The 50,606-nt window shown below is 47.7% G+C and overlaps 2 pseudogenes; one reads left to right on the top strand and one right to left on the bottom strand.

Annotated features, from left to right (window-relative positions):
- The first annotated feature begins 1,969 nt into the window (after positions 1 to 1,969).
- Positions 1,970 to 2,037, top strand: LOC128779773 (U4 spliceosomal RNA; annotated as a pseudogene).
- Positions 2,038 to 18,794: 16,757 nt separating this feature from the next.
- On the bottom strand, positions 18,795 to 19,220 carry LOC128779670 (HIG1 domain family member 1A, mitochondrial pseudogene; annotated as a pseudogene).
- Between the last annotated feature and the right edge of the window lie 31,386 nt (positions 19,221 to 50,606).

A 50,606-nucleotide genomic window follows, 5' to 3' on the forward strand; every position in this document is an offset into this window, starting at 1 on the left:
CCCTCCCCTTAATTCATGTCCATGTGTTGTACATATAAGTTCTTTGAGTTCTCTGTTTCCTATACCATTTTTCATCTCTTGCCATCTATTTTGTGCCTACTAATTATGCTGATTCTTCTCTGTACCTTTGTCCCCCTATTCCTCCCCTCCTCCTCCCCGCTGAAATCCCTCCATGTGAAGTCCATTTCTCTGATTCTGTTCGTGTTCTAGTTGTTTGCTTAGTTTTGGTTTTCTTTTCGGTTCAGTTGTTGATGTGAGTTTGTTGTCATTTCACTGTTCATAGTTTTGGATGTTCTTCAATTTCTTAGATAAGTCCTTTTAACATTTCATAGGATAAGGGCTTGGTGGTGATGAACTCCTTTAACTCGACCTTATCTGGGGAGCACTTTATCTGCCCTTCCATTCTAAATGATAGCTTTGCTGGATAGACTCATCTTGGATGGAGGTCCTTGCCTTTCATGACTTTGAATACTTCTTTCCAGCCCCTTTTTGCCTGTAAGGTTTCTTTTGAGAAATCAGCTGATAGCATTATGGGCACCCGTTTGTAGGTAAATCTCTCCTTTCAGTTGCTGGTTCTAAGATTATCTCTTTATCATTAATGTTGGGTAATTCAATGATGATGTACCCAGGTGTGTGGTTTTACTATCATTCCATGCAAATTATTTTCTAAATCCAATTGTGATTTATTTTGGGGTGGTCATTTAGAAGTGTATTTCGTAATTTGTAAATGTAAGTACTTTCTAGTTATCTCTTGTTACTGATTTCTTGATTAATGGCAGTGAGAGCAAGAAATATGTGTGTGTGTGTATATATACACACACACACACAAACACATTTCAGTCCTTTAAAATTTGTTGGAACTTGCTTTATATTACAATATGGTCAGTTTTTATAAACGTCTCCGTGGTCCTTGGAAAGCATCTGTAATTTGCAGTTTTGGGGTGTAGCGAAGTACTTGTACACATTGAATGCAATTTGCTTCTCATGTTTTTTAAAAAATATTTTTTACTATTTTTTTGTGGGCTTCATTGGTTCTGAAACAGAGAGAGTTTTGGTAAATCTCCTATAATGATTATTAGTCTATTTTTCTTTGTAGCTCTGTTCTATATAATTTTGAATTTATGTTATTTAGTGAATAAAAATTTGAAAGTAACTGATAAATTGAACTTACTGATATGAAGTACTCCTTTTTATATGTAGTGGGGTTTTTGGGTTTTTTTTGCCTCCAAGTCTACTATATGTGATATCATTTTGATTTGGGTAATGTTCGTGTACTATATTTTCCCCATTCTTTCACTTTAGATCTCTTGGTATGTTTCAGAGAGCTCTCACTGTTTTATGTTAGTTATGAGTGGATGGTAAAATCAATTAAAGAATTGATCTTGGTGGAGGATGTCATGTAGGGGGCCCAATAGTTTTCCCGTTCAGTGGTTCCAGCACCTTGTATTATATCACAAATATTTTCCCACATATGTAAGGAGATATTTTTATCATAGAAAATAACCACGGCACCTCACATCATCGCTGTCTCATTTATGCTCTTCTGCATGTGGGGTTTCTGACTCTCTCCTGTAAGTGAGGTTCTCCCTCCTATGCATATCTTATACTTGGCCATTTTCATTTGCTAAACTGTGTCATACCTGTTGGATTATTAGACCAGCCCAAAGATAGTTGAGGTCACAGGAAAGGTTGTTTCCCCACCAGGTAAGCAAGCACTCAGGTGTTTAATATGAGGTGAATTTGGGGAGTACATGTACGTCACCATTTACTTAAGGAAGATGTAACAATTTAAGTAAAGTAACTTATTCTCAGAACAGAATGGTTATATCAGTGAAATATGGAACAATGTTCTAATGTAGCTTGTGGATATACAACTTGTATTTGAAGTTTCAAAGGTAGCAATGAAGAGGGCTAACACTTTGCACTTGGCACGTTGATTTTAAACTGGCTGTTAAGGAAGGGAAGGCTGAGCTTTGCGCAGTGGCAGTATCGTAGCCAATGAGGTTTATCTGAGGCGCGATTATTGCTAAAAGAAAGGGAAGACTGAGAAATTACTTAGGATTGTCATCTCATTTCTTCCTAAGAGGTTTAGTTGCCACAGTTTGGTTTAGGAAGAGAGCTTCAGCACCATCACCTCAGCTTCAGACAGTGACACTCCTAGCAAGAGCCTGTTGACCCTCTTACTGTCTCCTCGTGTCTTAAAGTTTTGGGAGTTGCCCAACACTAATCAATCTGCCAGGTATGCTGGCTTTTTTCCTAAATTACCTGCATGTCCCCCATTTCACTGTTGAAATCTAAGACTCTGTTCTTCCATTCTCCAAAATACCCTATATACCCAATATTACCTCATTATGTTTGGTATTCATTTGAATGTGAATTCCCCTTGTCCATGTATTAGACATTGAATACCTCCCATTAATCAGATTAATTTGATTTGATTGTCATCTTAGCTGTGAGAATGTAGAAGGTATGATAAAAATAATTTTTTAATCCCCACAGGTTTGGTTATCCAGCTATGTGGCGTTCGTGGCCGGGACAGTAACTTCTGGAAAGTGCAGTCTCTGAGAGATCATGGGCATCTCCTGGCGAAAGTAAGCATTATTATTATTTTTTGCTCTGTCAGCCTTTATGGTCTATTTCTGCAGGGCTTGGTATAATTTAGTAGTGCTGGGAGTTATTTTCTTCTCTTGTATACTTACATTGGCATGAAAACCTGTTTCTGAGGCCAGCTGCTTGGAGTTAGAGATTCAGGAATGTTTTTTATGGGCTCCTGGCTCTGTTTACCTTGTGAGGACTCGGTTCTGCTCCTGCATGTGGCAACTGGGCTCCATTGTCCAGCTGTAACCCTGGAGTGTGGCTGTGGGGTCCTGGTTACAGATCTGGGTTCTGTTTCCTGGGTCTGTGGCCTGAGGTTGAATCTGTGTGTCTGGGATCTGGAGTCTCTTATGGTGTGGCTTCATGTCCTGAGTTGGTGTTTGTTGTTGATGTTGGTGCAGCTCTGGCTGTAGGGTCTGATGTATGGAACCTGGTGTCCAGGGTTCTCTGTCAGTCTCTGGTGTCCAGTGTTTGGCATTCAGGGTCCATGATCTGACCTGGGTTGTGGGGACGGTTTTGGGATTGGGGCCGGGGTGTGGGGTTCAGCTTTTGGTTCTGGGTCTGCTCCGCGGTCCAGGTTCTGTACCCAAGGGCCTGTGTTCTGTCCTGAGTCTGTCTGTGGCATCTGGCATCTGTGAAGTGATGGTCATTGGCTCCAATTCAATGCCAGCAGGAGTTCCGGAGTTGGGGTGTGGGGAAGAAGGAAACATTATATAGTGCAAATAGCTCCATTTTGATAATAATGGCTGTGAGTGCAGCAAGGCTGTTAGGAAGCTCAGTATTGTTCCAGGCAAATCATGAAGCAGCACCTCTGTGGGTCAGCCCAATGGTGCTGCTGCTTAGTTGTGAAAGCATCATGGTTGTGAGGGGGCCCTGAAGTGAGGCAGCCCCGGGGCAAGTTCCCCCTCACCGTGTGCTGCTCAGCGTTTCTCTGCTCTTTCTGGTCTGGTCCTGTCATTTCCTCTCTGCTCGGCTGCATTTGCAAACAAAGAAACGCACATTGGAAAAAGGGTCCCTCCTAGTGAGCGGGCTGGGTGAGCAGAGAAAAGGCCTCTGGTGTTGTCACCAGAGCTGTGTAGGTTATTTTTATTCTTAAATTATGCCAAGTTTTCCTCTTTTACCTTCTCTCTCTCTCTCTCTCTCTCTTTACCCAAACTGAGACTGCCTTTTTTTGTGGCAGCTTACTTAAATTATACAGAAAAATAAAAATTAATTCAAAATACTACCCAAACAGGTAACAACTGCTATTGTTTTAACTATATACCCTTCCAGATATCTCTCCTTGTCTATTTCCATTCTTCTACTTTCTCTGGATTTAATTTATTTTTCTGGGTTTGTAATATGGATACAGAACATGTGAATTTCCAACTGTTTCCCACTAATGTGCAGATTTGTCACTGTGTTTTCACGTAGATTTTTAATGTATTATTTTAAATACTCGGAATGATTTTTTAACTTCAATTGTGATTCATTTTGAGGGACATTTAGAAGTGTATTTCATATCTTGTAAGTGTAAGAATTTTCTGGTGACATTTACAACTGACTTCTAAATTATCTACAGTGATAGCAAGAAACTTCATGTAATTTCAATGGTTGAAAAATTTTTTAAAACCATTACAATATGGTCAATGTAAAAAACATTGTAAGCATGCATCTCTTCTGCCATCTCGTGGTCATCTTGGGAATAACACCTCAGGGCCGGCCAGCAGGAAAAGCTGTGTATAGTCGGTTATCTGTGAATGTTGAACGTAATTTGCTGCTCATGGTGTTTCTCATATTCTTATTGAATTTTTTGAGGTGGTCTCTTGTTTCTGAAAGAGGAATGCTGTATTCCTTATGAGATAGGATTGTTAAATCTATTAGGATTATAAATTTTTGTTTGTGTCTGTGTTCTATGTAATTTAAGTTTATGACATTAAGTACATGGTGAATGTGGATCTTCTGGGTAAATTAAACTTTTTGATAGGAAGTACTCATCCTCTGTAGTCATGCTTTTTACCTTCAAGTCTACTGCATGTTATTATGTAATTTTCATGTGGTTTATGTTTCCATAATACAGGGTGGGCAAAAGTAGGTTTAGAGAGACAAAGCTTATTGTTGTCTTATTATTTAATAATTATGATGTTATTTTCCATGTGAACAACTGTAAAGCTGCTTTTGCAGCATCCTGTGTATCTGTTCCCATTCTTTCACTTTCAATCATCTTTCACCCTATGGTTTAGGTAATTGACATGTTCTTCCAGTTTGTGTCTTTTCTTTTTATTGTCTGAACAAGTTGTTTTTCAGAGTGGTCCTTAATTTTATAAAGTACATACTATTAATGTATGTCTTCATTAAACAGCCTGTTCACAAGTATACTTGATTCCTGGCTGTTTTGGTTGAAATGGACCACTAAAAATGAAACCTACAGATGAGGGGCGGGGCCTGTCTAAGGTCAGAGGCAGGACTGGGCTGGAGGTGAGAGGGGGCCACAGATGTGGGTGGGGCTTGGTGGGAGGCAAATTTAGGCTGGGGGGCGTGAGGGACCGGCAATTCTCGGGGAGAGATGAGCAACCACACGGGCTGGAAGTTAGGTGCTGCCGGCTACCGGTGGCTGCTGGTCGCCGTGGTCCCGAGGTGTTGTTCACAGCCTAAGCTGATGCAAGCAACGCAATCCAGGGACAGGAGCTGAGCTGCGTCAGGGCTATGAGGTGAGGAGGGTTGGGAGGTAGATACAACCACCCTATGGGGAGCAGAAAAGGGGGCCAGACTGTTTCTGGGGTACATGTCTCAGGTCCCAATTTAGCTGACCACTTCTTGTGGGACCACTTTTCTATATTTATCTAGAGTATATTTGAGTTATAGATAACTTTGGTCTATGGATATACAATGACACACATTTTTAACCCAAAACCAAGATGATATTTTCCATTTGCTAAAGTTTCTGTTATTGGGTAGCAATTTCCAATTTCATTCATACAGATCCTGTATGTCGTTGTTAAGTTTATCCCCAGGTTGTTGTTTTTTTACCTGTTTTTTAGAGTCGTTTTTAAAAATTATATATTTAATTTACTATTTCTACATATTTATTTCTGCATGTTATTTTCCCATCAGTGCACTAAATTCTATTTGTGATTATTTTTCATCAATTCTCATGAGTTACGAAGGTAAACATGCTCTCATGCAATAATGATCGTTAAATGGTTGTAGCTGTAGGTGACCTAGAAATAGTTAAAGCCTGAAAGAACACAGGAAGTGAGGTAATGTGAGGAGACAGAAACATTTTCTTTGTTAGTCATACATACTCAATAAAATAGTAACATCCTTCTTAGCATTTTAAATGAGTTTGGGGCCTGGAAGCATGGTGTTCTAGAAATCAGAAGTATTTTGTTACAGGGAATGTGCCCCGGGGAGGTAATCTGAGGAACACAGAGTGTGGCAAACGTCCACATTTTGAAAGAGGAAAACTTGAGATGGTGAAATGTGGAATCTAACAGAGTAAGAATCTTTGTTCTAAGTGATATTATGAAGAAGTTATTACAGTGACATAGGAGCAGTGGAGAGAAGCAGGGATCCTCAAATGAGTACTGTGTTTAATCACAGTGTGATCTGGTCTCCTAAGTGGATGGGTCTTCCTTTGCCTCCCGATCTATTGTCTAGGACACTTCTTCCCGACATTTGTCAGATGGCTGTCCTTTTTTATTCTTTAACTTTTAGCTTCTATGCTTCCTGTTCCAAGAAAGGCAGCATTTCAGACATGGGATGCAAAGGGACATGCTGTTTGTATTCTAATGGAGTCTTCAGGATACAGAACAGGGTTTGTCATTCTCAGCACTATGGACCTTTTGGGCCACATAAATCATTCTCCTGGGGGATTGTCCTCTGCATTGTAGGTGCTTATTAGCATCCATGACCTCTATTCACTGCCCACACCCTGGCTTCCCTTCCCCTCAGGACAATCTAGGATGACTCAGCACATTGCCTCAAGCCCCCTTGGGGGCAAAAGTCACCTTTGGTTGAGAAACAATTTGAGGCTTCTATCATTTTTGAGAGCAGAAAGATCTTGGTTTGGTATGTAGGATTTTTATTATTTTTCTACGTAAATTATTTTCCAGTCTGTGATTTATTTTGGGAAGGTATTTAGAAGTGTGTTTTAAAACATCTAAATAGAGGGACTTTCTAGTTACCTTGTGACTGGTTTCCAGATCAATGGCAAAGAGAGCAATAAATAGTTTGTGAGACATTTGTTGAAACCTGGATTATAGCTCACTGTAGTTGTTTTTTAAAAAAGTTCCAAGTGTGGTTGAAAAGCATTTTTAATTGACTTTGTTGGTGCTTACTTTAACAGCGAGGAAAAAAATTTTCAAAATACTACCCCAAGAGTTAAAAAGAAGTGCTTTCATTTTATGTATATACACTTGCAGATATGTCAATGTGCACATTTCTGTCTACTTTTCTAGATTTAATTTACTATTTTAGATTCTAAGTATGGGCACAAATCTTGTATATCTTCAGCTTTTATATTTGATAATGTGTATTTAAGGGTGAAGATGTTTTGCATAAGTTTTGGTATGCAGTATCTTTCTCGCCATTAAGTTTATTTTGTAATTGAAATTGTGCTTTATTTCTGAGGTTGTTGAGGAGTGTATTCCGTAACTACCCAATGTAAGGACTTTCCAGTCACCCATTTGTAGTGAATTCTAGCTTCAGTGCAATAGGAGCACTCAGAGAAACACGTTGTATATAATGTCAGTGCTGCAATTCTGGTTGAAACTGGCTCTGTATCAGCTTGGCCAAAAGATAAAAAGTTTTGGGAAGATAGAATTATGAAGATGCCTGAAAGATTGCAGAATAGTGGGACAAAGCAGTGAATACGTTGTTCAATGACATTACTGGTGAAAACGAAAAACGTCTCTTTCATTGTGTCTTTACCTAACAATCGAATGAACCTTTTGGCCAAGCAAATACTAGTGTTCCAAGTGTGCGTCTCTGCTGCCATCTCGTGGGCATTTCAGGAATAACCTGTTAGTGGCAGGTGAACAGAAGTGGTTGAGTGTAGTTAGAACAGCAATGAATGTTGACTGCAATGTTATTGAGACATGTATTTAGTTACTTTTAAATATCAAGACTTACTATGTACCTTTTCTTCCTGATTTCTATATTAACAGCAATGACAGTAAGAAGTATACTGTATATAATTTCAGTCCTTTGAAATTTGTTAAAACTCGCCTTTGCACAGTATGGTCCCTTTGAAAATTGTCCCAAGTGTGTCTCTCTGCTGCCATCTCATGTGTCAGGTGAGATGACAAATCTCATCATCCCACCGGTGTGGCCGTGGCTCGCCTCTCAGTTGTGGCTTTGGGGTCACGTGCCTTGCACTCGCGGGACCCTCTGCCCACTGCTGGCTGCAGGCAGAGGAGGATGGTCCGCATTGCACTGGACAGGGACAGTCAGTCCTCTGACCCCCTGTGCACAGTGCAAGGCCCTGCTGGCAGGCGGTCACTCTCTCAGGCCATGTCTGCTGCTGTTGCCACAAGATTTAACAAGTTTAGCAAAGTAACCTATTCTCAACTGAGTGATCACAGTCATGAAATTTAGAATAGTTTATTAGTTTACCTTGTGTTGAGTAGTTTGTAGGATTGCCTACCAAAAAGTCACATTCCACAAATGCTGCACTTTTCATAAATTACCTATCACCCACTTTACCTGTATAAGACCCTGTTTCCCATCCTCCCAAATGTCCTTCATACCTGATGTCACCTCATTGTCTGGTCTTCGTTTGTGCTCATGCATATATGAAATGTTGAGTATCCTGTATTGTTTAGATTATGTTATTTTGATTATTATCCCACATGTGTTAGAGCGGACAAGGTTTGAGGAAACTAGTAGCTTTTTAATCCCCCACAGTTTTGAAAAACTGGCGTTGAAGAATGAACGGCGAGACAATGCTAACTCCTGAACCTGTTGGAAGTGACAGATCATGGACGTCTGCCCTGCAAGGTCAGCATCCTTTTTGTTCGCTCTGTCTCTTGGCCTATCAGTGCTTGGTTTGGTAAAAGGTTGAAGTTTGCATTTGGAGAGACGTGGGTTTTATCCTATTGAATGGCAGCGTTGTTTACAATGGGAGCATCCGGTTCAGCTTCTGCCTGTGGCCTCTGGCAACTGGGGCCCAGTATCTGGCCCTAACTCAAAATTCTGGCCATAAGGTCCTGTTTATAGATCTGCATCCTGTGTCCAGGGCCTGTGCTTCAGAGTCAAAATGCATTCAGTTGTGTGTCTGCAGTCTCGCACCTCTTAGGTTGTGGCTCTGTGTCCTGGGCTCGCATGTGAGGTCCACATGCAGATGAAGGTTTTCGTTTTGGTGTGTGGAGTCTGGCATTAAGGGTCCCATGTCAGTTCTTGGCATCTGGTGTTTGGCCTTCAGACTTCACAGTCTGGCTCGGTTGAGGGCACACGGCTTAGGGTTTGGGGCTTTGGGCCTGGAGACCTGATTTTGGTTTGGGTCCGCTCCAGGGTCCAGGTTTCAGAGTGAAAGGTCTGTGTCCAGGATCCTGAGTTTGGCTCTGGTGACTGGTGTCGGTCAACGGAAGATCATTGTGTTCAATTCAATGCCAAAATGAGTCCCCAAGTGAATGGAGTTGAGGCAGGTTAGTAACAAAGGTAGGGAAATTCCTTGCTAGTGGAATGGGAAAAGTGGGTTTGATAGTACAGTAACAACAATGATTTACAGCCCGGTAATAAATATGAGGATCTTATCTTCCCTAACCAAGGATATTTGAGAGCAAATGGTTTACACATTGCAGACCATGCAGGGGAAGACTCACCGCAGTCCCAGCCCTTCTCTGGCGACTTTTCTGAAGGACAAATTCACCAGAGAAGGACCCTGATCGCTCTGTGTACTCGTTTTGTTGCATGAGCACATGAAAGGACAGCCCTGGAAATCAGAGTATTGTGTGCAGATTGCTCTCCTAAGACCCCCTCTAAAGTTCTCAACGTTAGAAAACAGGTAAAACCCTAAAAAAAGGACCCAGCATGCACTGTTTGTTGAGCACATGTGCGCCTTCCCTTCTCTTCTTTGCTGCATATCTTCACTCTGTTTCTCCTTCTCTCCAAAGGTCCCCAGGAGACTCGCAGCCAGGGGAGCCGTGGGCAGCAGCAGCTCGTCCCGGGCTCACCCCTGATCCTGTCTCCAAGGGCCTTCTTTGTGTTTTTTTCCGTTTATCAAGAAGCAGTTCCGCCTATGCTCACTCTTGTTGCTGTGATTGTGCCTCTTCTCTCTGAAGCCCTTTCTCTGTTTCACTGTCCTTAGATTTAATGTACAAACGCTTCAAATTCCCTGGCTTTGTGTTGTGCAATTGTGCTGCAGGAAGTGAAGAATCTACACACATGAGACCTTTCCAGGGCAAACCCCCTTTGGGTCCAATCCCTTTTCCATGACAGAATAAGCAAAGTTTGTTTATTCATTTATCTGCGGATGGACATTTGAATACTTTCCATGTTTCAGTTGTTAACAGTGCTGTTATGAATAATCCTGTATAAGTTTGTTATAACATCTGTTTCCAATTTCTCAGCTATATATTTTGAAGTAGAGTCATTGAACACAGGATCATTTTTTTGAGGAAATGTCAAATTATTTGATACAAGGTCTATAATATTTTACATTCACGAAAGAAATGGTCAACTGTTCTAATTTTTGTTTTTGATCATCAACATTTCTCAGTTTGTTTTTCTCAGTACAGCCTTTGCAGTGTCTGGGAAGGGGTAGCGTGCCGTGATATAGCCATTGAACATCTTCTCTGGTATTTTTTATATTGTACCATTTCTATGAATGTCTTCTCATCAGAAGGGACTATTCACGTTTTTAAAAAATCTAGATGTGTGCCTGGGTGTTATGGCTCATTGGATGGAGCACCGTCCTGTAAACCAAAGGGGTCTCCAGTTGGGTTCCCAGTCAGGACACATGCTTGGCAAGAAAAGATCTGTGGTGCGTGTGGAGAAGATGCTGTGACTGATGGAATGTGTCAGAAGTGGATTGTGAAGTTTCACGGTGATTTGTCCCAGGGGTAGGCAGACCAGGTGCAGTGGAGAGCCCCGAACAGCAGGCGTTCACTGAGAGACAGGCAGGGAGGCAGGAGACAGGCAACATGTTCAAAGTATCCTAATCAGGCTTTGAAAATCGTTTGCACCAGCATGGTTATGTCAATTGCATGGACGTTTGGGCTCCACAGGAGTGAAGCCGGATGGTGGGAGAGGCTTCTTGACCAGATTTCCACAAGTGGTTCTCCACTGAAACGTGAAGAAAATGTTCCATTTCCATGAAGTGTGTGTGTGTGTGTGTGTGTGGAGCATGAATCTTTGCTATTTGAGAATCATGTGGAACGGTAGAGACGGTGGGCAAAGGAAGGAACCACCACTCACCCCTCCAAAGGCTGGTCTTTGTGCAAAGGAGATGATGATGGCCTTGTGGTGGATTCTGGAGGGAGTTCTGCAGTAGGAGCTCATTTCAGAAAGCCATCAGGTTCCTGGCTACACTTATCGTTCCCCATCATACTAACTGAAAGCTCCTCCTGAAGGAAAGAGTCTGGAATTTGTCAGCAGAATATGCGGAAGGTTAGGATTAGGTGAGAGAGCACATTTCTCTTTGGTGACCAGGGAAAACGGTTCCAGCCTGGCTGTGCAGTCCCGATTCCTCCATAGTACTCAGAGACTGTGCTCTTTCTCATGGCCATTTAGTTTGTGTCTCTGAATTTCTCTTTATGGAGAGAAATTTCCATTCCCTGGAAGACTGCATCAGACAGCTGGAAGAGTTCTCTGCTCCAAAAGAGAACCATGTTGTGGGACGACGGAATGGTGAAATCACAAGAATGTGGCAGAGGGTAGTGAAAGAAAACGGTGAAGACATCGTGCAGTTATGTTGTGGGGGGACAATGAAAAGCATGCCCGTCATTGCATCTTGGGGCAAAAAGGCAAGGACCCTTTCAGCCAGGCCATTAGTAGGCTATACGTTCCGTCTGTTGTTATCTGCTGCCATCTCGTGGTTGTTTTCAGGAATGACATCCTAGTGCAGGGCTGCAGGAAAAGTGGTCAAACCCAGTGGAGAATCAGTGACTTTTCATGACAGTGGTATTTACACGTGCATTTGAAAATGTCCCGATGTCAGCTCTGTCCAATTACCTTGTGACCCGTCTCCAGATTTCCATCCAGGGACCAATAATCGGGTTTTATGTGACATTTTCAGATCTCGCTGTGTAGCGCAATAGATTCAGATTTCTACAAGTGCAAGTGTGCCTGAAATTCATCTGTCGTTTGCTTTGTTTGTTGAAGCTTCTTTAAACAATGCCCAGGTACAGTTTACTTGAAATTCTCCACCAAGCGGTAAAAAAAAATAAAGTAAAATGCCCGTGCTTGTATTTTATGTCTATGCCCTTCCGGACGTGTCTACAGGCTCATTTCCTTCCGTTTGCCTGGAGTTTGTTTAGTACTTCAGGTTCCTCATAAGGTGCACAATGTGTACATTTCTAGCTTCTGTTTCTCACCTGAGCATTTAAGAGTAAAGACTTCTTTGTCAAGTTTTGGTACGGAGCATGTTCACTATCCTTCAGGTCAAGTTATTTTGTCATTCCAATGGTGGTTCACTTCAGAGGTTCAGTAGGAGTCCATTTCATAAGTTTGGAAGGACAGAACCTTCTAGTCATCCATTCTCAGTGAATGGCAGCTTAAGTGCTATGCGGTCCAAGAACATAGGCTTTCGATGCTCTGAGGCTGGTTGAATATTGCATGAAATCGGCGTGGCCACAAAGTTTTTTTGCCCCCACCCCTGCCTGTCAAGTGACTCTCGTCCCATGTAGTTGTGTTTAATGTTCTTTGAATCCATTATTTTAGAATCTTTTGTGAGACTTGTCGTATATGCTTGTGTGTAAAAAAACTCATCCAAACTGGTGAATATGTGTGTGTCCATTTTCACACTGAAGATGGATGACTGTGAGCTATGGTTTTGGCACATTAGGCTCTGTCACGTCCAGAAAGGTAGAAGCACAACTGTAAGGGAAAAAAGCCCTGTGGTGTGTGTGGAGTAGGCGCTGTGAAGGATGGCACGTGTCAGAAGCGGATTGCCAAGTGTCATGGCGGAGGTTCCTCGTGTGCAGTTGCCCCACGGGTGTAGCGCCCCAGGTGCAGTGGAGAGCCATAAAGGACAGACGTTCACTGAGGACAGATCATGTTGTGACAGCAGGGAGACAGGCAACGTACAGAAAGCATCCTAATCGGACTTTAAAAATCGTTTGCACCAGCTGTGTTACATTATCCCTTTGACTTTTTTGTTCCACAGAAGTTAAGCAGGGTGGTGGGGGATGCTTCTTGACCACATATCCACATGCATTTCTCCGGTGAAACATAAGGGATCTGCTCAGTTTTCAGGTGAAATCGTGAGTAGGAGATGGGTCATTGCTGTGTTAGAATAACGTGAAACGGGAGAGATTCTGGGGAAAGAAAGGAACCACCACTCGCCCCTCCAAAGGGCGGTCTCCAGCCAAAGGAGGTCAGGTCGTTTATGTGGTGGGATATCAAGGGAGTCCCGCAGAAGGAGTTCCATGTGGAAAACTAGCAGGTGAGTGGCAACAGGTACCATTCCCCATCAGACCAGCTGAAAGGTCCACCAAAGGGAAAGAGTCCAGAGTTTGTCAGCAGAAGACACGTAAGCTCCAGGATAAGGTGAGAGCGTATGTTTCTGTTTGGTGACCTGGAAAAAACGGTTCCATCCTGGCCGCACAGTGGTGATTCCTCCTCAGTGCTCATTATACTTTGCACCTTTGTACAGCCGTTTAGTTTGTCTCTCTGAATTTTTCTTTTTGGAGAGAAATTTCTATTCACTCCAAGAATGCTGAAGGCACAGGGAAGAGTTCTGTGATCAGCAAGAGAACAATCTCGTGTGGTGATGGAACGGTGAAGTTGCCTGTAAGGTGGCAGAGGGCAGCGGAACAGAACAGTGACGACTTTGTGCAGTCACGTTGTTTGGGGAAAATGAAAAGTGTGCCTGTGATTGTATGTCAGGGTAAAAAGCCAAGGAACCTTCTATCCCAGCCCTTCCTGGCATATGCGTCCCCTGTGTTAGTGTCTGCTGCCATCTGGTGGCCATTTTCAGGAATGACACCTTAGTGTAGGTCAGCAGGAAAAGTGCTTGATTCCAGTGCCATTCAATGACTTGTCAGGGCAGTGGTATTTAACGGTGCAGTTGACAGCATGTACATCTCAGCAATGTCCAGTTACTTTGTGAGCGGTTTTTAAGTGAAGGGAAAGGGAGAGATGAATGTGGTTGATGTGATATTTGTTGGAACTGGCTTTGTCGCGTAGCAGAGTCAGGTTTTGTCAAGTTATAGGTGAGCTTGAAAATCATCTGTCATTGGTGTGTTTGCTGCGGCTTTCTTAAAGAACACGGAGGTAAAATGTGTACATAATGCTGCACCAAGAGATACCAAAGAAAGCAAAGTAAAATATCAGCGGTGTTATAGTATGTATTGCCCTTCCGGACATGTCTACAGGCTCGTGTCTTGGATCTGTGTAGACTTCATTTACCATTTTAGATTCCTCGTATGGGTGGAAAACTCGTCCATTTCCAGTTTCTGCTTGTAACGTGTTCAGCGAAGGGTGAAGGTTTCTTTTCAAGTTTTGGTCTGTAGGATGTTTAGCGTCGTTCACGTGAAATTGTTTTTTAATCGTAGCAGTGGTTCATTTTGCAGCGTCTGTAGGAGTCTGTGCCAGAAGTCCCGAACAAAGAACGTTGTCCCCATGCAGTCTGTGTGGATGCTAGCATAAGGGCTATGAGAGCAGAAACACACCGTGTAGGGTTTCGAGGCAGTGCTACTTGTTGAAACTTGCCTTCAGTCAGGCTGGCCAAAAAGTCTTTCAGGCCAAAACCCCGGTTAGGTCCCTAACCCCACTTCCACCGCCGCCCCCCGCCACCCCATTCCCTGTCCTCAGTTGCTCATACTTGCCTTTAACGTCCTTTGAAACCATTTTGTTAGACTGTGTTGGGGCAGCCATCCTATCAGTGTGCAGAAAAAACCTCATCCCAACTGGGCAACGTGCTTGTTTCTTTTCCCGCTGAAGACTCATGAAGAGGAGCCACGTTTCCGCCCCCTTTGGCTTAGTCATTTCCAGAAAGGTACAAGTGCAACAGTAAGGTAAGAAAAGGTCTGTGGTGTGTGTGGGGAAGATGCCGTGAGTGACGGAACGTGTCCGAAGTGGACTGTGAGTTTCACGCCAGAGATTTTCCTCACCCAGTCGCCCCACGGGTGGGCAGATCAGTTGCAGTGGAGAGTCATTCAGGGCAGACGTTCACTGAGTCCAGACCGCGTTATGGGATGCGGGAGACATACTGAAATTATCCTAATCTAGCGTCGAAAATCATTTGCACCATCACGTTTTCGTTAATCACTTTGACACTTGGGTTCCACAGAAGTTAAGCAGGGTGGTGGGGACCCCTGTCGATCATATTTCCAGAAGCGTTTCTCTACTGAAGTATAAGGGAAACCTTCTGAAGACAATTTGGGGGGTGGTGGTGAATGGTTGATATTTGAGAATAATGTGTGATAGGAGAGATTGTGAGCAAACAAAGTACCAGCAGCAGCCGCCTCTGTAAAGGGTGGTCGTCACCCATCAGAAGTGATGGTATTCTGTGGTGGAATGAGGAGGGAGTCCGGCAGTGGGAGCTCTTGGGGAAACCAGCAGGTTACTGACAACAGGTATGGCTCCCAGTCGGACCCAGCGAAAGCACCGTCCAAGCGAAAGAGTCTGGAATTTGTCAGCAGAAGACACATATCTTGAGGATAAGGTGAGAGCACACGTTTGTCTTTCTGATCAGGGAAAAACGGTTCCAGCCTGGGAATGCAGTGGTAGTTCATCCGCAGTGCTCTCCAGACCTTGAGCCTTTGCACGGCGATCGAGTCTGGTCTCTCGGGATTTGTTAGTGGAGAGAAATGTCCATTCCCTGGAAGACTGCCGAAGGCATTGGGAAGAATTCTGTTCTCCGAAAGAGAACAGTGTTGTGGGAGGATGGAATGGTGAAATTGCCTGAAAGGTGGCAGAGGGCAGTGGAGAAAACAGTGAGGTCGTTTTCCAGTCACGTCGTCTGGGGGAAATGAAATGTATGCCTGTTATTGCATCTCAGGCCAAAACACCAGGGAACCTTTCAGCCCAGTCATGAGTGGAATATGCGTTCCATCTGATCGTCTCTGCTGCCCTCTCGTGGCCATTTTCAGGAATCACACCTTAGTGTAGGTCAGCAGGAAAAGAGGTCGATTCCAGTGGACTATCAGTGGCTTTGGAGGGCATTAGTATTTCTAAGCACATTTAAAAACGTCTCAATGGCAGCACCGTCCAGTTACCTTGTGACTGGTGTTCAGCTTAAGGGCAGAGGGAACTATGACAGTGCATGATGTGACCCTTTTTTTTTGAAGTGGCTTTGCAGCATAGTATGATGCTTTGACAAGTTTCAGGCATGGTCGAAAATCATTTGTCATCACCGTGTTTGGTGCAGATTTCTAAAAGAATGCGGAGGTAAAATTCATGCATAATGCTGCACCAAGAGGTATCCAAAAAAGTAAAGTACAATATCAGTGCCATCACTGTATGCACATGCCCTTCCATACATGTCCACGGGCTCGTTTCTTGGATTTTTCTGTACTTAGTTTATCACTTTAGATATTTCACACTGGTGCAAAAGTTGTGCATTTCCAGCTTCTGCTTCCAACGTGTTCATCAAGGGTGAAGATTTCTTTTCGCAAGTTTTGATACGGGGCATCTTTACCATCAGCTATGTCGAGGTATTTTGTAATTCCAAATGCCATTAATTTAGGAGTTTCTATAGGAGTCTATTTCTGAAGTCACGAACAACTGAACTTGGCCGTCATCCATTCTGTGTGAATGGTCGCTTAAGAGCTATGAGAGCAAAGAATATATCGTGTAGGATTTGAAGGCTGTGATGCCGGTTGAACCCTGCCTTCAATAGGTCTGGTGAATATGTCAGTTCAGTCCCCAACGGTCCACTATGACACACACCTACCCCATGTCCTTGGTTTGGTCATGCATCCTTTCCTTAATGTCATTCAAAACCACTTTGTTAGATTGCACCGTGACGGCTGTCATACCAGCTCGCGTTACAAAAAAATCTCAACACAAGTGGTGAATGTGTGTGTGGCCATATTCACAGCGAAGATGGAATAACATAAGCTATGTATTGGGCCCTTTTTGGTTTGTCATTTCAAAAAAGGGAAGCACATTTGTAAGGTTCAGAAAGATGTAAGGTGTATACGGAGACGTCGGTGTGACTGACACAACACGGCTGAAGGGGTTCGCAAGGCGTCACACGAGGGATTTCCGGTGTGCACTTGTCCTATGGGTGTGGCAGAGCAGTCACAGGGGAGAGCCACCCAGGGCAGACATTCCCTGAGGGCAGACCACGTTTTGGTACACGGGAGACAGGCCACACAGTCAAAGCACCCTAATCAAGCGTCGAAAGACATTTGCAGTAACAGAGTCGGGTCCATCACTTATATGTTTGGGTTCCACAGAAGAAAGGGGGGAGGAGGGTGGACCCACCTAGACCACCTATCCACATGCAATTCTGTACTGAAACAAGGAAAGCTTTACGTTTCCAAAATGAGTTGTGAGGGGATGAATCATTGGTATTTTAGAATAATGTGGAATGGGAGAGATGGAGGGCACACAAAGGAACCAGCACCACCCCTCTGCAAAGGGCAGTCTTCATCCAAAAGACGTGAGGTTGCGCTTGTGGTGGATCGTGCTGGGGCCCAGACTTGGCGGGTCTCAGTGTCCCCGAAGGATGGATGGCGCATGTAAAGAATGAGGGGTCAGACACCAATTTTGATGCCGGAGAACGGCCAGCCTCGTGTGGGTGTGACCGAACTCTAAGAGTTTAATTATGCTTTATTTTTATAGGGATTTGTTATGTGACATCAAAGGAATAGGCTCATGGCATGATTTCTCAAGCAGAAAAAGTCTATACAGAAATTCCAAGAAAATGTGTAGGAAGTTCTACAGATTTGTTCATAGTAAACAAAGTTTATTTTGACCAGGAGGGCTATCAATCTGACAACCACAAGTAACTACATCTGCAAAGTTTCAAATGTCTTATCGATCATTCGATGTCTAACAAAGTTTTCATAATTTGTCATAGGTCAGAAAGATACGCTAGACTAGCTAGCGGTTATATGTGAACTATTAAAGGGCCTATGTGGTTAGGCTTTCTAACTCAGCCATCTATCTTCCCGTTTAGGTTCTTTCTTTCTTTCTTTCTTTTTTTTTTTTGTGTGTGTGTGTTCATGTACCTTAATAACACATTTACCATGTTATCACCATGGAATGTAAAGTCAAGTTAGTCAGGAGATCTTCCCAAGTGCAATAAGGCCTTCTGCAGTACACACAAGTTTGTGTATGTCTGACCAGAGCTTGCTCTTACATCATTAAGCACTTCCATCACAGGTAAATTGTTTAGTTTAACATCTATGATGCTTCCAGAGAAAAATAAACATACTGTACCCAGTTAAAAATTGTTTTTCATCACCTCTGCATTAGCACTTAAAATACACATTTCTATTTCAAGGTGGCATTTAAAAATTATTGTAACAGCAACAAAAATATAACCCTGCAATTACAAAATAGTCAAATTAGGATCCAATTAGATTAGATAAACAATTATCTAATGTTTACAAGTATGACTCTAAAATAAATACTACCTTCTAGCAGCTGTCATTAGCATTTTAGGTGTGGTTTAAACACACACACACACACAGATGTTCAGTTGTGGGGAGGTTTGTAACGCTGTGTGCTGTGCACCATTCTGAACGGGGTAAGAGCCAACCAGCCCTAAAACCAAAAGTAGTTAACCAGTCCACGAGGCAGGCAGAAAAAAAAAAACCTGGGGCAAAGAGGGTTCCTACATAACATCAAAAGCACGTGACATTCTGCAGCAACTGGGAGTATTCAGGATTGGCAGGGTGACCCATTAGAACAAGTTTCACCAAAAGAGAGCAATGAGGTGGACACTTTGCTACTCTCAAGTGCATTTAAAAGGGGCATGTTTCTTATGTGCTAATCCGACTCCTCTGAATGACCCAGTCAGTGAACTAGTCACTAGTAATTTAGTCACCCAGCAAACCAAGCCTGCAAGCAAGGAAGCCAATGTTCAAATTACCATGTTCCTATTGTCTGACCCACTCAAACGATTTATTTCCAACATAAATACAGAACCTCAATATGAGATCTCTAACTACGGCCACCACCAGCACCACCACGGCCAAGACAGCAGCTCTTCTCCTAGGGTTTAGGTTTCGTCCAGAATTCCTTATACAGGGAATAGGCCATACCGAGAGTCATCGCTCCCACAACGAAGCCTTGGGCCGCCTCGCGCATGTGGATCAGGTGGACCGACATTTTAGTGCTCCCCTGGCTCTTCAGTTTGTACAACCCGTACGTGACGATTGCTGCGAAACCCTCCATTCCAATAGGGACAAACGGTGCCTCTTTAGCTTTTCGGACAAATTTAGATCCCTGATCCTCATCATATGAAGAAAGAGAAACGTCTGTGTTGGATGACATACTGTTTGAAGAGTCTTCCAACACCATCACCTCTCAAATACAAACCTGCTTCTGGTTCTTTCTTTATGCACTTTGCAGGGAATGATCTTTGTATTTGTTCCCTCATGCTTAAATTATCATAGTTCACCTATTTTCCTTGCTCTTTTATCCATCTAGTTCCATCCAATATTTTTCCTGTCCAAGGTTGTACTAAGGGGGATGTCTAGTAACATTTTTATCCATTTTTTTCTGGCAATCTGGCCTGCCCATTGTCTGATATCAATCTTCCAATAGGTAGGAGAAGTAGGCTGCGGAGGGGTTATAAGGGACTTTTGTTCTATGGCCAAGAAATCATTTTGTACAGTTGCGTTGGAATTCTGCAGATCAGTGGACCAGAAATACAAGTGCTCAAAAATCGCACCACCTAGTAATAGCAAAGACAGACATGCAAGAAGAGATACACAGGGAGTCCAGCCCCAGCTGCCTCTGCCGTGCAGACGCATCTCATCCGTCCTGACTGTGACAAGGGTCCGCTGTTGGTTGGCTCCCGACGGGATTGCAGATGGAGTTCTGCAGTAGGAGTTCTCTGTGGAAATCCAGCAGGTTAGTGGCAACAGGTACTGCCTGCTGTCAGACCACCTGAACACACCCTGCGAGGGAAAGTATCCAGAATTCAGTTGCAGAAGATTCTGAAGCTTCAGGATGAGGTGAGAGCCCACGTTTGTCTTTGGCGACCAGGGAAAAGGTTTCCATCCCGGCCGTGCCGTTGTAATTCGTCCGCAGTATTCCCCAGACCTCGCATCTTCACGTGGCCATTTCGTTCGGTATACCAAATTTCTGTCATTGGAGAGAAATTTCTGGTTCCATGAAGACTGCAGAAGGCCCGTGGAACAGCTTTGGGCTCCTAAAGGTAACAGTGCTGCAGGAGGACGGAACGCAAAGTTCCCTGAAAGATGACAGAGGGCAGTGGAATGGAATGGTGACAATGTTGTGTCGTCCACTTTCTTTTGGAAAATGTAAAGTGTGTCCATCATGGCATCTATGCCTTGAGTCTGTCGGTCTGTGCTGCCATCTCGTGTCCGTTTTGGGGAATGACACCTCAGTGCAGGTTGCCAGGAAAAGCGTTTGATTCCAGTGGACTATGAATGACTTTGGATGGCAGTGGCATTTACAAGAGCATTTAGAAGAGTCTACATATTAGCACTGTGTAGGTACCATGTGATTGGTGTTCAGAATAAAGGCCAAAGCAGTAAGAAACCCTTTTGATGTGACATTTCTTGGAAGTGTGCTTGTAGCATGACAGAGTCCGCTTTGTCCATGTTGCCTGTTGCATGTTCCTCATTCAATGAGAAAAGTAAAGTGTATTCCCTATTGTCTACCACGGGGCTAAAAAAGGAAATCAAATAAGTACAATAAAAAAGATAAGGAAGAACAGATAGTATTTTACTTGCATGCTTTCGTGGGCACGTCATCAGGCCGGTTTCTTATGTTTTGGAAAATAAAGAAATCTTCTGAAATGTGTTGAGTGTGAGTATGGCCATCGTGATAGGGAAGATGAATGAAGATCAGCCAAGTTTTCGGTGCACTAGGGCCTGTCATTTCAAGAAGGGTGAAAATGCCCAATAAACGGAGGAAAAGATGTGTGGTATATAGGAGGAGGTGCTGTTAGGGATCTAATGTGTCTCAATTGCCTTGCAGGTTCCCGTCGGAGATGTCTCTCAGCATGGTTCCCCACGCCTGGGATGGACTCGTTGCTGTGGACGGCCATCCAGGGGAGACACTGCCCGAGGATCGACCACGTGAGGCCACAGCGGCCACGGGCGACGCACTCAAAGTACCCAAATGAATCATGGAACGTCATTTGCACCAGGATGGTTACGTCCACGTCTGTGACCTCTGAGATCTACAGCGGTCGCCTGGGAAGAACACCTCAAGCAGCATTCTCGACAGCACTTCCACGTGGGATTGTCTTCAGAAAGGTAAGGAAAGCGTTGCATCAACACAATTAGTGAGATGAACACTACACACTTTAGACTAACACGGAAGAGATCGTGGAGCAAAAGAAGGGAAACACGACAGGACAGTCAAAAGAGCAGTTTCCCTTAGAAGAAATTCTGCTACTGTAAGAAGTAGGTTAGGGTTAGGGTTGGGGTCGCGTTCTAGAGCATAGGGTGTGGGTGTAGGCGGTAGGGGTTAGGGGTAGGGACTGGAGCAAGGTGCCAGGGGCTGGGTTTAGGGCTTAGGATGAAGGGTTTAGGGCTTAGGGCTACACTTAGGGCCAGGGGCTAGGGGTTAGGGGTTATGGGCCAGGGCAAGGGGTTATGGGCCAGGGCCAGGGGTTAGGGCACAGGGTTTGGTGGCTAGGGCTTAGGGAAGAGGGCTTAGGGCACAGGGTTATGTGGTAGGGGCTAGGAGATAGTGGCAAGTGCCAGGGCCAGAGCCATGGCTTAGGGTTAGTGTTGGGGTTTTGTGTTGGTGTTTAGTGTTTAGTGTTTAGTGTTAGGGCTATGGCTATGGATATGTGTATGGCTTAGAGGCTTTGTCTGTGGCTTAGGGCTATGGCTTAGGGCTAAGGCTATGCCTATGGCTTAGGGCTATGGGTTTGGCTTATTGGTATGGCTTAGGGGTTAGCAACTATGGATTAGGGGCTAGGGGTATGGCTTAGGTGCTATGGCTTACGGGCTATGGCTTAGGGGCTATGGCTACAGCTTAGGGTCTACAGCTATGGCTATGGCTGTGGGCTATGGCTTAGGGGTACAGCCAGGGGCTATGGCTAGTGGCTAGGGGCTAGGGGCCAGGGGTTAGGGCACAGGGTTTGGGGGCTAGGGCTAGGGCTTAGGTCACAGGGCTAGGTGCTAGTGGCTAGGAGATAGGGGCTGGTGCCAGGGCCAGGGCCATGGCTTAGGGTTATTGTTAGGGTTTAGTGTTTGGGTTTAGTGTTTGTGTTAGAGTTTAGTGTTAGTGTGTAGTGTGTATTGTTTAGTGTTAGTGATTTGGCTCTGGCTTTGGCTATGGCTTATGGCTATGGCTATGACTTAGGGCTATGGCTTAGAGCTATGGGTATGACTTATTGCTATGGCTTAGGGGCTATGGCTTAGGGGCTATGGCTTAGGGGCTATGGGTTACAGGCTATGGCTTAGGGGCTACAGCTACAGCTTATGGGCTACAGCTATGGCTATGGCTAGGGGCAATAGCTTAGAGGCTATGGATACAGTTTAGGGGCTATGGCCAGGGGCTACGGCCAGGAGATAGGGCACAGGGGTTGGGGGCTAGGGCTTAGGGAACAGGACTTGGGGCACAGGGCTAGGTGCTAGGTGCTAGGGGCTAGGAGATAGGGGTTAGTGGCTGGGCCAGGGCCAGGGCTTAGGGTTAGTGTTAGGATTTAGTGTTAGGGCTTAGTGTTAGTGTTAGGGTTTCCTGTTAGTGTTAGGGTTTAGTGTTATTTTTTAGTGTTAGTGTTTATTTTGTAGTGTTTAGTGTTAGGGCTATGGCCATGGCTATGGCTATGGCTATGGCTATGGCTTAGGGCTATGGGTATGGCTTATTGCTGTAGCTTAGGGGCTATGGCTTATGGGCTAGGGGCTATTGAAGCGGATCCCGGCCCACTGGATCCGGTGTTGTGGCTGCAATATACAAATATACACAGAGTACAGAAATCCTGTGGAGGAAAAGGGATGGCATGGCCACTCTCTAAGCGAGAGAGGGCGAGAGGGCTAGAGAGAGCCCCAGACAGAGGGCTGATCCCTGCCTGGACAGGCTTTTATTGTATTTCTTGCCACATTAAATGGAGGATGTTCCTCATTTTCTATGTACAGGTTCACCAAAGGTGATTATCTTCTAAGGATCAAAAAGGACAGAATACTGCTCATTACTTAAAAGAGAAAGATGTTAACAGCTCGAGGAGGAAACTGGTCACACTCCATACTTGGGTAGTTTAGCACAGACTTTAGGAAGTTAAAGATACTCAGCAAACATTTGCTGCCTCAGGGTGAGGGAGTTTTAGCAAGAGCAAGTCTTGTAGCAGTGTATGTACGATGCAGGCCTGATTTCCCACTGGAGAACCTATCCATGGACGTGGGTCCTGTTCGCCAACCTCGCTCCCCAATGCCTTTTGCGAATGGGGGCTGAGCCACGTTTCCCATGTGTGGAACAGTTCCCCACAGGCTATAGCTTAGGGGCTATGGCTACAGCTTAGGGGGTATGGCTAGTGGCTATGGCTAGGGACTAGGGGTTAGGGGCTAGGGGCCAGGGCATGGGGTTAGGGCACAGGGGTTGTGGGCTAGGGCTTAGGGAAGAGGATTTTGGGCACAGGGATAGGTGCTAGGGACTAGGAGATAGAGGCTAGTGTCAGGGCCAGGGCCATGGCTTATGGTCAGTGTTAGGGTTTAGTGTTTAGTGTTAGGGTTTAGTGTTAGTGTTTAGTGTGTACTGTTAGGGTATGGCTATGGCTATGGCTTAGGGTTCTTGCTTAGGGTATGGCTATGGCCTAGGGCTATGGCCTAGGGCTATGGCTAGGGGTAGGTCTATGGCTTAGGGCTATGGGTATGGCTTAGGGGTATGGCTGAGGGCTAGGGCTATGAGTATGGTTTAGGGTTATGGGTATGGCTTATTACTATGGCTTAGGGGCTATGGCTATGGCTATGGCTACAGCTTAGTGGCTATGGCTTAGGGGCTGCGGCAACAGTTTAGGGGCTAGGGCTAGGGCTTAAGGAACAGAGCATAGGGCAGAGGTCCAGGTGCTAGATGCTAGGAGATAGGGGCTAGTGTCAGGGCCAGGGCCATGGCTGAGGGTTAGCGATAGGGTTTAGTGTTATGTTTTAGTGTTTACTGTTAGGGCTTTGGCTATGTCTATGGCTATGTCTATGGCTATGGCTATGGCTTAGGCCTATGGCTTAGGGCTATGGCTAGGGCTAGAGCTACGGGTATGGCTGAGATTTATGGGTGAGGGTATGGCTGAGGGCTATGTCTAGGGCTATGTGTAGGGTAAGGGCTATGCCTAGGGTTACGTCTATTGTGTAGGGCTATGGCAATGGCATTGGGTTATGGCTATGGCTATGGTTATGGTGTAGGGCTATGGCTGTGCCATAGGGTCATGGCTATGGTGTAGGGCTATTGCATAGGGCAATGGCTAGGGGTTCAGCTGTGGCAATGTCTTAGGGCTACGGCTATGACTGTGGCTATGGGTTAGGGCTATGGCTTAGGGCTATTGTTATGGCTGAGGGCTATGGCATAGGGCTATGGGTACAGCTCAAGGCTATAGGTACAGCTTAGGGCTATGTTTAGGGTTAGGGCTATGTCTAGTGTTATGGCTATGGCATAGGTTACAGCCTTTGAAATGTCGTATGGCTACGGCTATGACTGTGGCTATAGTGTAGGGTTATGGCTACGGCAATGTCGTAGGGCTATGGCTATGGCTATGGCTTATGGCTATTGCTATGGCTGAGGGTTTTGGCATAGGGTTATGGGTATGGCTTAGGGCTATGTCTCAGGGCTATGTGTAGGGTTAGAGCTATGTCTAGGGTTAGGGCTATGGCGTAGGGTATGGCTATAGTATAGGGCTATGGCTATGGCTTAGGGTTGTGGGCAGTAGTAGGGCTATGGGTATGGCTGAGAACTATAGCTGAGTGATATGGCTATGACTATGGCTATGGCTATGTCTAGGGCTATGTCTATGGCTGGGGCTAGGGTTTAGGACGAGGGTTAGGGTTTATTGTTAGGGTTTAAGTGTTAGTGTTTAGTGTTTTGTGTTAGTGTTTAGTGTTAGGGCTATGGCTATGGCTTAGGGCTATGGGTATGGCTTATTGCTATGGCTTAGGAGCTATGGCTTAGGGGCTAGGGGCTTTGGCTTAGGGTCTATGGCCTATGGGCTGTGCCTTAGGGGCTCTGGCTCTGGCTCTGACTCTGGCTATGGTTTATGGGCTATGGCTACAGCTTGGGGGCTATGGGCTAGGTGCTAGGGGCTAGGAGATAGGGGCTATTTCCAGGGCCATGGCCATGGCTTAGGGTTAGTGTTAGGGTTTAGTGTTAGGGTTTATTGTTTAGTGTTATGGCTATGGCTATGTCTAGGGCTGTATGTTTAGGGGTATATGTCTAGGGGTATGTTTAGGGTTAGGGCTATGTCTAGTGTTAGGGCTATGGCGTAGGGTATGGCTATGTGATAGGGCTCTTGTTCTGGCTATGGAGCAGGGATATGGCTGTGACATAGGGTTATGGCGATGGCATAGGGTTATGGTGTAGGGTTATGGCATAGGTTAGGCTATGGCTATGGGTATGTCTAAGGTGTAGGGCCATGGGTATTGCTTTGGCATGGGCCTACAGCTATGGCAATGTTGTATGGGTACGGCTATGTCTATGGCTTAGCGCTATTGCTCTGGACGAGGCCTATGGCGTAGGAATATGGGTACAGCTTAGAGCTATGGCTGTGGCTATGGCTAGGGTATAGGGCTACTGCTATGTCATAGGACTATGGCTATGGTGTAGGTGTATGGCATAGGGCTATGGCTATGCCTAGGGCATAGAGCTATGTGTAGGGCGTATGGCTATGGCTATGGCTAGGGTGTCAGCTGATGGTTATGCCATAGTGCTATGGCTTTGGCTATGGGTATGGCATAGGGCTATGGGTATGGTTATGGTGTAGGGATATGTTGTAGGGCAATGGGCAGGGCTATGGCTATGACTGTGGGTAGGGCTATGATGTATGGCTATGAATATGGAAATGGTGTAGGACTATGAATATGGCAGTGGCGTAGGGCTATGGGTATGGTTTAGAGCTATGGGTATGACTATGGCTTAGGGCTATGGCTATGTCTAGGGCTATATGTTTAGGGCTATATGTCTAGGAGTATGTCTAGGGTTAGGGCTATGTCTAGTGTGAGGGCTATGGCATAGGGTATAGCTATGGCATAGGGCTCTTGTTCTGGCTATGGTGTAGGGATATGGCTTTGACGTGGGGTTATGTCTATGGCATAGGGTTATGGCTTAGGAATTTGGCTTTGGGCTATGGGTATGGGTTAGAGCTGTGGGTATGGCTATCAGTTAAACTTATGAGTTGGGCTATGGATATGGGTATGGCTTAGAGCTATGGTTGAGTGTTATGGGTAGGTGCTATGGCTATGTGTATGGCTATATCTAGGGTTAGGGCTATGTCTAGGGTTAGAAGTTAGTCTAGGGTTAGTACTATGGTGTAGGGCTATGGCTATGGCTATGGGTTAGGCTTATGGCTAAGTCTAGGGATATAGTTATGGGTGAGAGTTAAGTGTGAGGGCTATGATTGAGGGCTATGGCTATGTGTATGTGTATGGATATGGCTATGGATATGTGTATGTCTAGGGCTATGTGTAAGGGTAAGGCTATGTCTGGGATTAGGGCTCAATCTAGGGTTAGGGTTATGGTGTAGGGCTATGGCTATGGTGTAGGGCTATGGCTAGGGAGATGGCTATGGTGTACATCTGTGGCGTAGGCCTATGGCATAGGGCAATGGCTCTGGCTAGGGCTATAGCGTAAGGCTACGGGTATGGGAATGTTGTAGGGCTATGTCTACGGCTATGGCTGATGGCTATGACTTAGGACTATGGGTATGAATTAGTGCTTTGGGTGTGGGTTTGGCCATGGGACAGGACTATGGCTCATGGCTATGGGTCAGGGCTATGGCTAAGGCTAAGCCTTAGGGGCATGGGTATGAGTTAGGGGTATGGCTTAAGGGTATAGAATAGGGGTATGGCATCGTGATTAGAAGCTCTGGCTTAGGGGCTAGGCTCTATGGCTTAGGGGCTATGTTTTACAGGGTAAGGCTTAGGGGCTATCACTATGGCTATGGTTTACAGGCTATGGCTTAGGGTCTACAAGTATGGATAGGGGCTACGTGTACGGGTGGGGCTAAGGCCAGGGTAAGAGCAGGGTGTGGGCCGGGGCCAGGTCCGGGGTCAGTGGTCAAGGGTCAAGGGTGAGGGACATGGCCAGAGCTAGGGTTTGTGTTAGGGCTAGGGCTAGGTATCATGTTAGGGCTAGGTATCGTGTTAGGGCTATGGCTATGGCTATGGCTATGGCTATGGCTATGGCTATGGCTATGGCTATGGCTATGGCCTAGGGCTAGGGCTAGGGCTAGGGTCAGGGTCAGGGTCAGGGCTAGGGTCAGGGTTAGGGCTAGGGTCAGGGTCAGGGTCAAGGTCAGGGCTAGGTGGTAGGGGTAGGAGATAGGGGTTAGTGCCTTGTGCAGGGCCATGGCTTAGGGTTCGGGTTAGTGTTTAGTGTTAGGGCTTAGTGTTTAGTGTTAGGGCTGTGGGTGTGGCTATGGCTGTGGGTGTGGCTATGGCTTAGGGTTATTGGGTATGGCTTAGGGTTATGGCTTAGGGGTACAGGAATGGCTTAGGCTTGGTTTTGTGTACGGCTTAGGGCTATGTGTATGGTATAGGGCTATGGGTATGGCTATGGCTTAGGGCTATGGGTATGGGTTAAGGGTATGGCTATGGCTATGGCTATGGCTATGTCTATGGGTATGTCTACGGCTATATGTGTAGGGCTATATGTCTAGGGGTATGTCTATGTGTAGGGCTATGTCTAGTGTTAGGGCTATGGCTAATGCATAGGGCTCTTGTTGTGGGTATATCATAGGGATATGGCTGTGACGTAGGGTTATGGCTATGATGTAGGGGTAATGCATAGGGCTATTGCGTAGGTGAATGGCTAGGGGTATTGCTATGGGTAAGTTATAGGGCTATGGCTATGGCAATGGTATAGGGCTACGGCCATGGCAATGTTGTAGGGGTTAGGATTATGGCTATGACTTAGGGCTATCGCTATGGTGTAGGGGTATGGCATAGGGCTGTGGCTAGTGTGTCAATTTATGGCTACTGCATAGGGGTATGGCAATGTCGTAGGGGTTAGGATTATGGCTATGGCTTAGGGCTATCACTATGGTGTAGGGGTATGGCATAGGGCTGTGGCTAGTGTGTCGATTTATGGCTACTGCATAGGGGTATGGCTAGTGCTAAGGCAAGGGCGTAGAGGTATGGCTAGGGCTAAAGCTAGGGTGCAGGGTTGTGGCTATGTTGTGGGGCTATGGTGTAGGGGTATGGTGCAGGGGTATGGCGCAGGGGTATGGCTATGGCTAGGGTGTAGGGCTATGGCTATGTTCTAGGGCTGTGGCTATGGCATAGGGGTATGGTCTAGGGTTATGACTATGGCTAGGGCATAGAGCTATGGCTATGGTGTAGGGCAATGGTTAGGATTATGGCTAGGGTGTAGGGTTATGGCTATGTTGTAGGGCCATGGCTATGGTGTAGGGGTATGGCCTAGGGCTATGCCTATGGGTAGGGTGTAGGACTATGTTGTAGGGTTATGGCTATGGTTATGACTATGGCGTAGGGCTATGGCTATGGCTAGGATTGAGGGGTATTCCTTAGGATTATGGCTATGGCTTAGGACTGTGGCTGTGGCTTATGGCTATGGTTATGGCTTATGGCTATGTCTCAGGGGTATGGTATGGCTATGCCTATGGATTAGGGCTGTGGGTGTGGCTCATTGCTATGGCTTAAGGACTATGGCCTAGGTGTTAGAGGGTATTGGTTAGGGGCTATGGCTTAGGGGGTATGGCTAGGGTTACAGCTTAGGGTCTACAGCTACAGCTGAGGGGCTGTGGTGACACCTATGGCTATGGGGTACAGTTAGGAGCTTGGGGCTACTGCTAGGGGCTAGGGGTCAGGGGCCAGGGCCAGGGGTTAGGGCACAGGGGTTGGGGGCTAGGGGTTAGGGAACAGGACTTATGGCACAGGGCTAGGTTCTGGGGACTAGGAGATAGGGGCTAGTACCAGGGTCAGGGCCCTGGTTAGGGTTAGTGTTTAGTGTTAGGGCTATGGCCAAGGGTATGGCTATGGGTATGGGTATGGCTTATGGGTTTTGGGTATGGTTTAGGGATATGGCTTAGGGGTATAGGTATGGCTTAGGGTATTGCTTAGGGGTATGGCTTAGGGTATGGATATGGTTTAGAGCTATGGGTATGGCTATGGCTTAGGGCTATGGGTATGTCTAGGGCTATATGTTTAGGGCTATCTGTCTAGGGGTATGTTTATGGTTATGGCTATGTCTAGTGTTAGTGCTATGGCATAGGGTATGGGTATGGCATAGGGCTCCTGTTCTGGCTATGGTGTATGGGTATAGTTCTGACTTAGGCTTATGGCTATGGCATGGGGTTATGGTGTAGGGTTATGGCATAGGTGAATGGTTATGGCTATGGGTATGTCTAAGGTGTAGGGCCATGGAAATGGCTTTGGCATGGTGCTACGGCTGTGGTAATGTTGTAGGGGTTAGGCTATGTCTATGGCTTAGGGCTATTGCTCTGGCCGAGGCCTATGGCATCGGAATATGGGTACAGCTGAGGGCTATGGCTATGGCTATGGCTAGGGTGTAGGGCTACTGCTATGTCATAGGACTATGGCTATGGTGTAGGTGTATGGCGTAGGGTATGTCTATGGCTAGGGTGTAGGGCTATTTGTAGGGCATATGGCTATGGCTATGGCTATGGCTATGGCTAGGGTTAGGGTGTCAGTTGATGGTTATGCCATAGGGCTATGGCTTTGGCTATGGGTATGGTATAGGGCTATGTGTATGGTTATGGTGTAGGGATATGTTGTAGGGCATGGGTAGGGCTATGGCTATGACTATGTCTAGGGCCATGATGTATGGCTATGAATATGGAAATGGCATAGGGCTATGAATATGGCATTGGCGTAGGTCTATGGGTATGGCTTAGGAATTTGGCTTAGGGCTATAGGTATGGGTCAGAGCTGTGGGTATGGCTATGGGTTAGGCCTATGAGTAGGGCTAAGGCTATGGGTATGGCTGAGAACTATGCCTATGTCTATGCCTTAGGGCTATGTCTAGGGCTGGGTCTAGGGGTTAGGGCGAGGGTTAGGGTTTAATGTTAGTGTTTAGTGTTTTATGTTAGTGTTTAGTGTTTAGTGTTAGGGTTATGGCTATGGCTTAGGGCTATGGGCATGGCTTATTGCTATGGTTAGGAGTTATGGCTTAGGGGCTAGGGGCTTTGGCTTAGGGTCCATGGCTTATTGGCTGTGGCTTAGGGCCTATGGCTATGGCTATGACTATGGCTATGTGTATGGCTGAGAGGTATGGCTGAGGGCTATGGCTGAGGCCTATGGATATGTGCATGACTAGGGCTATATGTGTAGGGTTATGTTTATGTCTAGGGGCATGTCTAGGGTTCTATCTAGGGTTAGGTCCATGTGTAGGGCTAGCGCTATGGTATAGGGTTATGGCCATGGCTATGGTGTAGGGCTATGGCTATGGCTTAGGGCTATTGCTATGGCTGAGGGCTATGGCTTATGGCTATGGCTATGGTGGAGGGCTATGGCGTAGGGCTATGGCTGTGTCGTAGGGTTATGGCTATTGTGTAGGGCTATGGCACAGGGCTATGGTGTAGGATAATGGCTAGTGCTATGGGTAGGACCATGGCGTAGGACTCTGGCTATGGCTATGCTGTGGGGTTACAGCTATGGTGTATGTCTATGGCAAAGGGCTGTGGTTGTGCTATAGGGTTGTGGCTATGGCATAGGGCAATGGTTAGGGCTATCACATAGGGCTATGCCTATGGTCCTGGTGTAGGGCTGTGGTTATGGCTCTGGCTCTGGCTCTGGCTATGGGTTAGAGCTATGGCTTAGGGCTATTGTTATGTCTGAGGTCTATGGCTTAGGGCAGTGGGTACAGCTTAGGGCTATAGGTACAGCTTATGGCTATGGCTCAGGGCTATGGCTGTGGGTATGGGTATGGTTTATGGCTGTTGTTATGGCTGAGGTCTATGGCGTAGGAGTACAGCTTTGGAGATACGGCTTAGGGGCTATGGCTATAGCTATTGTTAGGGGCTACAGCGTAGGGGGTATGGCTATAGTTTAGGGGCTATGGCTAGGGGCTATGTCTAGGGGCAGGGGCTATGTCTAGGGGTTGCAGCTAGCGGTTAGGGGATAAGATTCAGGGACTAGGGGCTAGGGGCCAGGGCCAGGGGTTATGGCACAGGGCTAGGTGGTAGGGGCTAGGAGATCGGGGCTAGGAGATAGGGGCTAGTGCCTGGTGGAGGGTCATGGCTTAGGATTAGTGTTAGTGTCCAGTGTTAAGGCTTAGTGTTAAGTGTTAGGGCTGTGGCTGTGGCTATGTCTAGGGGTATGGCTATGGCTTAGGGTTATGGGTATGGCTTAGCGGTATGGCTTATGGGTACAGGTATGGCTTAGGGTCATTGGTTATGTGTATGGTTTAGGGCTATGGCTATGGCTATGGCTATGGCTATGTCTATTACTATATGTCTAGGGCTATATGTGTAGGGGTGTGTCTATGTGTAGGGCTATGTCTAGTGTTAGGGCTATGGCTATGGCTTAGGGCTCTTGTTCTGGTTATGGCATAGGGAGATTGCTGTGATGTAGGATTAGGGCTATGACGTAGGGCTAATGCGTAGGGCTATGGCGTAGGTGAATGGCTAGGGGTATTGCTATGGTTAAGTTATAGGGCTATGGATATGGCAATGGCATAGGGCTACGGCCATGGCAATGTCGTAGGGATTAGGAATATGGTTATGGCTTAGGGGTATGGCTTAGGGCTGTTGCTACGTTGTAGGGGTATGGCGTAGGGCTTTGGATAGGGCGTCGATCTATGCCTACTGCGTAGGGGTATGGCTAGTGCTAAGGCAAGTGCATAGAGGTATGGCTAGGGCTAAAGCTAGGGTGCAGGGTTGTGGCTATGTTGTGGGGCTATGGCTTAGGGGTATGGTGCAGGGGTATGGCTATGGCTAGGGTGTAGGGCTATGGCTATGTTCTAGGGCTGTGGCTATGGCATAGGGGTATGGTCTAGGGTTATGACTGTGGCTAGGGCATAGAGCTATGACTATGGTGTAGGGCAATGGTTAGGATTATGGCTTGGGTGTAGGGTTATGGCTATGTTGTAGGGCCATGGCTATGGTGTAGGGGTATGGCTTAGGGCTATGCCTATGGGTAGGGTGTAGGACTATGTTGTAGGGTAATGGCTATGGCTATGGCTAGAGCTATGCTGTAGGGTTATGGCTATGGTTATGACTATGGCGTAGGGCTATGGCTATGGCTAGGATTGAGGGGTATTCCTTAGGATTATGGCTATGGCTTAGGACTGTGGCTGTGGCTTATGGCTATGGTTATGGCTTATGGCTATGTCTCAGGGGTATGGTATGGCTATGCCTATGGATTAGGGCTATGGGTATGGCTTATTGCTATGGCTTAAGGACTATGGCCTAGGTGTTAGAGGCTATTGGTTAGGGGCTATGGCTTAGGGGGTATGGCTAGGGCTACAGCTTAGGGTGTACAGCTACAGCTGAGGGGCTGTGGTGACACCTATGGCTATGGGGTACAGTTAGGAGCTTGGGGCTACTGCTAGGAGCTAGGGGTCAGGGGCCAGGGCCAGGGGTTAGGGCACAGGGGTTGGGGGGCTAGGGCTTAGGGAACAGGACTTATGGCACAGGGCTAGGTTCTGGCAACTAGGAGATAGGGGCTTCTACCAGGGCCAGGACCATGGCTTAGGGTTAGTGTTTAGTGTTAGGGCTATGGCCAAGGCTATGGCTATGGGTATGGCTATGGCTTATGTGTTTTGGGTATGGTTTAGGGATATGGCTTGGGGCTATGGCTTAGGGCTTTGGCTTAGGGTTATGGCTATGGCTATGGTTTAAGGCTATGTCTAGGGCTATGGGTAGGGCTAGGGCTATGGGGACTGAGAGGTATGGGTGAGCATTATGGCTATGAGTATGGCTATGTCTAGGGCTATATGTCTAGGGGTATGTCTCTTTCTAGGGCTATGTCTAGGGATGGGACTGGGGCTGGGGCTAGGGCTAGTGCAAGGGCGAGGGCAAGGGTTAGGATTAGGGTTTAGTTTCATGGTTTACTGTTTAGTGTTAGGGTTTGGTTTTAGTGTTAGGGTTTAGTGTTATTCTTTAGTGATTAGTGTCAGTGCTAGGGCTAGGGCTATGGCTTAGGGTATTGGTATGGCTTAGGGGTCTGGTTATGGACATGGCTACAACAATGGTAAGGGTATGGCTATGGCTAGGGCTAGTGCTAGGGATATGGCTGTGGCTAGGGTGGCAAGGTTAAGGGCTAGGGTTAGGGTTATGGCTATAGCTATTGCTTAGGGGCGAGTGGCTATGGCCTAGGGATTAGGGTGTATGGTTTAGGGGCTATGGCTTACGGGGTATGGGTTATGGGTTATAGGTATGGCTATAGCTACATTTTAGGGATATGTCTTAGGGGCTACGGGTATAGCTTAGGGGTTACAGCTATGGCTATGGCTAGGGGTATGGCTAGGGGCTAGTGGTTAGAGGTTAGGGGCTAGATTCCATGGACCAGGGCCAGGGGTTAGGGTACAGTGGGGGTAGGACTTAGGGAATAGAGCTTAGGGTACAGGGCTAGGTGGTAGGGGTTAGAGATAGGGGTTAGTGCCAGGGCTAGGGCCTATGGCTTAGGAGTAGTGTTAGGGTTTAGTGTTAGGGTTTATTGTGTAGTGCTAGGGGTATGGCTATGGTATGGCTATGGCTTAGGGTTATGTGTGTGGCTTAGCGTTATGGGTATGGTATGGCTGTGGCTATGGGTTAGGGGTATGGCTATGTCTATGTCTATGACTATGGTCATGGCTGAGAGCTATGGCTGAGGGCTATGGCTGAGGGCTATGGCTGAGGGTTGTGGCTGTGGCTATGGCTGAGTGCTATGGATATGACTATGAGTAGGGCTATATGTGTAGGGCTGTGGATATGGGTATGACTAGGGTATATGTGTAGGGCTCTGTCTATGTCTAGGGGCATGTCTAGGGTTATATCTAGGGTTAGCTCTATGTCTATGGCTAGGGCTATGGCATAGGGTTAGGGCTGTGGCTATGTCTATGTCTATGGCGTAGGGTTATGGGTATAGCTATGTCTATGGCTATGTTGTAGGGCTATGGCTATGGTTTAGGGCTATGGCTGTGGTGTAGGGCTATGGCTATGGCATAAGGCTATGGCTATGGCTTAGGGGTATTGCTATGGCTGAGGGTTATGCCTTAGGGCTATGGGTATGGGTTATGGCTGTGGTGTTGGGCGATGGCTATGGTCATGGCGTAGGGTTTTGGCTATAGCGATGGCGGTGGGTATGGCTGTGCCTTAGGGTTATGGCTATGGTGAAGGGCTATGGCATAGGGCTATGGTGTATGAAAATGTCTAGGGGTATGGGTAGGACCATGGCATAGGGGTATGACTATGGCCATGGGTTAGAGCTACGGCTTAGGGCTATGGTTTAGGGCTATGGCTTAAGGATATGGGTACAGTTTAGGGCTATAGGTACAGCTTAGGCCTATGGTGTAGGATTCTGTCTATGGCTATGCTGTAGGGTTACGGCTATGTTGTAGGTCTGTGGCATAGGGATATGGTTGTGCTATAGGGTTATGGCTATGGCGTAGGGCAATAATGGTTAGGGCTATGACATAGGTCTTTGGCTATGGCCATGGTGCAGGTCTGTGGCTATGGCTATGGCTATTGGTTAGAAGTATGGCTTAGGGCTATTGCCATGGCTGAGGTCTATGTTTTAGGGCAATGGGTACAGCTTAGGGCTATAGGTACAGCTTAGGGGTATGGCTCAGGGCTATGGCTATGGCTATGGCTTGGGGCTACGGTTTAGGGGCTATGGCTATGGCTACGGCTTAGTGGCTACAGCTTAGGGTCTACCGTACAGCTTAGGGGCTACGGTTAGGGGTCATGTCTAGGGGTAGGGGCTATGAGTAGGGGCTACAGGTAGCGGCTATGGTCTAGGGGCTAGGGGCCAGGTCCAGCATTTACGGCATAGGGCTAGGTGGTAGGGGCTAGGAGATAGGGGCTAGTGGCAGGGCCCGGGTTATGGCTTAAGGGTAGTGTTAGGTTTTAGTGGTTGGGTTTAGTGTTAGTGTTAGTGTTAGGGTTTAGCGTTAGTGTTTGGTGTTAGTGCTATGGTATGACTTATTGCTATGGGTTAGGAGCTATGGCTCAGGAGTTAGAGGCTATGGCTTAGGGGCTATGGCTTACAGGCTATGACTTCGGGGCTATGGCTGTGGATACGGCTACAGCTAGGGGTATGGGCTAGGGGCTACGGTTAGGGGTTGGTGGTAAGGCTTAGGGGCTAGGGGTTAGGGCCAAGGGCCAGAGGTTAGGGGACATGGTTTGGGGGCTAGGGCTTAGGGAACAGGGCTTAGGCACAGGGCTAGGTGATAGGGGCTAGTGCCTCCTGCAGGGCCATGCCTTAGGGTTAGTGTTAGGGTTTAGTGTTTAGTGTTAGGGCTATTGGTATGGTATGGGTATGGTTATGGCTGTGGCTTAGGGGTATGGGTATGTCTTATAGCTATGGCTTAGGGCTATGTGAATGGTTTAGGTGTATGGGTATGGCTATGGGTCAGGGCTCTGGCTTAGGGCTCTGGCTCTGGCTCTGGCTATGTGTAGGGCTATATGTCTAGGGGTATATGTCTAGGGTTAGGGGTATGTGTAGTGTTAGGGTTGTGGTGTAGGTTTATGGCATAGGGCTATGGTGTAGGGCTGTGGCATAGGTGAATGGCTATGGGTATGCCTAAGTCGTAGGGCTATGGATATCGCAATGGCTATGGCAATGTCATATGGGTATGGCTATGGCTATGGGTCAGGGTTATTGGTATGTCTGAGGCCTATGGCGTAGGAGTATGGGTAGGGCTTAGGTCTGTAGGTACAGTTTATGGCTATGGCTGTGGCTATTGTTAGGGTGCAGGGCTACTGCTATGTTGTAGGGGTATGGCTATGGTGTAGGTGTATGGCGTAGGGCTATGGCTAATGGTACGGCATAGGGCTATGCCTAGGACATATGGCTACAGCTATGGCTATGGCTAGGGTGTAGGACGATGGGTATGCCATAGGGTTATGGCTTTGGCTATGGCTATGGAGTAGGGATATGTCTAGGGTGCATGACTATGAATATGGCTAGGGCTGTGACGTAGGAAATGAATATGGAAATGGCAGAGGGCTATGAATACGGCAATGGCCTATGGCTATTGCTATGGCTTAGTTCTTTGGCTTAGGGCTGTGGGTATAGCTCAGAGCTGTGGGTATGGCTATGGGTTAGGCCTATGAGTAGGCCTAGGGCTATGGGTATGGCTGAGAGCTATGGCTGAGGATTATGGCTGAGGGTGTGGTTGAAGGCTGTGGCTGAGGGCTATGGGTATGGCTATTTATATGTCTATGACTAGGGCTACATGTGTAGGGTTATGTCTATGTCTAGGGTCATGTCTAGGGCTATGTCTAGGGTTAGGTCTATGCCTAGGGCTGGGGCTATGGCATAAGGTTATGGTTATGGCTATGTCATAGGGCTATGGCTATGGTTTTGGGCTATGGCTATGGTGTAGGGCTGTGGCTGTGCCATAGTGTCATGGCTATGGCTCGTGATATTGTGTAAGGCTATGGTTATAGCTATGGCTATGGTGTAGGGGTATGGCTATGGTATAGAGCTATGGCTTAGGGCTATGGCTTAGGGCTATTTGTGTGGCTGAGGGCTATGGCTTGGGGTCATGCATTTGGGTTAGGGCTATGGTGTATGACAATGGCATAGGGTTTTGGCTATGTTTATGGTAGAGGGGTATGACTATGGTGGAAGGCTATGGCATAGGGCCTATGGCTGTGCTGTAGGGTTATGGCTATGGTGTAGGGCTATGGCGTAGGGCTATGGTGTATGATAATGGCTAGGGCTATGGTTAGGACCATTGCATAGGTGTATGGCTATGGCCATCGGTTAGAGCTATGCCTTAGGGCTATGGCTTAAGGTTATGGGTACAGTTTAGGGCTATAGGTACAGCTTTGGGATGTGGTCAGGGCTATGGCTATGGCTATGGGTATGGCTATGGTTTAGGGCTATTGCTATGGCTTAGTGCTCTGGGTATGGCTTATTGCTATGGCTTAGGGGCTATGGCTTAGGGGTTAGAGGCTATGGCCTAGGGGTAGGGCCTATGGCTTATGGGTATGGCTATGGCTGTGGCTATGGATTAGGGGCTATGGCTATGGCTTTGGTTTAGGGGCTATGGATAAGAGGCTACGGGTACAACTTGGTGGCTACAGCTATGGCTATGGGCTATGGCTAAGGGTCTATGGGTATAGATAAGGGGCTACGGGTAGGGGCTAGGACTGAGATCTGGGCCAGGGTCAGGGACAGGGGTAGGTCTAGGGTTTATGTTAGGTCTAGTGCTAGTGTTCATGTTATGGCCAGGGTCAGGGCTAGGGTTTTTTTTAGGGTTCGTGCTCGGGCTACGGTTCGTGTTTGGGTTCGGGTTCTTGTTAGGGTTTGGGTTCGTGTTAGGGTTTGTGCTTGGGCTAGGGTTCGTGTTCACGATAGGGTTAGTGTTTGTGTTTGTGCTAGGGCTAGGGTGAGGGGTAGGGTGTAGGGTTATGGCTATGGCGTATGGAGCATGGCTCTGGCTATGGTGTAGGGCTATGGCTATGGTGTAGAGCTATGGCTATGGATATGGTGTAGGTGTATGGCTGTGCAGTAGGGTTATGGCTATAAATTGGGGTATGGTGTAAGGGTATGGCTATGGCTGTGTCAATGGCATAGGGCTATGACCATGGCTATGGCTATGGCTATGGTGCAGGGCAATGGCTATTGTATAGGGCTATGGCTATGCCTAGGGCTATGGCTATGGCTATGATGTAGGGCAATGGCTATTGTATAGGGCTATGGCTATGGCTATGGCTTAGGGCTATTGATATGACTTAGGGCTATGGCTTATGGCTATGGGTATGGGTTAGGGCTATGGTATAGTGCTATGGCTATGGGTATGGTGTAGGGTTTTGTGTATGGGCATGGTGGAGGGCCATGAAAAGGCGGAGGGCTATGGCATAGGGCTATGGCTGTGTCGTAGGGTTACGGTTATGGTGTAGGGCTATGGAATAGGGCTATGGTGTAGGATAATGTCTAGGGCTTTGGGTAGGACCATGGCATAGGGGTATGACTATGGCCATGGGTTAGAGCTATGGCCTAGGGGTATGGTTTAGGGCTATGGCTTAAGGGTATGGGTAGAGTTTAGGGCTATAGGTACAGCTTAGGCCTATGGTGTAGGACTCTGGCTATTGGTATGCTGTGGGTTTACGGCTATGGTGTAGGTCTGTGGCGTAGGGCTATGGTTGTGCTATAGGGTTATGGCTATGGCATAGTTCAATGGTTAGGGGTATGACATAGGGCTATGCCTATGGCCATGGTGTAGGGCTTTGGGTATGGCTATGGGTTAGAGCTATGGCTTAGGGCTATTGCCTTGGCTGAGGTCTATGGCTTAGGGAAATGGGTACAGCTTAGGGCTCTGGGTACTGCTTAAGGCTATGGCTCAGGTCTACGGCTATGGGTATGGCCGTGGTTTAGGGCTATTGCTATGGCATAGGGTTATGGCTATGGCTATGGCTATGGCTATGGGTTAGAGGGTATGGCTTAGGGGCTATGGCTAGGGGGTATGTCTAGGGGCAGGGGCTATGTCTAGGGGCTACAGCTAGCGGCTATGGGATAGGGGTTAGGGGCTAGGGGCTAGTGGCCAAGGGCTAGGAGATAGGGGCTATTACCAGTGCCAGGGCCATGGCTTATGGTTAGTGTTAGTGTCCAGTGTTAGGGCTTAGTGTTAAGTGTTAGGGCTATTTTTGTGGCAATGGCTACGGGTATGGCTATGGCTTAGGGTTATGGGTATGGCGTATGGCTTAGGGGTACAGGTATGCCTTAGGGTTATTCGTTATTTCCATGGCTTAGGACTCTTGGTATTTGTTAGGGCTATGGGTGTGGCTATGGTTTAGGGTTATGGCTATGGTTTAGGGCTATGGCTATTGCTATGTCTAGGGCTATATGTCTAGGGGTATGTCTATGTGTAGGGCTATGTCTAGGGTTAGGGCTATGGTGTAGGGTATGGCTATAGCATAGGGCTCTTGTGGGTATGGTATAGGGATACGGCTGTGATGTGGGGTTAGGGCTATGCCATAGGGCTAATGCGTAGGGCTATGGAGTAGTTGAATGGCTAGGGCTATTGCTATGGGTAAGTTATAGGGCTATGGATATGGCAATGGCATAGGGCTACGGCCATGGGAATGTCATAGGGGTTAGGACTATGGCTATGGCTTAGGTTTATGGCTTATGGCTATCGTTATGGCGTAGGGGTATGGGGTAGGGCTGTGGCTAGGGCGTCGATCTATGGCTACGGGTAGGGGTATGGCTAGTGCTAAGGCAAGGGCGTAGAGGTATGGCTAGGGGTAAAGCTAGGGCACAGGGTGTTGGCTATGTTGTGGGGCTATGGCACAGGGGTATGGCTATGGCTAGGGTGTAGGGCTATGGTTATGTTCTAGGGCTTGGGCTGTGGCATAGGGGTGTGGCATAGGGGTATGGCGTAGGGCTATGACTATGGCTAGGGCATAGGGCTATGTCTGTGGTGTAGGGCAATGGCTAGGATTATGGCTAGGGTATAGGGTTATGGCTATGCTGCAGGGCCATGTCTATGGTGTAGGAGTGTGCTGTAGGTTATGCCATAGGGCAATGGCTATGGCTATGGCTATGGCTATGGTCTAGGGCTATGGTGTAGGGCTGTGGCATAGGTGAATGGCTATGGCTATGGCTGAGTGGTATTGCTTAGGATTATGGCTATGGCTTAGGGCTTTGGCTGTGCCTATGGCTTATGGCTATGGCTATGGCTATGGCTATGGCTATGGGTCAGGGCTATGTCTGAGGCCCATGGCTATGCCTATGGCTTAGGGCTATGGGTATGGCTTATTGCTATGGCTTAAGGGCTATGGTTTAGGTGCTAGAGGCTATTAGTTAGGGGCTATGGCTTAGGGGCTTCAGAGGCTATTGGCTAGGGGCTATGGCTTAGGCGGTATGGCTAGGGCTTCAGCTTAGGGGCTACTGCTACACCTGAGGGGCCATGGTGACACCTATGGCTATGGGGTACAGTTAGGGGCTAGGGGCTAGGGGTCAGGGGCCAGGGCCAGGGGTTAGGGCACAAGGGTTGGGGGGCTATGGCTGAGGGAACAGGACTTATGTCACAGGGCTAGGTTCTGGCGACTAGGAGATAGGGGCTGGTACCAGGGCCAGGACTATGGCTTAGGGTTAGTGTTTAGTGTTTAGTGTTAGGGCTATGGCCAAGGCTATGGCTATGGGTATGGCTATGGCTTATGTGTTTTGGGTATGGTTTATGGATATGGCTTGGGGCTATGGCTTAGGGGTATGGCTTAGGGCTATGGGTATGGCTATGGCTTAGGGCTATGGCTGAGGGTTATGGCTATGGCTATGGTTTAAGGCTATGGCTAGGGCTATGGGTAGGGCTAGGGCTATGGGTATGACTGAGAGGTATGGGTGAGCATTATGGCTTTGGGTATGGCTATGTCTAGGGCTATATGTCTAGGGGTATGTCTATTTCTAGGGCTATGTCTAGGGATGGGACTGGGGCTGGGGCTAGGGCTAGTGCAAGGGCGAGGGCAAGGGTTAGGATTAGGGTTTAGTGTCATGGTTTACTGTTTAGTGTTAGGGTTTAGTTTTAGTGTTAGGGTTTAGTGTTAGTCTTTAGTGATTAGTGTCAGTGCTAGGGCTATGGCTATGGCTTAGGGCTTTGGTATGGCTTAGGGGTCTGGCTATGGCTATGGCTATGGCTATGGGTGGGGCTAGAGCTAGGGCTAGTGCTAAGACTAGGGCTAGGGCTATGGCTTGGCTAGGGATAGGGCTATGGCTATGGCTATGGCTATGGCTATGACTAGGGCTGGCCAGGGTAAGGGCTAGGGTTATGGCTATGGGTATGGCTTAGGGTCATGGCTATGGCTATAGCTATGCCTTAGGTGCTAGGGACTATGGCCTGGTTATCAGGATGTATGGTTTGTGGGCTATTGCTTATGGGCTATAGCTTAGGGGTTATAGCTATGGCTATGGCTACAGCTTAGGGGTATGGCTTAGGGGCTATGGGTACAGCTTAGGGGCTACAGCTATGGCTAGGGTCTAGGGGCTAGAGGTTAGGGGCTAGATTCCAGGGACCTGGGCCAGGGGTTAGGGTACAGGGGTTCGGGGTAGGGTTTAGGGAATAGGGCTTAGGGCACAGGGCTAGGTGCTAGGGGCTAGAGATAGGGGCTAGTGTCAGGGCTAGGGCCATGGCTTAGGGTTAGTGTTAGGGTTTAGTGTTAGGGTTTAGTGTATAGTGCTAGGGTTAGTGTTAGGGTTTAGTGTTCGGGTTTAGTGTTTGTGTTAGAGTTTAGTGTTAGTGTGTAGTGTTTAGTGTTAGTGCTTTGGCTCTGGCTTTAGCTATGGCTTATGGCTATGGCTTATGGCTATGGCTATGACTTAGGGCTATGGCTTAGAGACATGGGTATGCCTTATTGCTATGGCCTAGGGGCTATGGTTTATGGGCTAGGGGCTATTGAAGCGGATCCCATCCCGTACGATCTGGTGATGTGGCTGCAATATACAAATACACACGGACTACAGAAACCCTGTGGAGGAAAAGGGATGGCAACTCTCTAAGCGAGAGAGGGCGAGAGGGCTAGAGAGAGCCCCAGAGAGAGGCCGATCCCTGTGTGGACAGGCTTTTATAGTTTTTTCTGGGCACATTACATGGAGGATGGTCCTCATTTACTATGCACAGGTTCACCACAGGTGATTACCTTTTAAGGACCCCAAAGGACAGAATACTGTTAATGACTTCACAGAGAAGGATGTTACAGCTTGAGGGGGAAACTGGTCCCACTCCATACTTGGGTGGTTTAGCATGAAGTTAAAGATACTCAGTATACATTTGCTGCCTCATGGTGAGTGAGTTTTAGCAAGAGCAAGTCTTGTAGCAGTCTTAGGTACAATGCAGGCCTGTTTTCCCACTGGAGATCCTATCCATGGATGTGGGTCCTACCCGCCAACCTCGCTCCCCACCGGCTTTTCCGAGTGGGAGCTGAGCCACATTTCCCACGTGTAGAACAGTTCCCCACAGGCTATGGCTTAGGGTCTGTGGCTTAGGGGCTATGGCTTAGGGGCTATGGCTATGGCTTAGGGGCTACGGCTATAGCTTAGGGGTTATGGCTAGGGGCTACGGCTAGGGGCTATGGCTAGGGGCTACGGGTTAGGGGCTAGGGCCCAGGGCACGGGTTTAGGGCACAGGGTTTGTGGGCTAGGGACTAGGAGATAGAGGCTAGTGCCAGGGACAGGGCCATGGCTCAGGGTTAGTTTTAGGGTTCAGTGTTAGTGTTAGGGTTTAGTGTTAGTGTTTAGTATTTAGTGTTATGGCTATGGCTATGGCTTAGGGCTCTTGCTTAGGGCTATGGCTATGGGTTATGGCTATGTCCTAGGGCTATGGCTAGGGGTAGGGCTATGGCTTAGGGCTATGGGTAAGGCTTATTACTATGGCCTAGGGGCTAATGCTTACGTGTCAGAGGTTATGGATTAGGGGCTAGGGGCTATGGCTTAGGGGTTATGGCTATGGCTATGGCTACAGCTTAGTGGATATGGCTTAGGGGCTGTGGCTATGTCTTAGGGGCTAGGGGCCAGTGTCAGGGGTTAGGGAACAGGGCTAGGTGCTAGGAGCCAAGAGATAGGGGCTAGTGCCCGGTCCAGGGCCTTGGCTGAGGGTTAGTGATAGGGTTTAGTGTTTACTGTTAGTGCTGTGGCTATGTCTATGGCTATGGCTATGGCTTAGGGTTATGGTTAGGGTTAGAGCTACGGGTATGGGTGAGATCTATGGCTGCGGGGTATGGCTGAGGGCTCTGTCTAGGGCTATGTGTAGGGCTATTTCTAGGGTAAGGGCTATGCCTAGGGTTACAGCTATTGTGTAGGGCTACAGCTATGGCATAGGGTTATGGGTATGGCTATGGTGTAGGGCTATGACTTTGGCTATGGCTATGGTGTATGGCTATGTCTGTGCTGTAGGGTTATGGCTATGGTGTAGGGCTATTGTGTAGGGCAACGGCTAGGGCTATGGCATAGGGCAATGGCTAGGGCTACAGCTATGGCAATGTCATAGGGCTATGGCTATGACTGTGGCTATGGGTTAGGGCTACGGCTTAGGGCTATTGTTATGGCTGGGGGCTATGGGTACGGCTATAGGTACAGCTTAGGGCTATGTTTAGGGCTTTGCCTAGGGTTAGGGCTATGTCTAGTAGTATGGCTATGGCATAGGTTATGGATGGCAATGTCGTAGGGATATGGCTATGGCTATGGCTTAGGGCTATTGCTATGGCTGAGGGCTACGGCATAGGGGTATGGCTATGGGAGAGGGCTATGGCTATGCCTTAGGGCTATGTCTCAGGGCTATGTCTAGGGTTAGAGCTATGTGTAGGGTTAGGGCTATGGCGTAGGGTATGGCAATGGCATAGGGCTATGGCTATGGCTTAGGGCTGTGGGTAGTACTAGGCCTATGGGTATGGCTGAGAGCTATGGCTGCATGGTATGGCTATAACTATGGCTATGGCTATGTCTAGGGCTATGTGTAGGGCTGGGGCTAGGGGTTAGGGGGAGGGTTTATTGTTAGGGTTTAGTGTTAGTGTTTAGTGTTTTGTGTTAGTCTTTAGTGTTAGGGCTATGGCTATGGCTTAGGGGTATGGGTATGGCTATGGCTATGGCTTAGGGGCTATGGCTACAGCTTAGGGGCTACGGCTATAGCTTAGGGGTTATGGCTAGGGGCTATGGGTTAGGGGCTAGGGCCCAGGGCACGGGTTTAGGGCACAGGGTTTGTGGGCTAGGGACTAGGAGATAGAGGCTAGTGCCAGGGACAGGGCCATGGCTCAGGGTTAGTGTTAGGGTTCAGTGTTAGTGTTAGGGTTTAGTGTTAGCGTTTAGTATTTAGTGTTATGGCTATGGCTAGGGCTTAGGGCTCTTGCTTAGGGTTATGGCTATGGGTTATGGCTATGTCCTAGGGCTATGGCTAGGGGTAGGGCTATGGCTTAGGGCTATGGGTATGGCTTATTACTATGGCCTTGGGGCTAATGCTTACATGTCAGAGGTTATGGATTAGGGGCTAGGGGCTATGGCTTAGGGGTTATGGCTATGGCTATGGCTACAGCTTAGTGGATATGGCTTAGGGGCTGTGGCTATGTCTTAGGGGCTAGGGGCCAGTGTCAGGGGTTAGGGAACAGGGCTAGGTGCTAGGAGCCAAGAGATAGGGGCTAGTGCCCGGTCCAGGGCCTTGGCTGAGGGTTAGTGATAGGGTTTAGTGTTTACTGTTAGGCCTGTGGCTATGTCTATGTCTATGTCTATTTCTATGTCTATGTCTATTTCTATGTCTATGTCTATGGCTATGGCTATGGCTTAGGGCTATGGCTAGGGCTAGAGCTATGGGTATGGCTGAGATCTCTGGCTGAGGGCTATGGCTGAGGGCTATGGATATGGCTATGAGTAGGGCAATATGTGTAGTGCTTTGTCTATGTCTAGGGGCATGTCTAGGGCTATGTCCAGGGTTAGGGCTATGTCTAGGGTTAGTGCTGTGGCGTAGGGCTATGGCTATGGCGTAGGTTTATACCTATGGCCATGGTGTATGGCGTAGGGCTATGGCGTAGGGCTATGGCTGTGCTGTAGGGTTATGGCTATGCCTCGGGTATGGTGTAATGCTATGGCTATGGCTATGGTGTAGGGGTATGTCTATGGGTATGGGCATGTCAATGTCAATGGCGTAGGGTTATGGCCATGGCTATGTCTATGGCTATGGTGTGGGGCTATGGCTATGGCATAGGGTTATGGCTATGGCTATGGCATAGAGCTGTGACTGTGCTGGAGGGTTATGGATATGGCATAGGGTTGTGGCATAGGGCAATGGCTAGTGCTAGTGCTCAGGCTATGGCATAGGTCTGTGGCCATGGCTATTGTTAGGGCCATGGCTGTGGCTAGGGCTATGGCTTAGGGTTATTGCTATGGCTGAGGGATATGGCTTAGGGCTATGGGTACAGCTTAAGAGTATGTCTTAGGACTGTGGCTATGGCTGTGCTGTGGGGTTATGGCTATGGTTATGGGTTAGAGCTATGGCTTAGGGTTATTGCCATGGCTGAGGTCTATGGCTTAGGGCTATGGCTTAAGGTTATGGGTACAGTTTAGGGCTATAGGTACTACAGCTTTGGGCTATGGCTCAGGGCTATGGCTATGGGTATGGCTGTGGCTTAGGGCTATTGCTAAGGCTTATTGCTGTGGCTTAGGGGCTATGGTTTAGGTGTAAGGCCTATGGCTTAGGGGCTATGGCTTAGGTCTATGGTTATGGCTATGGCTGTGCCTATGGCTATGGCTTAGGCGTACAGTTTAGGGACTTATGGCTAAGCTATGGGTATGGCTCTGGCTACGGCTACAGTTTAGGGGCTATGGCTTAGGGGCTATGCCCAGAGCTATGGCTAGGGGCTATAGCTTAGGGGCTACAGCTAGGGGCTATGTGTAGTGGTAGAGGCTATGTCTAGGGGCAGGGGCTATGGCTAGGGGCTATAGCTAGCAGCTAGGGAATGGGGGTTAGGGGCCAGGGCCAGGGGTTAGGGTACAGGGCTAGGTGGTAGGGGCTAGGAGGTAGTGGCTAGTGCCTCATGGATGGCCATGGCTTAGGGTTATTGTTAGTGTGCAGTGTTAGGGCTTAGCGTTAAGTGTTAGGGCTATGGCTGTGGCTATGGCTATGGATATGGCTATAACTTAGGGTTGTGGGTATGGCTTAGGTGGCTTATGGTTATGGGTATGGCTTAGGGGTACATGTGTGGCTTAGGGTTATTGGTTAGTCTATGGCTTAGGGCTATAGCTATGGTTTAGGGCTTTGGGTATGGCTATGGTTTAGGGGTATGGGTATGGGTTAGGGCTATGGCTATGTCTATGTCTAGGGTTATATGTGTAGGACTATATGTTTAGGGGTATGTCTATGTCTAGGGCTATGTCTAGTGCTAGGGCTATGGCATAGGGCTAATGCGTAGGGCTATGGTGTAGGTGAATGGCTAGGGCTATCGCTATGGGTAAGTTATAGGGCTATGGATATAGCAATGGCATAGGGCTATGGCGATGGTCATGTAGTGGTATGACTATGGCTATGGCTTAGGGCTATCGCTATGGTGTAGGGGTATGGCGTGGGGTAGTGGCTAGGATGTTGATGTATGGCTACGAAATAGGGGTATGGCTAGTGCTAAGGCAAGGGCGTAGGGGTATGGCTAGAGCTAAGGCTAGGGTGCAAGGTTATGGCTATGTTGTAGGGCTTTGGTGTAGGGGTATGGCTAGGGCTCAGGCAAGTGCATAGGGCTATGGCTATGGCTATGACTAGGGCGCAGGTCTATGGCTATATTGTAGGACTATGGCGTAGGGGTGTGTTGTAGGGCTATGGCTATGGCTAGGGTGTAGGTCTATGGCTATGTTCTTTGGCTGTGGCTGTGGCATAGGGGTATGGCATAGGGCTATGACTATGGCTAGGGTGTAGGGCTATGGCCTGGTGTAGGGTTATGGCTTAGGATTATGGCTAGGGTGTAGGGTTATGGCTATGTTGTAGGGACATGGCTATGGCATAGTGGTACGGCATAGGGCTATGCCTGTGGCTAGGGTGTAGTGCTATGGTTAGGGTGTAGGGCTGTGTCTTAGGGCAATGGCTAGGGTTATGGCTATGGTAGGGCTATGGTGTATGTTTATGACTATGGCTATGACTATGGAGTAGGGCTATGGCTATGGCCTAGGGCTATGGTGTAGGGTTGTGGCGTAGGGCAATGGCTATGGCTATGGCATAGGGGTACTGCTTAGGACTATGGCTATTGCTTAGGGCTGTGGCTGTGGCTGTGGCTATGGCTGATGGCTATGGCTATGGGTTATGTCTATTGCTCAGGGTATCTCTCAGGGGTATGGCTATGGATATCCCTATGGCTTAGGGGCTATGTCTATGGATATGTCTAGGGGCTAGGGGGTATGGCTTAAGGGTACTGTTAGGGTTCGGTGTTAGTGTTTAGTGTTAGTGTTAGGGTTTAGTGTTAGTGTTTAGTGTTAGCGCTATGGCTAATGCGTATTGCTCTGGCTTAAGGGCTATGGCCTGGGGGTTAGGGGCTATGGCTTAGGGGTTAGGGGCTATGGCTTAGGGGATATGGCTGTGGCTACAGCTACAGCTAGGGGTAGAGGCTAGGGGCTATGGCTAGGGGCTTGGTGCCAAGGGTTAGGGGCTAGGGGTTAGGGGCGAGGGCTAGAGGTTAGGGCACATGGTTTGGTGGCTAGGGCTTAGGGAACAGGACTTATGGCACAGGGCTAGGTTCTGGGAACTAGGAGATAGGGGCTAGTAGCAGGGCCAGGGCCATGGCTTAGGGTTAGTGTTTAGTGTTAGGGCCATGGCCAAGGGTATGGCTATGGGTATGGCTATGGCTTATGGGTTTTGGGTATAGTTTAGGGATATGGCTTAGGGGTACAGGTATGGCTTAGGGTATTGCTTAGGGGTATGGCTTAGGGTATTGGTATGGTTTAGAGCTATGGTTATGGCTATGGCTTAGGGTTATGGCTATGTCTAGGGCTATATGTTTAGGGTTATATGTCTAGGGGTATGTTTAGGGTTAGGGCTATGTCTAGTGTTAGGGCTATGGTGTAGGGTATGGCTTATGGCATAGGGCTCTTGTTCTGGCTATGGAGTAGGGATATGGCTGTGACGTAGGGTTATGGGTATGGCATAGGGTTATTGCATAGGTGAATGGCTATGGCTGTAGGTATGTTTAAGGTTTAGGGCCATGGATATGGCTTTGGCATGGGGCTACGGCTATGGCAATGTTGTAGGGGTACGCCTATGTCTATGGCTTATGGCTATTGCTCTGGCCGAGGCCTATGGCGTAGGAATATGGGTACAGCTGAGGGCTATGGCTATGGCTATGGGTAGGTTGTAGGGCTACTGCTATGTCATAGGATTATGGCTGTGGTGTAGGTGTATGGCGTAGGGCTATCTCTGTGGCTAGGGTATAGGGCTATGCGTAGGGTGTAAGGCTATGGCTATGGCTATTGCTAGGGTGTCAGCTGATGGTTATGCCGTAGGGCTATGGCTTTGGCTATGGGTATGGCATAGGGCTATGGGTATGGTTATGGTGTAGGGATATGTTGTAGGGCAATGGGCAGGGCTATGGCTATGACTGTGGGTAGGGCTATGATGTGTGGCTATGATATGGAAATGGTGTAGGACTATGAATATGGCAGTGGCGTAGGGCTATGTGTATGGTTTAGAGCTATGGTTATGACTATGGCTTAGGGATATGGCTATGTCTAGGGCTATATGTTTAGGGCTATATGTCTAGGAGTATGTCTAGGGTTAGGGCTATGTCTAGTGCGAGGCCTATGGCATAGGGTATAGCTATGGCATAGGGCTCTTGTTCTGGCTATGGTGTAGGGATATGGCTTTGATGTGGGGTTATGTAAATGGCATGGGATTATGGCTTAGGAATTTGGCTTTGGGCTATGGGTATGGGTTAGAGCTGTGGGTATGGCTATCAGTTAAACTTATGAGTAGGGCTATGGGTATGGGTATGGCTTAGAGCTATGGTTGAGTGTTATGGGTAGGTGCTATGGCTATGTGTATGTGTAGGGCTATGGCTATGTGTATGGCTATATCTAGGGTTAGGGCTATGTCTAGGGTTAGAAGTTAGTCTAGGGTTAGTACTATGGTATAGGGCTATGGCTATGGCTATGGGTTAGGCAAGTTATGGGTGAGAGTTAAGTGTGAGGGCTATGATTGAGGGCTATGGCTATGTGTATGTGTAAGGATATGGCTATGGATATGTGTATGTCTAGGGGTATGTGTAAGGGTAAGGCTATGTCTGGGATTAGGGCTCAATCTAGGGTTAGGGCTATGGTGTAGGGCTATGCCTATGGTGTAGGGCTATGACTATGGATATGGCTATGGCGTAGACCTGTGGCATAGGCCTATGGCATAGGGCAATGGCTCTGGCTCTGGCTAGGGCTATAGCGTAAGGCTACGGGTATGGGACTGTTGTAGGGCTACGGCTACAGCTGAGGACTATGGCTATGGCTTAGTGCTGTGGGTCTGGGTCTGGCTATGGGTCAGGCTATGGCTCATGGCTATGGGTCAGGGCTTTGGCTAAGGCTAAGCCTTAGGGGCATAGGTATGACTTAGGGGTATGGCTTAAGGTTATAGATTAGGGTTATGGCATCGGGATTAGAAGTTTTGGCTTAGGGGCTAGGTTCTATGGCTTAGGGGCTATGTTTTACAGGGTAAGGTTTAGGGGCTATCACCATGGCTATGGTTTACAGGCTATGGCTTAGGGTCATCAAGTATGGATAGGGGCTACGTGTACTGGTGGAGCTAAGGCCAGGGTAAGAGCAGGGTGTGGGCTGGGGCCAGGTCCGGGTTCAGCGGTCAAGGGTCAAGGGTGAGGGACATGGGTAGGGCTAGGTTCGTGTTAGGCTAGGGCTAGGTATCATGTTAGGGCTAGGTATCGTGTTAGGGCTATGGCTATGGCTATGGCCTAGGGCTAGGGCTAGGGCTAGGGTCAGGGTCAGGGCTAGGTGGTAGGGGTAGGAGATAGGGGTTAGTGCCTTGGTGCAGGGCCATGGCTTAGGGTTCGGGTTAGTGTTTAGTGTTAGTGCTGTGGGTGTGGCTATGGCTGTGGGTATGGCTATGGGTTAGGGTTATGGGTATGGCTTAGGGTTATGGCTTAAGGGTACAGGAATGGCTTAGGCTTGGTTTTGTGTACAGCTTAGGGCTATGTGTATGGTATAGGACTATGGGTATGGCTATGGCTTAGGGCTATGGGTATGGGTTAAGGGTATGGCTATGGCTATGGCTATGGCTATGTCTATGGGTATGTGTACGGCTATATGTGTAGGGCTATATGTCTAGGGGTATGTCTATGTGTAGGGCTATGTCTAGTGTTAGGGCTATGGCTAATGGATAGGGCTCTTGTTCTGGTTATGGCATAGGGATATGGCTGTGACGTAGGGTTATGGCTATGACGTAGGGGTAATGCATAGGGCTATGGCATAGGTGAATGGCTAGGGGTATCGCTATGGGTAAGTTATAGGGCTATGGATATGGCAATGGCATAGGGCTACGGCCATGGCAATGTCGTAGGGGTTAGGACTATGGTTATGGCTTAGGGCTATTGCTACGTTGTAGGGGTATGGCGTAGGGCTTTGGATAGGGCGTCGATCTATGGCTATTGCGTAGGGGTATGGCTAGTGCTAAGGCAAGTGCGTAGAGGTATGGCTAGGGCTAAAGCTAGGGTGCAAGGTTGTGGCTATGTTGTGGGGCTATGGTGCAGGGGTATGGCTATGGCTAGGGTGTAGGGCTATGGCTATGTTCTAGGGCTGTGGCTATGGCATAGGGGTATGGTTAGGGTTATGACTATGGCTAGGGCATAGAGCTATGGCTATGGTGTAGGGCAATGGTTAGGATTATGGCTAGGGTGTAGGGTTATGGCTATGTTGTAGGGCCATGGCTATGGTGTAGGGGTATGGCTTAGGGCTATGCCTATGGGTAGGGTGTAGGACTATGTTGTA

Source organism: Desmodus rotundus, chromosome 1 (assembly GCF_022682495.2).
Source record: "Desmodus rotundus isolate HL8 chromosome 1, HLdesRot8A.1, whole genome shotgun sequence".
Lineage (NCBI taxonomy): Eukaryota > Metazoa > Chordata > Mammalia > Chiroptera > Phyllostomidae > Desmodus > Desmodus rotundus.